Source organism: Ictalurus furcatus, chromosome 29 (assembly GCF_023375685.1).
Source record: "Ictalurus furcatus strain D&B chromosome 29, Billie_1.0, whole genome shotgun sequence".
Taxonomy (NCBI): Eukaryota; Metazoa; Chordata; class Actinopteri; order Siluriformes; family Ictaluridae; genus Ictalurus; species Ictalurus furcatus.
The window spans coordinates 1,903,682-1,975,770 of record NC_071283.1 but is presented as its reverse complement, the minus strand read 5'-3'; the positions used below and the strand labels follow the sequence as shown (position 1 = coordinate 1,975,770).

General features: G+C 42.3%; 3 protein-coding genes across 5 annotated transcripts in view; 1 reads left to right on the top strand and 2 right to left on the bottom strand.

The window, feature by feature from the left end:
* The window catches only part of mtnr1aa (melatonin receptor 1A a), a 19,863-nt gene extending 6,233 nt beyond the window's left edge, over positions 1-13,630 (top strand). Inside the window, exon 2 of the mRNA XM_053619439.1 lies at positions 12,768-13,630. Coding sequence (XP_053475414.1) covers positions 12,768-13,630 — 863 coding nt within the window. The remainder of the gene's footprint in view (positions 1-12,767) is intronic.
* Positions 13,631-47,600: 33,970 nt separating this feature from the next.
* LOC128604351 (cytochrome P450 4V2) lies at positions 47,601-55,354 on the bottom strand. The gene is made up of 12 exons (XM_053619440.1): positions 55,322-55,354; positions 54,878-55,196; positions 53,706-53,818; positions 53,095-53,180; positions 52,418-52,608; positions 51,369-51,438; positions 50,698-50,824; positions 50,425-50,601; positions 49,838-49,940; positions 49,542-49,676; positions 48,498-48,677; positions 47,601-48,353 (listed from the first exon to the last, which is right to left on the bottom strand). Exons 1-12 carry the CDS (start codon positions 55,337-55,339, stop codon positions 48,190-48,192), a joined length of 1,683 nt encoding a protein of 560 aa, XP_053475415.1. The 5' UTR covers positions 55,340-55,354; the 3' UTR covers positions 47,601-48,189.
* Positions 55,355-56,942: 1,588 nt separating this feature from the next.
* On the bottom strand, positions 56,943-63,997 carry tlr3 (toll-like receptor 3). Of its 3 annotated transcripts, none has more exons than XM_053619552.1 (5): positions 63,398-63,997; positions 62,166-62,663; positions 61,098-61,292; positions 58,032-59,887; positions 56,943-57,744 (listed from the first exon to the last, which is right to left on the bottom strand). In XM_053619552.1, exons 1-5 carry the CDS (start codon positions 63,398-63,400, stop codon positions 57,516-57,518), a joined length of 2,781 nt encoding a protein of 926 aa, XP_053475527.1. In that variant the 5' UTR covers positions 63,401-63,997; the 3' UTR covers positions 56,943-57,515. The 3 variants fall into 3 exon arrangements, with proteins under 3 accessions (XP_053475527.1, XP_053475529.1, XP_053475528.1); XM_053619554.1 differs by having other exon boundaries at positions 62,166-62,633; XM_053619553.1 differs by lacking the exon at positions 63,398-63,997 and having other exon boundaries at positions 62,166-62,664.
* Between the last annotated feature and the right edge of the window lie 8,092 nt (positions 63,998-72,089).

The window sequence follows — 72,089 nt, the reverse complement described above, 5'->3', positions numbered from 1 at the left end:
TTTAGTTTACAACACACTCTGACCATCTATGAGGGGGAAAAAACAACTATATTTCTAGATCCACATGTGAGTCACTGCAAACAGGTGTGTAAGTGTTTACTGAGCAAAAACACAGGAAGACCGCACTCCTAGTCTGCTATCCATGGCAGAGTGTAAGAGACTAGGTCTGTGCCAACATTTCATTTCGTTTCATACCACAAAATTCGGTTAACGTCTTGGCATGAGTTACAATATTAACAACGTTACTAAACATTTAGCTGTTCCTCAAGTGATGTCTTGTAACCCATATACTATATTAATTCAATAATACATCCTGTATAAGGTTCTGAGAAGAAGTTTTTAAATTGTTTTATTTAAAACATTTTTTTTTTAGAAAGATGCTTTCTTAAATATCTTGTCTATATGGCTAAGTGTACAGTATATCAGCCAGCTGGCTAGCTTAAGCTGTGGATGTTGTAAACATTTTGAACAATGTAAACAAAATAATCCTGTCAGAAATCCTCTCAGCTTTGCGTTTGTTAGCTAGCTGGCTAACAAAAACTGTGGAAATGCAGGCTTCCTTCTTCCTAGTTGAAGACTTCGTGTATCTCAAAATCCTTCCAGTCCACGCGGCGGCCATCTTGCCAGTTATTTTCACTCATACAAGACCAGACTCTAATTTGCTTGAATAAGGAGATACATATATGAGAAATGGATCCACAAGAGGACATTTTAAACACAGATTTGTAACTGATGTTAAAATGTGATTTTTAAAAAATGACATAAAAATAGCGTTTTTTTTTTTTTTTTGGCTCAAATCATAAAAGAAAACACGTTTTAGGTTATTAGGTTGGTCCAGCTCCTGTATTTCCTGTCACTAACAGAGCAAAACACCCTGGATAAAGAACATTTGAAGACAGCTGTCCTCTACGGTACAAAAATATGTTTGTATGTCGTAGTTTTTGTGAAGTGTGGCTAGCTGTTAGCTTGTCTAGTTGCTAAGTTGTTAGCAGGGCCAGCGGTTCTCTGTGATTTTGTTTACTTAGTAAATGTCAGTGTGACGTGGAGTGTGTAACAACAGTCCAGTTAGACAGCCAGCTTCTGGATTATGAACATAGTGGTCCATCAGCACAAGGCAATTGTACACTAAGGCGGTTGGATGACCTCTTGCTGAGCCATAGCGTTTGACCTTGCCCTAACGGTTTAAGAGGTTAACCCATGACTGATTTTTAATGGTTTTCCAAAGGCATTTAAAGGTGTCCGATGGGATTCACTGGGTTTCACTGTAACACGTTTAGAATCTCTCCCAGGTCACATGTTACACCATTACAAACCATTAAAGAACCACTAGGAACCAAGATTAAAAGGCCCTAACAATTTTCTATATGACTAATTCTAGATGCTTCTGATGGTTTTCCAATAGGATTCAGTGTCCATCAATCCCATTAGAAAGACATGAAACACATCTACAATTAGATAGAGGCCAACTGTTAAGTCACATTTTCATATCAACCCCGAATGAAAAACAGGAAATATCATCACTAAAATAAAAAACAACAAAAGCACCAGGAACCATCAGAAACCTGTAATGGAGTGTGATGGTGACCGTTCTTGTTTTCCATTAGGTGTCGGTATCACAACATAATGGGTCTTAATGGTGTTTCAACGGGATTCAAAGTTGTCCAATGGGACTCTATGGATTTCCAAAACTTTTCATGATATTCGCTTTGAATATTATCTGGAGTCATTCGCAGGCCACTTGTTCCAGGCACTTTCTAACCATTAGACAACTACCTGCAATCAAGGGAAATGGGCAATGCTTCTTTTTTCAGTAGATCAGTATTCTCTTTTAGGTTCAGATCTGATTCCACCAGGCTGCTTGATGAAGTGCGGCAGCTTTTGAATCAGGTCAGTAATTAAAGGAAGTTTATCACGTTCTCCTGTCTTTCTGTTTGTGTCCTAGAATGTGCACTGAGAGTCAGAATGAGGCACTGCTACCTCCCGCAGTGCTGCGGTGTCACGTGTGCACAGTTTTTTTTTTGTACCTTTATACCGTCTGTTCTTTTTGTAAACTGAAAGAATATTTCCTTCTATAATGGACGCCACAAGTGAGTTGTGAAATAACTTGCTCTACACTCCACTTTTCCTCTCCTCAACAAGTCCTTCAGGATGAATCAGGATGTCTGTGCGCCCCTGATTCAGTGACCCCTGCTGTGATCAGGTGTGTGTTTTGTCGGCATGCCGTGTGTGTTTATGCTCACGTGTTCAGTCGGCATCAAAACGGGTTTTGGAACAATTTGAGAGTGAATAAAAGTTTAGATTAGACCTGTAGAGTAGCTCAAGTGGACAAATATTCAATTCGATTTCAGGCTACCCTAAGCATGGGAGAGTCTTTGTATTCTTTTCGTTGATGCTAGAACTACTGAAGTTGTTGCTGAAATTATAGAAGTTGATGGTATAACTAAGGAAGTTTATATTGTAGAAGTTGTTGCTGTAGCTGTAGAAGTTGAGGGTGTAACTATAGAAGTTGTTGCTGTAACTATAGAAGTTGTTACTTTAACTATAGAAGTTGATGCTATAACGAAGGAAGTTGATATTGTAGCTGTAGAAGTTGTTGCTGTAGCTGTAGAAGTTGAGGGTGTAACTATAGAAGTGGTTGCTGTAACTATAGAAGTTGATGGTATAACTAAGGAAGTAGATATTGTAACTGTAGAAGTTGTTGCTGTAACTATAGAAGTTGTTGCTGTAACTATAGAAGTTGATGCTATAACGAAGGAAGTTGATATTGTAGCTGTAGAAGTTGTTGCTGTAGCTGTAGAAGTTGAGGGTGTAACCAAGGAAGATTTTATTGTAGCTGTAGAAGTTGTTGCTTTAACTATAGAAGTTGTTGCTGTAACTATAGAAGTTGATGATGTAAATATAGAAGTTGATGGTGTACCTACACACGCTTCCAGCTTCATTCAGCGTGTGTCAGCTATTCAGAAGCCTTTAACATGTCAGGATATCTCGTCCCCGATTTGTCCATGTGAAACACTCTTTATTTTTCGCTCTTTATTTTTGCCTTCTTCTATAACGCAGATGGGCTCAGCTGTAATCTGCTTAAACGCTGCGGGTAGGATACTGCTATAGTCAATAATATCATTTTCACATTTTTATCCCCCCACAGAATAAAGCAGCTGAGAGTCCACTCAAAGCTGACCTCGTTCCATCACTCAATATCGTTAACGTTCTAACATTTTGACCGAGACGATCAAATCCTCCTTATAACGCTGTACACCAGGATCGACAGATCAGATCGATTCGTCACTTTCATCGAGGCGTCTTCGTCCTGGAATGTGAACGTTTCAGAGATGTAACTCTCATCGCATAATCCACTTTGAAATACAGTATTTTTGCTCGAATGTTTATTAAAAGTTCCACCTTTAAGAGAGCAGAAGTACTTATTTGTCCTTGTATTTCCCCTAACAATGTTCTGTGAAGAATTTATTGCCTGAACTGCTCTACACTGACCATATTCTCTCCTGTCAAGTCAAATCATGTATCTAACCCCTGTAGGATTCACTGTTCATACTCACACACACATGCACACTCGGTGGCAATCAAACAGTATCTAACATTTCTTTTAATGTGTGTTTTGCAGGGTTTCATGCTGTAGCAGACAGCAGTAGTGTTGCGTGCACTGTTCAGCAGATTAGCGCGCTAACTGTACTAGCTTTCTACACTCACCGGCAGCACCTAGGATATCTCCTGCTTCCTCTAAAGCTTTATTTTTCTTGGTAATATCTTTACACGTTTAATGAGAGGTCGTATACGATGAGACGAGAGCACGGGCGTAGGATGTTCTTCCATTATTTTTGTGTGTCACACACGTAAATGCGACTTAATGGCAGGTAGGAACTGAAGTCGTGAATGGGGAACTAAAGAAACGTCGGACCGCGCGTGCCGCGCAAGGAATATTCGAGCGGATCTTTTGTGGCGTTACGGAATCATCCCTAATTTGTGCAGACTACGAATTGAGAGAAAATAATCGCTCGACGCTGTCGTTGAAATCGCAAACGTGTCTTTCCTTCACGTTCTGTCATGTCGTCCGGAAACTCTGCGATTTCCTTCAGTTTTCCCTTCGGCGCTCTCGCTCTATCTATCTTTCTGTTCCACGCTGTGTCTTGGGAGAAAAAAAAAACAAAGCACGTCTTTGTTAAATCCACAAGCCAAGCCGTAAAGAAATAAAGAGGCTTTGATTAATGTTATAAACGTCCCTTTTTTTGATCTATTCACCCATCTCTGCTTTATCCGGCTGTCTCCCATGTCTCTGTGAAAACAAGAACAGAAGACCGTCGGTATGATATGTGAGATATGATATGCATTTCGTCTGTTGCTTTCTCCGTTATGGCTGCCTTTCTCATTAAAAACCTGTCTCTCCAACCCCGCCCCCACACCCCACCCCACCCCCACTCTCTTCCATCTCACCCTGTTCTCCCCCCAATTGTTGTCCAGGTTAACGTGAACAGAAGTGAGACAGAAAGGCTTCTACTCGAGCGGATCCTGCCTGTCAGGGCAGACGACTTAAAAACACACAGGCGGCGTTATTAAAATAAATAAATAAATAAATAACTAAATAAAAACCACCCACACATACTCGAGCCTGACATGCTGACACGCTCTCAAAACTTCGCCTCATTATCTCGGTGTTGTTCAAAAGGCTTTTTCTAGCATCAGCGTTTCGTTTCAGACTCAACTGACAAACAAGCGCTGATCTGGTATCGCTTTCATTTCGGCATCTGGCTTAACGGCGGAACGTTTTCAGCGGGTACGGTGACGGGCTTTAAAATGGGAACGTAAACGCAACACTTTTTAGAAAGATTTTTCGGTATTCTCAATTACGAGAAGAATAAGCTAGCTAAAGCTGACAACTGATCGAGCTAGCTTTTAACCAGCAGCTTCTTTAATACACACAATGGAACAATGGTGACGTGACAGTATAAGTGAGGCAAAAAATATCAGGAATATCGACATTTACCTCAGATCCGTGGGTCAAATGTTAACAAAAGACTCTGACTAGAATTGCACTGGAATACCGCTTAGCACGGGCCGCTAAACCAAACGTTCATGAGGTAAAAACAAAACAAAAAACAGATTGTATTAAACAAAACAAATCCTGCTTAAAAAAAAAAGCATTTGGGTTAATTCAGGCAGGTACAACGAGAGCATGTGTGTTTTAAAAATGGAAATATAATAATAAGCACTGTTTAGCTTACGAGAATACTGCTGCAAGGCAAGTGAGAGGCAGACACCAAGCACAAATTAGCATAGGCTAACGACTGCTCTCGCTAGCTTTTAACCGTTAACTCCTTTAATACACACAAAGGAAAAGTGCAGTGACAGTATAAGTCAGACATAAATGTCAGGAATATCAACATTTACCTCAGTTGTGTTGGTAAATTATTAAGAAAAGACTCAGTATTTGGAAGTCAATGGAAGGTCCTCATAAACACAGAAAACCTGAATGTGTGTGTGTTTTTTTGTGTGTGTGTGTGTGTTTTTTTTAATCGGTTCAGAGTTGCGTGTGAACTGGCTTCTGCAGCAAACTATTATTGGCAGACATTATTACAGGTATGTGTGTGTGTGTGTGTGTGTGTGTGTGTGTGTGTGTGTGTGTGTGCAGACAAACTAACAGCAGGAGACACAGTCTGAATGATGCACACAGACAGACATGTCACATGGAATGAAACCACCTGAAGAGAAACATGTTTGAGAGAGAAGGCGAGAGAGAGAGAGAGAGAGAGAGAGCAATACATAAAGACAGAGAAAACAAGACAGAGAGAGAAAGAAAGTCAGACAAGAGGGGTGAGAGAAAGTTATAGAAAGAGAAAGACAGACTGGCAGAGGAGAGAGAGTGAGACAGAAAGAGAGACAGACAGATGGGAGAGAGACAGACATAAAGAATAGGGGCAGAGAGAGAGCGAGAGCGAGAGAGAGCGTGACAGGAAGGGACAGATTGTGTGAAAGAGATGGAGATAAACAGAGGAGAGAGAGACAGACAGACAAAGAAAAAGAAAAAAGGAGAGACCGAGAGAGAGACTCGGAGAACTAGAAGGACGGGCGGATGACTTCTCTCATTTGTTATTTGTTTTACTCAGTGAGAGCGTGTGTGTGTGTGTGTGTGTGTTTAAAAAAAAAAAGAAAGGAGTCTTTGGATGGATGGATGGATGGAGTGAGAAACAGATGATAGAAATGGAGGCAGAGAACATGAGGTCACAGCACAAGGGAAACTGAAAGACAGATACGAAGTGTGTGTGTGTGTGTGTGTGTGTGTGTGTGAGAGGAGTTAACAGAATAATTCGGAGCGTACTGTAGATTTGATAGCGTTTCTTTAGTTATGAATGTAAAGTCCTCACTAATTATCTTTTAAATCTGAAAATAAAGACGATCTTTTGCGATGAAAAGATCCCACATTATGATTCTCAGACACAGCGTGATCAGTGTGAAGCGCGTTCCCGTGCTCGCCTCGGGTCTTAAGCGGCTCACGCGAACACACGCTCGTAGGCGAGTGGCTAGACTTTAATTGCATCCGCTGGACTTATGACAGTCTCTTCTGGCCTGTTACGTAACCGAGAAAACCCTGACGCTGGGAGCGAAACCGTTCCTCCACAACACACTGCGCTGGTGCTGAGAGCCAACACAAAACAACCCCAGTGCTGGAGCGAGAACGCAAGCGTGAACATTCATACACTCGAAAGTATCCCCTGAAGGAAGGGCGAGAATGTTTTTATGAATCTTTAGGATATCCGGTCAGAGCAGCAGGAGGTGAGTCACAAGTGCAGAAGCTCCAAGCAGAAGTGGAGCACGATGATGAATCAGGCAGACTAGTGTTCTTGTGTCAGGACGCATCTCGGAGTCTGAACTCCTTAGTGTTTTCCTAATCTCCTTTGCTTTACGTCCTCGCCACGATCTTGCACCACTTACAAAAAAGTTCTTGCCATGGGCTGCCAGATCTCGCTTACTCCCTCGAAAGCGTTGACACGGTTTGAGAGCCAGAATCTCTAGGAGGCCATTTTGTCCCGCTGAGAACCGAAGCGAGCCTAGTTTCTGTGTGAGCAATGTGGTGGCCAGTGGGCACTTCTCCATCAGAGGTGACACACTAACACTCACACACACACACACACACACACACACACACTCAAAGCTCAGCGTCCTTTGATGGTGATTCCAGCGGGGCTTGAAAATCTACAGTTTTTCTCTGATTTTCAAGTTTTATGTCTTCTTCTTTTAATCTCACCCACATCTGTGTGTGTTTTCTTCTTCTGGAGACCTTAACATTTCCATACCTGACCCCCCCCCCCCCCCCCCCCCCCCCCCCACACACACACACATTTTCCCTGGATATTTTGGTCTGGAATTTTTCCAGTGTGGTCTCGGGTAGATCATGTATTACCACGGATAATATTCCCATCCAACACCAGTGTCCAATTAACTTTAATCTAATTTATTCCCACCAGTGAATGAAGTCACATCAAACTGGAAATATGTTGGAGGCAGGACACCATTTCATCGTGTAGTGCAAGTAATAAAGTTCGATAATTAGGTTAAAGGATTATTCCATCAAGGTCAAACTGATTACGTTTCCTCGTCTTGTAGTAGACAAGTGTGTAGGGACTGTCGAGAGTTCCGGGATTACAAGATCCAAACGCTGGGCCAGATCCACACCTCAAGATCCACAATGTTCCAGATGGGATTCAAGGCCCATACAATTTCATGAGTAACGCCAGAGAGTTTCAGAGCAATTGAAACGAACACCGATTCCAGAATCGGAATCCGAAAAGAGATCATCGTGATCCTCTGAGGTCCAGGGAGAAATTTTAAGGATTGCAAGACTGCAGAAATAGAGTTCCAGGACATTTACCAGACGACTAAGAATCAGTCCAGAATCCAGAATCAGAACGTTCTGGGAGGAGTCTTTAAACATAAAGGTTTAAGAAGAAACTTCAGGTTTGTCAAGGTCTAGAGTTCTAGAGCGGCAGCATTCTACTGCAGTAACGAACGTTCTCATACTTATGATTCAGAATGGTTCCAGTGCTTTTGTAATTCTGGAATTTTCTCATTATGGAATTAATGTTACAGAAATGTTTCTGGAATTTTCCTATTCTGGAGTTAGTGTTCCAGAATTTTCAAATTCTCACATTTTTGTTGCAGAATGCTTCCAGTGTTTTTGTAATTGTGCAGTTTTCCGACTTTGGAATTAGCGTTTTTCCAGAATTTTCTTCTTCTGGAATTAGTGTTCCCGAATATTCCCTTTTTAATTTTTTTAAAAAAATTTATTCTAGAAATCGTGTTCCAGAAGGTTTCCAGAATTTTCTAATTCTTTCAGAACGGTTCCAGTGTTTTGTAATTCTGGAATGATTTTTGTTTATCTATTTTTTTTTTTAAAAAAACTTTGGAATTTAGGAGTTTTAGGACACCATTCCAGCATTTTCTCATTCTGGAATGAGTGTTCCAAATTGTTTTTGGAATTTTCTCATTCTGAACATACTCTGGTACCACAACTTGGCAGAGAGTTCCAGAATGTTCAAACAGAACTATACTTCCAGAACTAGGAACTTCCAAGCAATACATTATTTTGCCCAAAAGGTTTTGAGACCCATGACTATAAAAGAATTCTAGAACAACATTTCCAGTTCCAGATCATTCTGGGATGAATCCTCAAACCAAAACGTTGCAGAAGCCATGAAAAGAAAATTCAGATTTTTTTTTTTAAAACCACATCTGGATTTTTTTTCTTCTCTCCAGGATTACGATTCCAGTGCTAGATGTTCTGGATGGAGTTCTAGACCCAGTCTATTTTGGCATTCACTTCCTTCGTTTTCACGCAGCGAGACAGACGGGACCTTCACCTCGTCTCGGTGAACCGGTGGCTGTGTTTGAAGCTGGCACGGCGACACTTGACATTACAGACGTGACAGTGATTTGTGTAGTGAGGGCTGTCCGTATGTCACGTCTCATACAGTGTGTGTCTTCAACATGGAGCTGTCAGCTCGAATCCCAGCTGAATTCCCAGCATGCAAGCTGACAAGGTGTGCGAGGTGTGCGACAGCACCCGGGTAATTTATCCCTGCTTTGTCTAAGACTCCGAGACTCGGGTCCTTGTCTCTGGAAGCTTCACAAAGATGTCGGTTGTGATGACACGATTGCCAGCAGTAGAGGACTTTATAATGGCACGTCAGTCCACGTCAGCTTACACACGAGCTCGTAGGTCTTAAAGCCAGACTACTTTATATTGAGTACTTTGCAGATATTTATATCAAGTGGATTGCAGATATTGATGAAGATTGCGGCTGTGTACACGGTTGCCAGATCATGATCTTTAGTTAAGAAAGCATTATATTCACTTCCTGTTCTCATGTTCACACTGTCTGTGGCACTAGAACATAAAAGAGTCCTTCGTTCAAATATTCATGCATTCACGCACTCTCTCTCTCTCTCTCTCTCTCTGTGCTCAATGGTCACTCGTTCAGATCTTCTCAAACCAGTGCAAAGGGAAGGAGGCGAAGAGAGAGAGACCGCGATAATCCCATCTTGTTTGTTTTTTTGAAGCTGCTCTTATTTCGAAACCACAACATCGAAATCCTATAAATCCGGTGGAACTCAGTGACACGTCCACTCACACTCGCTCAGCTAATGGTCCACAGAGACAGCGGTGACATAAATCAATCATTCCAGTATTAGCTTTAGGTCCTGATTTGTGGTTTATAGAAGAACATTCATTCTGGAGCAGATTGTAGAGATTTGACGTGCAAAGAAGACGGTAGAAGGAAAGTGAGGGGGAGAGAAACTCCCTCGTTTGTCATTTGTCTTTGTCACTTATAAAGCATTATCATAGCTGGGCTTTATTTCCCACAAGACACATAAGAAGACGAGAACAAGCTGACGAAAGGCCTATTTCCTATTGTCTGTTTTAATACTGCTTCATTAAAGGAGCAGTGTGTAATGTTTAGAGCCCTCTGCTGGTCATTTGAAGAATGACAATTACATTAAAGACATCACGACCAACAATAACAACAACTAGACCACACCCTCTCCGCTGAAACTGTTTATCTCGTAGGTTTTTTTTTCTCTTCTAAGAGGCAAAGCTGAGCGATTCAGCTTCAACTGGGAGGCGGAGCTAATATCTGGGCCAGAAAACAAACAAAAAAAGAACCCTGGAAAAAATCTCTTGCATGGCTTTATTGTGAAACTGTATGATCATTACATATCTATAAACACATTTAAAAGTTACAAACCCCACCTTTAAAAAAAAAAATGCATTGTTCCAGCTGGGGGGTGGAGCTAATTTCTGGGCTGCTAATAACTAGCCAGACTTACTGTAGGAAAATGTTTTTTAGATTTAGATTTGTTAGATTTGAAATTATTTTAATTGTTCCAGTCAATAAACATTTTTTTTTTTTATTTTACAAACCGCACCTTTAAAACGCATTGTATGATATTTATTTGTAAACAGTGTAACACCTGTGAGATTTGTTTTGGGCTGGACACTGGGTTGGGTTTAATTGGGTGTAGTGCTGTGATGTCGAGTCTAATCCAGTCTTCCACGCAGTAGTTTTAAATAATAGGCCAAAAAAAAACTTGTCAGAAAATCCATCCATCCATCCATCTTCTATACCGCTTTATCCTTTTCAGGGTCGCGGGGAACCTGGAGTCTATCCCAGGGAGCATGGGGCACAAGGCGGGGTATACCCTGGACAGGATGCCAATCCATCGCAGGGCACAATCACATACACACTCACACACCCATTCATACACTACGGACACTTTAGACACGCCAATCAGCCTACCGTGCATGTGTTTGGACTGGAGGAGGAAACCGGAGTACCCGGAGGAAACCCCTGCAGCACGGGGAGAACACGCAAACTCCGCACACACAGGGCCACGGTGCGAATCGAACCCCCGACCCTGGAGGTGTGAGCCCTGCCATGCGCACCATTTGTTGTTCAGTGTTCTCCTGATGGTGGACTCATGAACATTAACATTAGCCAATGTGAGAGAGGACTTTAGTTGTTTAGAAGTTACCCAGGGTTCCTTTAAGACCTATTACACGCCTTGCCCTTGGAGTGACCTTGTTGTTCGATCACTCCTGGAGAGGGTAACCATAGTCTTGAATTTCCTCCATTTGTACACAATCTCTCTGACTGTGGATTGGTGGAGTCCAAACCCTTTAGAGATGGTTTTGTGACCTTTTCCAGCCTGATAAGCTTCAACAACTCTTTTACTGAGGTCCTCAGAAATCTCCTTTGTTCGTGCCATGATCCACTTCCACAAACAAGTGTTGTGAAGATCAGACTCTGATAGATCCGTGTTCGTCATCCCTTCGATTGAGAACACCTGAGTCTAATTTCACCTTCAAACGAGCTGCTAATCCTAGACGTTCACATACTTTTGCCGCTCACAGATGTGTAATATTGGATCATTTTCCTCAGTAAATAAATGACAGTGTAATATTTTAGTCTCGTTTGTTTAATTGCGTTCTCTTTGTTTAGGACTTGTGTGAAAATCTGACGTTTTCTACCTGAGCTAAAGACATAGCTAGTAAATCCTTAAAAGCGCCGAGAGTTTACTCGCTGCTGAAAATATTTTTCTCAGCCTTGAAAGCTGGAAAATGTCTTTCCTGCTAACCGGCAGTTCTCCCTGAGGAATCAAGAGTTTCTGAGAAATCTTGCCAGCAAAGTTGGGCTTGAAAGGAACAAAAGAAAAAAGGCGCGCGTCTGTGAAGTTCTAAAAAGCCGAGGCAGTTTGATTGACAGCTTAAACATCGGCGTAGATCATGGCTGCCCAGGCCAGCGGATGGTTTGTTTTTTAAGGGCAGGGATGTTTTCTTCCTTTTCCTCTTCCTCTCGCGTCCTTAATTCATTCAGTTTCAGGAAACTGTGCGTGCGAGGAGTCACCATGGAGACGACCCTTGAGACCTTGGCTGTCAGCAACGATCTGGTCTGCGAGGCGTGAAAGGAGTCCAGCGGAGAGCCTGAAAGCTTAGCAGATTCCGAGCAAAGTTTCCCGATTAACCTAAATCGAAATTACTCGATTTTTATAGATTTTTATCACGTCTGTCGTTATGACTTCCATTTCGTCTCGACTTCCTGTCCACCAGAATGATTCGGAAACGAGCCAACATTAACACACTCCTTCTTTACGTCCCAAATTCCTGCACTTGCGTTTTGTTTTATTTTGATTCATGCTATGTTCGTGTTGCCATGTGTATTTGTTTTGCTCCTGACTCCACATTGGTCTGTTACTGATCGTACTCACCTGTTCTGTGTTACACTTTGATTAGCTTGACTGAAAATGGCCCGTTTAACGTCGTATCCTTGTTCCTTGATTCACGCAGACAATCACGATGATTCCTACGCCTAATAAATACCGCACTTGCGTCCCACCTCAGAAGATTAATCTAGAGTAATAAATGTATAAAAAGGAATGTACGGATTTGTCTCTGAAGCGTTTTGCGCGACACCCATGAAGACCTTTCGTTTTTGTGACCGCGGCTGCTAATCCTCTGCGCAGGGATGCGCCACTGGAGGATTGACTCCGGCGATTCCTAAGTAATACCATCCAAGGTCATATCTCTGGAGCCATGTTTGGAATCTGAGCATGGCAGGAACGTGGGTTTAAGTCCTGTGAAGCATCATGTTCTCCAGACAGAGTGTACATATATTTCTAAGTGTGTGAGTTAGAGGTGTGGAACATATTGGTGTGATGGTTTGCTAACACACTCATTTTCTGTCTCTCTTTCTTGCTCTCAGGTAACATCTTCGTGGTGAGTCTGGCTGTCGCCGACCTGGTGGTTGCTCTGTACCCGTACCCCCTGGTGCTGACGGCCATCTTCGGGCACGGTTGGCGCGTGGGCGCAGCGCAGTGCCAGATCAGCGGCTTCCTGATGGGCGTCAGCGTAGTCGGGTCGATTTTCAACATCGCAGGCATTGCTGTGAACCGCTACTGCTACATCTGCCACAGCCTGCGCTACGAGCGGCTGTTCAGCGAGCGCAACTCGGCGTGCTACGTGGCGCTGATCTGGACGCTGAGCGTGCTGGCTGTGGTGCCCAACGTGTTCGTCGGGTCGCTCCGCTACGACGATCGGGTCTACTCGTGCACGTTCGCGCAGTCGGCCAGCGCCGCATACACCCTCGCCGTCGTCTCCTTCCACTTCCTGCTGCCCATACTAGTGGTGGCCTACTGTTACCTGCGCATATGGGTGTTGGTAATCCGGGCGCGGAGGCGAGCGCGGCCTGAGACCCGACCGGGTGGCGTGATGCCGCAGGACGTGCGCAACTTCGTGACTATGTTCGCCGTCTTTGTGCTTTTCGCCGTATGCTGGGCGCCACTTAACGCCATTGGCCTAGCTGTGGCTGTAGCGCCCGAGCGAGCTGTCCCCGAGTGGCTCTTTGTAGCCAGCTACTTTCTGGCGTACTTCAACAGCTGCCTGAACGCCATCGTCTACGGTGCGCTCAACCAGAACTTCCGCCGTGAATACAAGCGCATCATCTTGTCTCTCTGCACAACGTCCGTGTTCTTTCCGGAAAACTCGAACGATGCGCAGGAGAGGCTCCGGAACAAACCGTCGCCGCCCTTCACCAACAACAACCAGGACAAAGTGGACTCAGTGTGACATATATATATATATATATATATATACACTGTATATGTGAAAATTCTCAAGGAAGGTGCTCTTACTACGAACCAAGAACAAAACAAAACCAGCTTGATTGAAGACCACCCGCTAGCAAACGCAACAAAAAGGTGGATTCTCATCTTTATACAAATCAAAACATGCAGGGGGAAAAAACGTGTTTTTATTATCACACGCTTTCACGTGTCTCAAGCTCATTATTTGTTTTACATGTAAATCATTTGCTATGACTATTTTCTATGAAATGAAAACGTAATGTATGACGTGTAAAAAAAAAAAAAAAAAAAAAGAAAGAAAAAAAAAATCTCTATATATAAACATACTCATTTATTTCGAGTCTCTCGACACCTCACGATCGAGTTCAGGATTCAGGTTGACACGAGCATAAACACGTCCTTTATGCATTGTAACGTGTCTTCGTTTTGTATTTTTAAAGCCCGTTTTGGCGCTATTAAAAGTGCTACGTTTGAAATAAAATAGTATCAGTTTGATTCGTTGCTATCGTTGAAACCCTAACGTCATCATACTGTCTATTTTTTTTTTCATTCGAAATGTTTGGTACTGTTGATGTTTATGAAATTTAGAAAAAAAAAATTAAAAAAAAAAAAAAAAAGATCTTCTTTGCAACTTCTTTGTAAGTCTGCTGTCGTTTGGACGGGATCGTGATGCGTTGAGGGGGGGAAAAAAAAGAAGATAAAACATTAAAACAGTGATAAAAAAATACATAAATACCAGCAAAACTTTCCTGCATCAATAAATCATTGAAAAGAGTTCACTAGGTTTTTTTTTTTTTGGTTTTTTAAAAAATATTTACCTCACTGTTAACTCTCTGCTCGTCGAGCAAGCAATATTTCCTGAGCGCTGCTTACCCACAATCCCCTGCAAACGTCTTCTGAACACAATATCTGTAAGAAATATGGCTTCTCTCTTATGTTTCTCTGTTTTCTCTGTCTTTTTCCTTTAAAAATCTCTCTCTCTCTCGCTCTGTCTCTCTCTTTTAACTCGTATGCATGGATCGTAAGAGTCCATATGCAAAATGACGGATGAATAAAAAAACAACGTGATGATCAGAGGCCTTCACTGTGAGCTTCACTTCTTCTTGACACTCAGGAGTGACGTCGACATGCCGAGCTGATGATCCCGAACTTGCCGAGAGTCTGTGTGAAAGAAGGCTAAATTAGATCGAACCACATCGATAAAAGAGACTTTGATCCCGTATGTCCTTTCATCAGAACCGTGAATCACACTTTAGCTGGCTGAAAACGTATCAAATGTCTGTATAAGAAAATATCCACGTACACAAGCCACAGGCCCTCTCTCTATCCTGGATTTCTCAACGCATTCTTTAAGAGCCCAGGAACTCTGGAGAAAACGCTCGTTATAGAGAGGGTAAGTCGATTATCCCCAAACTAGCTAGCTAGCTAGCTAACTTAGTGTACTTTTGGCGAACGCTAGCAATACTTGCTGCTGACAGAAACGTCGCGTCATGTAGCGAGCTAGCTAATAAAGCTGGTCTACTTGTGGAGATTTGAAGGTTTGAAAGGATAAGACTAAATGTTAGAACGACATTTTGTTTCGTTCGCAAGTCTAGCTCCTAACTCCAGCGGATGTGCGCGATGACGTTAGCGAAACACCGTCACGGCATAGCGATAACTACAGTAGCTAGCGTGGCTGAAATAAAGTGCGCAGTGCGGTGTTAGGAGTGTTCGGTTGAGGCCGTTTTTATCGTGCTAATCCACTCAGTGACGGTAAAATAAGAATATGCATCCCTTGCTTCCTCTTCAGTTATTGCAATCAGTAGCTTAGCAGTTTGAAGACGCAATTCGATCTGTATTTGGTCCTCACAATTGGCAGCAGTTGTGGTATAGTGTGATGTCGTATGAAATGGTAATGAAAAACACTTCAGATATGTTCTTAAGCACGAAACGTGCTCTGGATTGGGCCGCAGACCATGGAGTTGCGGTTCTACGTGCTGCACCGTCCTGCCCCCTTTGATTGAAACTCTAAATGATATTTGTAAAGGACAGACTTACCAGAATCAGAAGGGTCCAAACCTTACAGTTAACCCACAACGCTTTTACCGAGTGAACTCGCTAGTTATTCTAGCCAGTAGTTATACAGGTGCTGCTAATGAAAGCATCATTTGTTGTACCATAGAACAAATCACACGTTATACACACATACCATTTCCTAACTCGACTGCTGACGACGCCTCAGACTAGTCTCCATTTATACCCTTTATATAACGTGGATTCATCATTGTTTAAACACAGATAGTCAGAGTACTATCATGTAGCGCCAACGATCGACTCTCTAAATAATGTACATCAGCTGGAGCCTGGGCTTTCATACAGACCTGTAAATACTTATTTATTCATTCAGTTTGCAGCCCTGACCCAGAGAACGCCACGCTGCCAAGCAGGGGACATGATAACACTCCAATCTGTCTTGCACACATGACGAGAGGAAGAGATAATCCAATCGGATGCAATCTTTATAGGATTTAACCTCCTGCTTTCCGGGGAATTCTCAGCTGTTCTGACGGCACGCATAGCAAAGCTCTGAGATCAACCATCTATCGACGGGAAAATCAGATACGCACCGTTCGGTCCAACTGGTATCCCTGCTGCCTTGCTAATTATTACTCTCTGCCCGAGATTTCTTTAAAAAGGAAAATGACGTGGAATTACAATATTCCGATTACAATACGCCGGATACTTATATTTCGGTAATATGAGGGTTACAATCCATTACATAAACACCACCAGTAAGATCTCACCACCAGCACAACTATCATTTAACAGACATACAGCATGTCCAGAACGCTAATCCTGTCCAAACAGGGTTCTTCTTTGCTTCTTTGGACAGTTGTTAGCTTCCTACAAGGCTTCTGCTTGAAAGTTTCCCCAAGAAAAGTTAAGGAATACTAGAACTTTTTTTTGTGTATGTTGTTTGGATACTAAAGGAGCTTAATTTGACATATTGTTTTATTAGTAATGAGTGCTAAGTTGTGCTTAGTACAAGCTTGGAGTCGGGGGTTGGGAACAAGCGACGAACGTCGGCGTGAGAAATCCGTACGGATTCAATTGCCGAAGACTGATGTAGTCGTAATCCGGACAGTTTCATACGAAGAAAGCTGTAAGAAAAGGTAGAACCCAATCCGTATCCATAACCCAAACCCAAACCTAAATCGTTTCCACATTACGAATTTGCAAGTGTGAGACCCCCCCGTGATGTAGTCCAAACCCCGAAGACGTTCCGAAGCCGGAAAACGTCGTTGCGTTTTGATGGAACAGTAGAGAAAAACATGCATGTGATATTTTAACAGATTGATACCGCTCAATTTGATCAGATATGGAGGTCGGTTTCATTCAGTTTAGGTTATCTACGTGTAATGTAAAGCAGGGGTGTCCAATCTTATCCGGAAAGGGCCGGTGTGGTGTGGGTGCGGGTTTTCATTCCGACCGAGCAGAAGCCACACCTGAGTCTATTGAAAGCCAAGATCAACTGATTTAAACAGGTGGAATCAGGTGTGTCTCCTGCTGCGTTGGAATGAAAACCTGCACCCACACCGGCCCTTTCCGGATAAGATCGGACACTCCTGATGTAAATGAATCGACATAACGTAAGAGGTTAAGATCAGATGGTCGTGAGTTCCCAGAAATCCCAGGAGTTCAGCTTTTAAACTCCTCTTTCTTTGTCTTTACAATATTCCAGTTTTAACTTATGGATCAAGCACAGAGCCTTCTGATTGGTTGAAACGTTTCACCATCTTTGACGTGTCAGACGACCCTCCGTAGCGTCAGGAATGTCTTAATTAGAAACCTTAAACGCCTGGCTAAACGTCAGGTCTTGTTGTACGATATAAAGAGTGACATCGAGCCACCGTTTACCCAAACAGCCGTCAATTTGTCCCGAGCTCTGATTACAGGGCGTTCGTTTGCAAACGGAGGACTTCGGGGGAAAACCGGCGCCTTGTTCATACATTTTCCTGGAATGGATCATTTTTGAAATCAATTCCGGATGTGTAACGTCTGTATTAGATAATTACTTAATCGCCCATAATGTTCTGTCCATAAATTAGCTTGTATTCTCTCTCTCTCTCTCTTTTTTTTCCTCTCTCCTGAAATATTTCGTTCCTACATAACACAGCGTCCGCTGTTCTATACCAAAGAGCACTTTCCAGTCAGGATTACATATAATTATTATTATTAGGTTGTCTATTACACTTTCCTGCACTCTGACAGGTTTTCCCTCTCGAAACACGGTCAAATTCCGCTACAAAGAAACGCCATCACAGTCAGAAACGTAAGGCAAGCAGAGACGTAGGAAGTTTACGCCAGCTGAGGACTTATTTCAGAAATCTTTTCTTTGAAATCTTGTTTCCTGGAATCGGCAGTGCGCAGGCCAATTTAGCGTGTATCAGTTATGGACTAAAACAGGGAACCCTGCAGGACGGAGACCGTAGTGGGCGGAAATATATCGGCGACAACAACAACAACAAGCCTGTTAGTCGGTTTGCCGAGTCCAGATCAAAGCAAATGGAATACTTTTGAACTGTTTGTGATCTGGTTTTGGTTTGGACACAATTAAATGACCGATAAAGCAAACAAACCTCGTCTGAGAGGCGTGGAAACGTCCTCGTGAAACTCTTTCACTCCTTGAAACTCTTTTGTTCATTGGTTGGAAATACAGCAATGGAAAAATGTCAAGCGATTGCATAAACAATCAGATAACTGTACAAATAACTATGTTAAAACATGTGTCTCTGTCGCATCCGGTGCTTATTTTCTGTTTTTGCTGTAAAGATATAGATACACATTACAATTTCAATACAAACACTGCATATGTATAATATTTGCTTTTGGGGTTTAAATCCACTCCAGCTAGTTAAAATCCCTACGGGAGATATGTTTTCTACAAACTGAAACGTCTTCCGTACGTAAATACGGGGCGTGACGAAAGCTTCAAAGTATGTACACGCTAAATACAGGCTAGTTAATGACTGACGAGACCTGACTAGCTGATAAATCTTTCATGTAAAGCCACAGAGACGTGAAAATGGTATAGAATTGTTAGGAATATCAATATTTCCCTCAGATGTGTTGGTAAATTATCAAGAAAACACTCTGTATGGATAGAATTACACTAAATACACTTAGCATCGACTGCAAACTTGAGTGGAATCTATTCATAAACGTGGTGAACGTGACCCTTGTTCGAATGTAGAATTAGTACTGATGACGCTGTGTGTCTTTGGAGCTGTGTTCAACCTTGTAAGAAAATGGTTTAATTAGCTTGCTGGTACGTAGCAGTAACGTGTTTAAAGTAAATATAAAGTGTAGAATGGCGAGCAGAAATATCAGCATTTCCCTCCAAAATGTTTCTCATACACACAAACAAAGTGACCTTATAGTCGCTAAGCAAGTCCAAGTATGAGCTAGCAATTGAATAGCTAGTAACTAGCTAGTATGAAGCCATTTAATCGGTTTGTTAACACAATGTTATGTAGAGAGTGAGAGCGCATGAGAATCATGAGAAAATTGGCAGGAATATCAACATTTCCCCTCAGATGTGCTGGTTAAGAAAAGATTACAGCTTAAAGACGCTTAGCATTGACCGCTAACTAGATCCGCCATATTGAGAAACTTATATAATGGCATATCTTATTAACTCGTCACAGCTATTAGAAACTTCTGATGTAAATACTACATTCTGGAACGTGTGTGTGTGTGTGTGTGTGTGTGTGTGCGCTGTGAGTGTACTGAATGGATTATGGTGGCCTTATCAGCGCATATGAGTGTGTGTTCGTACAAATACACGTGCACACATGGAGCTGTGCCACTATCTCTGGCAGAACAGAGAAGAGTGTGCATTGAATAAAATATGATGTGTGTATGAAAACTGTGTGTGTGTGTGTGTGTGTGACTACTTTGCAGCATGCAGAGAGAAGCGTGCATGGATTAGGATGCTATCAGTGAGTCATTAAAAAAAGCCCCAATCTCCCATCTGTATAGTTTCAGAGGTTTAATCCATTTCTCGTGGCCTAGTTTCAGCGTGTGCATGTGAGATTTGGGTAAATGCTGCGTACAGACTATGTTTTTTTTTGGTTTTAAAAAAAAAGAAAGAATAAAATCATTCAAACGGATGTTAGATTAGATTTATTTATGTGTACAGTAGGCTATATTTAGCTCAGCTCCCATCAGTGTTTATTTAAGCACCATTAAGGACTGTTCATAAATGGCTAACTGTATATGAAATCCATTAAATGTCAATGCGGACACGTTCCTGTTTATAAACTCTTTCAGACGATTGAAGGTTTGAATCGTTTCCAGAGTCGAATCATTTCATCTGCTGTTTAGAGGAACGATAATTCCATACGCCACACGTCGATTTTACACCAGGGCGCCATTTTGTTTCCGTATGAATCTCATTTCTGACGTGAAATTCTCACCACCACCACGTTTCACACATGAGATAAGGTTCTTATGCTGGAATGCAGTGTTTTCCTTTTTCCAAACAGGGTGGACTCATAAACATTAACGTTAGCCAACGTGAAAGAGGCCTTTAGTTACCCTGGGTTCCTGTGTGACCTTGTGGACTGTTACACGTCTTGCTCTTGGAGTGATCTTCTTGGGCTCCGCTTCTGGGGAGAGGAACACTGGTCTTGAATGTGTCTGACTGTGGATTGGTGGAATCCAAACTCTTTAGAGATGGTTTCGTAATACATTACATACATTCCAAAAGACCCTCCCTAATGCGTAGTGTACTTCAGTTACAATTGGGCATGTGTGCACAATGTAGTGGTCAATAAATGAGACTCTGAGGAGGATCCAGGAGAATTCATCTCTTGCGCCATCCCTTTAGGTCTGTCCTGGCCATTAGTAAGCTGCTCTGTCCTCCTGCTTCAGGTTTCACATTCCGCCTCAGGCTGTTGGGAACCTGATTTAGCGGAAAGACATGGCAAAAGACGCTCCTTATGGGGTTGGTTACTTCAGGATTCAGTCTGATGTGGTATAATAAGAGTCATCTCTAAAAGTCAACTCTGGAGGAGTGCTGGCCGTCATACAAACCCGGTTCCTGAATGGATTCTTGTCATGTTTAGCAGAGAAGGAACTCTGAACTACAGTTCCCAGCAGCCACTGCACCTCACTGCATCACCGTCACATGACCAGCTGCACCTGAATCATGTCAGGGTAACAAGCACCTACGTGTATATAGCCACAGTTTGACCGGTAGTCCTCGGTTTACGTTTGTCTTCCTTTACCGTTGGTGATGTTTCTGTGTTTATGGTCTTTGTGGCACGGTTTTTCTTTGCCTTAGTGTTTTGCTGCCTATATTCGTAGTTCTCGTTTTGTCTTTTGCGACTCATTTAAAATTCTAATCAGCACTTGCGTCCGTCTCCGCCTTCAAATCGTGACGATTAGGATGAAGCAGGAAGGTGAAGTATACGAGGTTCCCGTTAAACACGCGACAGCCAAAGTTAGCTGCTTATCAGAGTTCAGGTGTTTCAGAAGTATATATTTAGGGTCCAACACACCCCGTCTGGGGTATTTAGGGTCCAACACATCCCGTCTGGGGTATTTAGGGTCCAACACATCCCGTCTGGGGTATTTAGGGTCCAACACATCCCGTCTGGGGTATTTAGGGTCCAACACACCCCGTCTGTGGTATTTAGGGTCCAACACATCCCGTCTGGGGTATTTAGGGTCCAACACACCCCGTCTGTGGTATTTAGGGTCCAACACACCCCGTCTGTGGTATTTAGGGTCCAACACACCCCGTCTGGGGTATTTAGGGTCCAACACATCCCTTCTGGGGTATTTAGGGTCCAACACACCCCGTCTGTGGTATTTAGGGTCCAACACACCCCGTCTGTGGTATTTAGGGTCCAACACACCCCGTCTGGGGTATTTAGGGTCCAACACACCCCGTCTGGGGTATTTAGGGTCCAACAGAAAGAGAGAGATGTGAGGGGAAAATGGAGTAAAACTGATAGACAAAAAGAGAGAGGTGAGGGAGCAAGAGAGAGGTGGGAGAGAGAGATGTGAGATGGAGAGAGAGATGTGAGTGGAAAATGGAGGAGTAAAACTGAGACAAACAAAAAGAGAGAGAGAGAGAGATGTACTTGAATGAAACTTTAATGAACTCGTCTCGCATTGGACCCGTTTTTGTCTGTAGGCCCACTGCGGCTAATTCCTGCGGGAGATGCGCACATCGACACGTCCACGCCGCGGGTAAACGCAGGATGTCGATCTGTTAATTAATTAATCTCTTGCATATTAAGATTTAATAAATCACTTCTAAAGACATCAGACTCACAAACACACTCAAATGAGTAGATAAAGAAATTAAAAAAAACGTAATGCGTGTAGGACAGAAGACGAGTAGCTTTAGGTGGAGAAGAGCATGCTTTTAGATTGCTCTTAGGATCCCTGAGGATGTGCGGGTTATTTCGGTTGAGTGATCCGTCCGGTGATGAGGGACAAACCGAAACACGCGTACCACTTATCCGCTTTTAAAGACAGCGTTTACAGCCTCCGCTGGGGAACGTTTGGATTAGCCATGTTCCCAATACTCATCTGGTCATACTTACTTAAAATAATACTTCATAGGCTGGCATCGTTCTGAATAAACAAATTTCTGTGCAATACGATCTTCCAAGCTTCAAAACATTTAGCTAGCTAGTTAGTTCGAGACGTCATGAACAGATGTGGACCGTGGTCCAGATGTGGACCCGGCGAAGTGTTTTACATAAATGGATATATAAATAAATAAACGATTTACCCTCTCTGGTCTGGTTTGTGAAGGGATAACAAGTCCAAACAAAACAAAACAAAACCCCCAGAATGCTTAAAAATGATCGGATTAAGAAGTACACGTTTATTTTATAAAACGTGTAAAACGGGCGTATAAAACGGGCGTATCGTTCGCTCAGGGTCCGTGGCGTTAGTCGAAAATAGTGACGTGGACAAACAAAACAACTCTGAAACCAAACAAAGCATCACTCCATATTGTTTCCTTTAGAACGATACACTTTAAAGGTAACTAGCGTCACCGTTCCGTCATGTTACTTACTTATCCGGATCTCCGTACTGTATGTGAGGGATTGTACAAATTGTAGTTGAATAGCTCTGTGCTAAAGTTTGTTCGATCAAATTTGTCTTACATCATCTAAATAAGTCAATATCCAGGACTTTCGGGACTGACTAGCTAGCGAGTTGTAAATGCTAGCTGGAAACGACTTCTACAAACGGAAATAAACAGTCTAAACATCACGATGCTCTACACACACAAACCCAACGGTGTCCTGACTAATCTTATATCAGATTTGCGGCGATAACCTAATTCATTTGTTTATACTGTTTGAAAATGTCCGATTTCCATTCCGCCGGTGGAATGGAGCGTCAGTGTATGCTAGATAGAAAGGGTTAAACATAGTGATGTTTCGTTGTAGTTTTGGTCACTTCATAGTCCTGAATCTGGTCATTTTTCCATTCTGTTTGAATCGACGTGCAGCTCGTGACACTCTGGATCATGCTTTATTCGTTGAACATCTGGAGCAGAGGGTTGGTTTCACAGGCCGAGTGAAATAAAAATCTCCTCACAGAAAACTTTCATGTCAACAATTACACACGGTTTAATTAATACTGAGGTATAAGGGTGAATAAGTGAACTGTTCCGTTACATCAGCTTCAAATGCGCGATCTCATGCATAATGAATTGGGAGAAAAAAAGAAATGTAAAAATACAGCATTCTAAATACACACGTTTACTGTATTTATAGCTAAGCTTTTAATTAAACTAGCTATAAAAAGGATATATAGCCTAAGTAAGGTACAAAAACAAAAGCTAGGGGCTAACGCTCGAGTCCGGCTAATCCGACGCTAACAGGAAGTGTTGTCCGCCAGACAGCGAGACAGGTTTGCTGAGTGATCTGAACACCCGGGAGGGTTACCGAGAAAACGTGAGCTCTATTTTAAGCTCCTTGCCTCTTGGATGCACTAAGTGCTCTGGGAACGTGGCGTTTGTGGGCTAAAAATAGCCGTGTTCGGGCAGAAGTGGCTAAATATTTGATGTCCGAAATAAAAATAAAACCCCAGCTAAGATGAATGAGCTGTTGCGAAGTATAAACGAATGAAATCTGAGGTGATTCTTCTGGAGATGTTTCTACACGGGTACAGATCCATCATGGACTTTTTTTTTTCTCCTCCAAACCATAAAAGTTTTGCCTTTTTTAATTAATTAATTAATTTAAAAATCCTACAATCTTTTAAGAAGCCTCATGTAGAACCTCGACATTTGTCCATGCGATGAAATTGTCGGATTTCACGAGTGCACCTGATGGCAAAACCCCGCACAATAGTGCACTGAGTAGTGAATCGGGCCGTGCGATGTTCACCACGGCCCCACGTCGCGTAGGGTTGGATCGCTTCCGTCATCTAGAAGAACGTCTGTAGTAACGTTTAAGCTGTGAAACGAACCTGGTGGTGGTAGTGTCATGGTTTGTACCTGTTTTGCTGCAAAACACGTTCACGTACGTTATAGCAGCTAAAAACATTCGTTCCCTGACCGTGTCGGCGAGAAACTGCGGAGGCGAAACTCCTCCCTCTCACGGTTACAATTTACTGACACTGGAAACTCTCGGAAAAAACGGATCCTGGTGGAAAACGCTACCGTTACCGAACTATTATGTTTCTCTATGTTTAATAACATAACATATTGTTTACATTTGTTTAGGCTACTATTAGCTTTAGTTCACTCGAACCGTCCTCTGCGTATGTTGTTACGCTAGAACGTACGAATTGATACGAACTGACACGAATTACTTGTCTTCATATTAAATTCCCCCAAATTGTGTTTTTTTGTTTGTTTGTTTGTTTTTCCTTGATGAATGTGAGCTGGTTTATTTATTTATTTATTTATTTATTTATCTATCTATTTTTTTTTATCGCATTGTAATCTGCATTCCCACAAACAGGTGCATGTTATTACTGTTGAACTTCATGAATTGTAAATGAGCACACAGAGACGCCGGTACGTGAGAGTGCATGTGAATGTACATGTAAGAGTGTGTGTGTGTGTGTGTGTGTGTGCGCTATTTTTAGCTTCTTGTTGCTGTTAGCTTGGCACGTGAGCTCTGCCTTTCCCAGTGTAGAGAACTCCGTGAAGACAGTGAGGTGGAAAACAGCATCAGTTAACAAGTTTGTGTGCGTGTGTGTGTGTGTGTGTGTGTGTGTGTGTGTGTGTTAAACCGTGTGTGTAGATTGCTCTTCCTGTCATTTCAGGTCTGAATTCTCCATGACGGGTTTGTAAAACGTTCACAGATGTATCCAGCACGTGTCACGTGTCAACGTCCGAGCGCAAAGACATTTTAATTCGTATTGACGCTCGTACGAACATGTTAGCGTTACTACGGTAACGGTTCGTTCCCGAGGACGTCTATGGCAGACACGCCGTATAATCTAAACCTAATCGTACGCAAATCTCCGAATGTAAAACCAAACGTGTTCGCTATCTTTGCTTCTCTGACATCTTTCTTTCTTTTTTCTTTTTTTTTTCTGCACCGCCTTTCACGAGCACGAGCTAACGAAACAGCAGTGGCATTTATGAAGGCGGGAGAAGGACGTTATCGTGCTGTGAACGGCGGCGGACGCGAACGTGACGTTGATGCGATCAGAGAGCTTGAAGAGAGAAAACCGTCGTCGGAATGCACAGCGTTAATGACGCAAGAAAGAAGGGTGTGTATGGAGATAAAGCCAGGATGGTTTCATTTGTAATACTGGGATAAGCTACAGATAAAAATGTATCTCTGTTTTACATACAGAGCGCATATATATATATATATATATATATATATAATCTCTTCGGTTTGACTCGGAGGACTGGAAAAGCTGTTCTTATATCCCATGTACTGTATGTGCTGTGAAATTCGATTAGTATGCCTGTCCATTGGACATTTTGATTAAAGATGACTCATACAGCGTGGAAAACGCTTCCCGTCTGCCTCCGATAACATTCATTTCTTATTTATTTATGTAATGATTTCCTTAGCCTCTCCCTACTCGATTGGATTTAACATATGGTCCGAGTATAATTAGTATATACGCAGCATTCTGATGGATATTCTCGCCAACGAAGCTGGCAGAGAGTCAAGATATCGTTAGCGGCAGACAGGGACGCCTCGTCCCATTTAGAAAGGCAGTAATAGGCGTATGGGGCTCCTGAGAGACGGCATTCACGGTACTGTGGTGCGGGACGATCCCCAGCAGCAGAAGATGAGTCTGTGGTGTTTTTTTTGGATGAACCGCTGTGTAAAACGGACCAATAAAACGAAAACACGGGCTTCGCGGGAAGAAAACCGCGCGTCCGCCTTCACGTCGTTCTGTTTGATCGGCAGGTTCGTGACCGGCATTGACGCCACGTGAGGGAGGAAGCACGGGTCAAAGTGCGTGCTCGTTTGAAGATCAAAGCTCCGTCTTGTCCCAGTGCAACCTACTATTACCACCAAATCTGGAATATTGTGTCTACCCCGTGTGGCTGTGATTTGCAATCAGTTCACGTCCTTCCACAAGGACAGCCATGTTCTCTCCGCAGAAACGTTCTGGGTGTCAAATCTGATGAAAACTCCACGGGAGGTGATCCTAGATATTAGCACTTACCTTGCGATATGGATATGAGGCTCTGGTATCAACTGGTCCTTGTGAGATTCAGAACGAAGGTGATCTTATCGTATTGGAGAGTAGGCGTCAACCTTTGACAGCTGACACTGGAGACTCCTTTCCATAAACGATAAATAAACATCGCCTTACGGAAAACGATTATAAACCACAGCAAAAGATTCGACGTTTTAAAGACGTATTCTTGAACAGTAAGAATTCGACTCGAAACCCGGATCGCAGACTTGGATATTCGAATTCGGTGAGGATTTTGGTTTATGATTGGGCTCCTCTGTTATTTGGTGCGTCCCAGCAGAAACGAGTTGCTCGAAGCAACGACAAGAGCAGTACCAGGTTGTGTGGAAAACGCTCGTGTTGAGTATCGATGCATGAACCCAATATGTCACTGGCAATTAAGGCACCACAAAGGAAACGGGCATTATTTTGACTCGGCGCTCACAAACGATGCAGGCTCACTTCGAAAGGGCTAAAAGGGCTACGGAAATCCACCAGACGCACGTGCACATCTTTTTCCACAGAAACGTACCCGCTAAGCCTTCGCCGAACACACGACGAAGACTTAGCGTTTGCCTGGGATCTGTCTGTCATGTACGAGCGCTCCAGTACTGTCGGCGTTGTCCTTGAGGAACGAGGAGGTCTCGGCTGAAAAGAAAAAAATAGAAAAGACACAAAAGATCTGGAGTTTAGAGATGTTCGGCATTCTCGCTGGCTGACAGGAAGTCGAACATCATACAGTATTCTAACAACATATATATCCACAGTTAGCCGAAGGGCGTACATGATTGCAATCCAAACAGGCAGAGAAAGGTCGAAAGCAGGAAATGACACGAGTAGAACGAACATGAAACTGCGCTAGGAACAGTTAGAGATCGACACACGCGAGAGTTCATCAATGGTAATGCCAAGAAACGGGTGCAAAAGATGATAAGCGTGTATGGTTTAAGGTGAGGTTGGAGCAGCAGGACAAAAAAAACCCATCAGCGCTGTGGAAAGTAAGAACAGGAGGCCTCAGGAATGTTTTTATCACCGTTTAATTCTTCATAGAGACCCGACAAAAAATAGCCGGTGGTCCACTAATCGTAGGGTTGGAGGTTGGATTCCTGGAGCACGTGACTCCACGTGCCGAAGTGTCCTTGGGCAAGAACCCCAAGTTGCTCCCGATGGCAAGTTAGCGCCTTGCATGGCAGCTCTGTAAAGTGCTTTGTAGTTACCATTTTACCCAAGAGAGCAAAACTGGCCGTGTTCTCTGGGTGGGAGGGGCATACTTTCTCTGCCCTGTCAGTCACAGAGACTCTAGCCAATCGTAGGCATGTGTGAGCGGAAGGCATCGTGTACTGTACGCGGAAGAGGGCAGACAGCGATTTCGTCCGATCGCGTTACGCCGCCCTGTGAGTCAGCATGAGCAGCGTGATTCTGAGGAAGCACGTGTTTAGAATCCGTGCGCTCCAGCTAGTACCGGTCGCGTGATAGGTGCGAGTTAGTTAGCGGGGAAATATAGAATTGGCGAGAAAGGTGGGAAAATCAAAGTGTTACAGCGTGCAGTTTAAATCCAGTGAGGGGGAAAATCATACACGAGTCGATTGACGTCGACTCTGTTGACGTTTATTCGTTTTCTGGAACTTTCCTTGAATAATTCTCGCGTTTATTTTCTTTGCAGACTGATAAGATGAAGTGTTATCATAGTGGGAGGAGAGGTCGTGCGTTAGCGCTGACGGCTGCCAGGAGCTCGTTTCCGTTAAGGTGATTAGAGGGAAAAAAAACATTTGCGCTGAAAAAAAATAATCATTTTATCAGTGCCTTTGGAGCATTACAGCCCGTCTTCCACTCCTGATGAATTACATAGGGTTTGCGATGCGTCGCTCAGACTTCCTGCTTCTTTCCCTACAGTACGTGTCACCGTTTTATTAAAAAGTGAAACTCCTAACCACTTACGCGTAAGTGCAAAAGTTTGTGCCCCCTACGCTTATGCTGTTTGTCGATCGGAAGTGTGACGCTGAGCCGAAATTGTTCCTCTAAGAAAAACTAAAAGGTTCTATCTGGCACCGTACACGGTTCTTTGGTTTGTCCTGTGTCTGGGGACCTGTGAAAGGTTCCCTAGTATGTAGAACCCTATAATCAGGCGCATTTCTTGAAAAACAGGAAGTTACAGAACTACATTATTAACTCTCGATGAAATCTTAATCAGATGCAAATTATATGCACAATTATTCCTGACTGCTGCGTGCTCACACCATTTCAAGCACCCTGTCAAATTCTTATGTCAAGATATCACTTTTCCATGGGAAATCTCTCTCTCTCGCTCGCTCGCTCGCTCTCTCTTTTTTTTTTTTTTTAAAGAACAGTACATTTCTAGCCTTTTATGCACAGTTCACACGACAGGAAGTTCTGTATTTTTGTGCAACTGGTAAAACAAACCTCCCGTTTCTGTAACGTTCATGCACGGTGACAGCGCCTCCAGGCCTGACTCTATCTTTAGAAAGCTTGATGGATAATTTCAGCTTCTACCATTAATATTTCAAGGGGGCGGGGGGCTCTGTAGGGGGGCTGGCTTTCGATTGGGCACAGTTGCAGAAATAGTACCGTGCCTCGCAGAGGGTTGAATAATAAAAGAGAATTTTTTAAAAGCATGCACGGCACGTTCAGACCCGGCTTAAAAGCAGGCGAGCGACAGTTTTTGTTGCTTTTTTTTTTAAAAGGGGGCGCTTTTTAGGTTGGTGTTTTATGTAGTTGAGCATTTACAGATATTCACTGGATTGTAAACTGGATTAGAGTGTTCGTGTGGGTGACATTGTATTATCTAAGTCCAGAACAATCCTTCTTTTTGCCTTTTTTTCTTAAATTGTATACATAAATTAGACATATGGCGATATACGCATACCATACACAAGTGCCCAATTGCCAAGTTGTAGCAATAATGCTAATCAGACTCATTAAAAAAAAAACATAACAATATAGAAAACATTTTAATACAGTGAGGTAAAAACAACAAACAACCTGTAATAAGAATGAGATCTTCTACAGGTCTGGACATAAAAGACTAAAAGTTATAAAAGAATATAAAAGTGTTGCTTGTCGTGCTAATTATTCCCTTTAACACTAGCTATTAATACAATTCATTCCTACTCAAACTTATTTTTACCCCTTCATTTTCTTCACACAATGAGGAGGCTATTAACTAGCTTTCTAGCAACTTAAGCAGTTAAGCTAACAGCTTAAGCTCAGCCAGGAGACAAGCTAGTTAGCTGCCAATGCTTTCAGTTTTCACAACAAACTTCACAGGGAAAACCAGACACTGGACAAAACACTGAACCCACTGAGCTTTTCTTTTTTCTTTCCAGTGCTTTGGGATCATTTCCTTACCTCAGACTCTCTCACCTCAGAGTATAAGCTTGTTGTTTTTCATGCTAACTACTCTGCTAATACCCTTTTATCCTAGCTAACTATAAAAATCATTCCTGCTCCCTCTTCCCCTCAAGACCATGTTATCTTTTTAATTCATTTCACTGTCCAACTACACGAAGAGGCTTTTTTTCTTTCTTTCTTAAAAGTTGTTTATGACTAGACTATGATTGATTGATTGATTAACTAGCTCGCTAGCAGAATAATGAGTTTCTTGTCTGTTGAGCTAGTTAGCCACAACTACCTTCAATACAGTGGGAGCCGGAAAAGGGACAAAAAGACTAAAACCTATTATCTAAAAATGAAAAATCTTGATCTAAAATTCCCTCAAAGGAATAAAAGCCAATAAGGTATCATTCTTTAGCAGTTAGCGTTTTGGTACTATTCCCTCAGCTCAGACGTTTACCTCAGACATTACGTGTGTTTATATTTGTTTCTTCTTTATTCATTCATGCTAATGAAGCTTACCCTCTTTTAAAATCTCTTTTAACCATATCTCTTGTGTCTTTCTGTATGCTTTGATTTTATTTCAGTTAAAAATGCTTGTGATGCTAAGGTATTTTAAGCTAACAACTTTCACTTTTACCCACCATTTCACTCACCTGAGTGGAATTTTTAATATCAGAGCCTGCTTGTAAAACATAAATATTAGCTGTAGCTGTCGGTCCAGTGGACCATCCACTCACGACACACACAGTTCATCCGTTAGCGATGCATGAGAACACCTGGACGAATTTTCCACATGATCTCTCGGCATATTCTCTTCATCTTCTCCAGAAATACAATAACTGCATTACAGATGTCACGTTTAATTCAGTTCCAGCATCCAGGTCACGACTCTCCTTTGTCCTTTTAACCTGAATAGCTCATGAGAGGAGAATGGCTTTTTTTTTTTTTTTTTTTTTTTAAATAGTGCTGATGAAATTTTAACCCCAGGGGCATGGTTTGGCCATAATTGAAGGTGCTTAAACATGACCTTCAGTGGGTTGGAGAAGATCATTTGTGATTAGCAAAGCCAAAATATTACAACTGTAGAAATCTCAGTTTTTTATAACAGAAGGATTTCAGTAAAGTCTGATGGCTCATGCCTGGAGCTTTTTATTCCAAACACTATTAAATGATAGTTTTCTTTGGCACTGTGTGTTACAGTAAGGTAGGTGTGGCTTATGTTCTTGTCAGTCATGGTTAAGGAGGTGTGGCTATGTACCTGTCTGTGCAGTGAAGGAGGTGTGGCTTATGTACCTGTCTGTGCAGTGAAGGAGGTGTGTCTTATGTACATGTCTGTGCAGTGAAGGAGGTGTGGCTTATGTACATGTCTGTGCAGTGAAGGAGGTGTGGCTTATGTACATGTCTGTGCAGTGAAGGAGGTGTGGCTTATGTACATGTCTGTGCAGTGAAGGAGGTGTGGCTTATGTACATGTCTGTGCAGTGAAGGAGGTGTGTCTTATGTACCTGTCTGTGCAGTGAAGGAGGTGTGGCTTATGTACCTGTCTGTGCAGTGAAGGAGGTGTGTCTTATGTACATGTCTGTGCAGTGAAGGAGGTGTGGCTATGTACCTGTCTGTGCAGTGAAGGAGGTGTGTCTTATGTACCTGTCTGTGCAGTGAAGGAGGTGTGGCTTATGTACCTGTCTGTGCAGTGAAGGTGTGTCCTATAAAAAAAATTATAAACATGGTTTCATCTTTATCCTGTCCTATACAACCTCTCACTAAGCAAAACATCGCTCGGAAGTGAGAAGATCGTTGGTGCGTACGGTGAGTGTATGTAAATCAAACAATTTCACGGTGGACAGGCCACGCCCACAAACAGACGCTACACATTAACAAGAGATAAACTACATAGACTGATTTATGGACCTCACACAGATAGTAAGACGCACACACACGCATGTTTGTGTGTGTGTTTCTGCAAAGTCATTCACGTTCCACTTTCACGCCACACACACACACACACACACACACACACACAGGGGAACACACAGAATGTGCAGCCATGCAAATGACACGCATGTTTAAGCTCCTCTGCACATTCAGATTCAGTTGTGCACACACACACACACACACACACACACACTCTGTCTCTCTCACACTGTCTCTCTGATTCATATATATATCCTTTCTTATATATATATATATACACACACACACCCACACACACACACACACACACACACAGGAACACACAGAGCGTGCAGGCATGCAGATGACACTCCTGTTTAAGCTCCTCTGCACATTCAGGTTCTGTTGCACACACACACTCACATATACTTTCATTCACATCTCTCACTCACACACACACACACACACACTTTCACACTGTCTCTCTGATTCATATATATATCCTTTCTTGTATGCACACACACACACACACACACTTTTTCTCTCTGCATGTGTCCTTAACCTCCCACACTGGATTGACCATCATGCCATGTTCTGTACACACTCTATTTTTCCACCCTGTCATCTCTCTCTCTCTCTCTCTCTCTCACACACACACACACACTCACTCACTCACTCCAGGTGTCACGTGTTTGATTCATCCATTACTCTCAGTATATGAATGTGATGCTCCAAAAATAACCCCTCTCTCTCTCTCTCATCCCTATTAGTCCCTCTCTTTTATCTCTCTTTTTCTTCATCTCTTTCTCTTTCGTTGTCACTACTGACTTTTCGTTCTCATCCCTCTATCTTTTGCCTTTTTGTCTCCATCTCTCTTCAGTGTCCTTCATTCTGCCTGTTTCTTCTTCCTTCTCCTTTTCTCCCCTCTCCATCCCCTTCCTCCCTTTCTACCATCCATCTATCTCTTTTTGCTCTTTTTTTCTCTCAGCTCCTCTTTTCACCCCCACTGTCTTTATTTGCCCCCCCCCTCTCCCTTTCTGTCTCTCCTTTCTTTCTTCTCTACCCATTTCTTTTTCTCAAATCAGGTGTTTGGTTTTTTTTAATTGCACACTGACATCATAAATAACGATAATGCTTATTCCGTCTTGTCTGAACATGCCACTTCATTCTTCATGTTCATCCATTATCGAGGCTTTCCTCTCTAACCCCAACACACCTAACACGCCACAGATTAATATCCCACTTGTACCTCCTCTTCAATACCTTACACACATACATATTCATTGCTCATTTAAATATTCCATTTGAATATGAATGTGTTCTCCATAACATCCTGGATCTGCCTTTCCCTCACACTACATACACAGCCCGTCTGCACTGCTATTGTTCCCTTTAATCAGAAGATCAGGAAGGAGAGGATATAAACAAGCGAGGCACAGTGGTGTGCTATTAACCACAACGCTTCAATACTTCAGTTAAGCAGAGGACTGGGGCTGGGCACGACTCCTACATTGTGGATTGAGATGTGTCATTTGGAGATGTGCAGTAGAGCGTTTAACATTCCACTCACATAATAAGACTTTTTGAGCAGCTGTTAGAGACTCGATACAGATCAAAAGACTCCTGCACTCGATACCATTGTCCCCCAACGGCCAATCACTGATCACCATTGTCCCCCAACGGCCAATCACTGATCACCATGGTCCCCCAACGGCCAATCACCGATCACCATTGTCCCCAACAGCCAATCACCGATCACCATCGTCCCCCAACGGCCAATCACTGATCACCATCGTCCCCCAACGGCCAATCACTGATCACCATCGTCCCCCAACGGCCAATCACTGATCACCATCGTCAGCCTGAACGTTTTTTTTTTTTTTAAATAAACAGAAAATTCATAAATGCTTTTTACTTTGTTTACTTTGTCTTCATGGCATATTCTTTTTTTTTTTTTTTTTTTTCATGTATTTAAATATGCCACATGTTCCTCAACTTCCCTTTACACTAACTACCCAAAATGCCAAAAAACATTGGACCATTTTCACAGCTGGACATCTGTTAATTTGACACTGACCATCTGCTTAGCAACAAAAAAAAAAGCTAAATGCTAATCTACAGGCCTAATATAATGACTCATCATAATTTATTCATTTCTGACTTTCACACACTCTATAACGGCATATTTCGTAACTCACAACCCAATAAACTGATAACCGCATCACTCATCCTACTGTGAGTTATGACCTCGAATAAAAGTGGAGAAGATTTCCCTTGGCAGTCCCAATTCAAATGATCACCCAGAGTCCATTTCATTCTCAGATAAGTACATGATATATAAGGGAAATTAGTCTCTTGTGTGGTTTCTCTGAGGATACAATATGTCATGATTAAAGGTGTGCTCATGGAGGAAATGGAACACCTACAATTTTCCAAACAGCACATTACTGTAGGGCACTAATAAGAGTCTAGTGACACACATTCAGGCCCTTGAGAAGAGCTCATTCAGAAATAGGACATGGAAGAAGTGATCTTTCATCAAGAAGCATGTTTTATCTTCATTCTCTGTTGCTGATGCTGTCCTCCTGTCGATCGTACGTGTGAGAGATTAGAAATGTGCAGAAGTGCACTCGTGTCATCTTTCAGAACATCACTCACTTTTCCTTTCAGCAATGAAAGTTAAATTTGCCCCCGAAATCTACAACTCGGACAGTTTCCCTTCCTGTTACATCAAGATTGGAACATTGGAACTCCCCACCACCCACCATTGTTCCTGACAACCAATCGCTAATTGCCGTCGTTCCCGACAACCAATCGCTAATCGCCGTCGTTCCCGACAACCAATCGCTAATCGCCGTCGTTCCCGACAACCAATCGCTAATCGCCATTGTTCCCGACAACCAATCGCTAATCGCCATTGTTCCCAACAACCAATCGCTAATCGCCGTCGTTCCCGACAACCAATCGCTAATCGCCATTGTTCCCAACAACCAATCGCTAATCGCCATTGTTCCCGACAACCAATCGCTAATCGCCGTTGTTTACGACAACCAATCGCTAATCGCCATTGTTCCCGACAACCAATCACTAATCACCGTTGTTTACGACAACCAATCGCTAATCGCCATTGTTCCCGACAACCAATCACTAATCACCGTTGTTTACGACAACCAATCGCTAATCACCGTTGTTCCCGACAACCAATCACTGACACCCAAACCAGGACAATAAGGATGTTGTTAACCATATAACATATAATGTTACATTCCGAGGCTATTAAAGTCACTCCTAAGAGAAGGAGAGACAAGGAAGAGAAAAATAAAACAAATGAATGAAACTTTAAAAAGTCAAATCAAAAACAAAACAGTTTCCTAACAGAACTGGAACAAATACGTTAATTAAAAAGAGAAACTTTACAAAAGGAACATTCTAGAGAGTGAAAGTTTCAAGGGGGAGACGAGTAATGAATCTGGTGTAAATGTGTCAGTTTAACAGCAGTAAACACTATGAGTGTGACGAGTGATGCGGTTATAGGAAATATCTATAAACTGTAATCATGTTTTTAAAGAAAAGCTAAAAGTCTGGTTCTTGCTGATTTTTGTTCAGTCAGTCGTCAGCTGTACATTTCTACACAAAAGCACCTCCCCCTTAAGTACAACAAGAGTGTGTAAGTTTGTGTGTGTGTGTGTGTGTGTGTGTGTGTGCGCGCGTGTGTGTGTGTGTGTGCGCGCGCTTCATTTCCCCATGAAAGACCATATCGCTGCAAAGAAAGCAATTCTATCTCCTTCAATTGCTTTCCTGAGAATGGGGTATGAGATGAGGAAGGATGGGAAGGTGGAGAAACAAAAAAAAAAAAGAAACGACAAAACGGCAGATCTGTCAATCAATTCTTAGCGCACTGAACCTTGACTCTTTTTAGAGTCGTCGTCATGGTAACCTTAAAGTGAGGGGGGGGGGACGACGACATACATTCGAGGTGCTTTTGGCTTTGAGAAAAAATATGACACGTTTATTACTGTGTCGTACCTCGGAGGGTCTCATAGTCCAAAGTCCTCTTACACCACAGCGATTTCCCAATATTACGTTTATTAAAGCGTGAAACGTCATACGCTTTTGATCTGTCTATAGTTACAGTTAATGAGTTAATTGCGTTCCAACAGCTAGAAGCAATCATTCCCTCACCACCCTGCACCATGTGGTGGAAAACCACTACCTTCACCACGTCAACAATTTAGTCGATTCCTCCTGCGTAACCGTCGCGTTTAAACAAACCTGCGTCTCTCCTGTCAGAGCTGCTGTAATAGAAAATGAAGCAACGGCTTCTGACCGATCAGAATCGAGAACGTGCTGTAGAGGACGATGTGAGGAAATAATACCACGATATAAACAATATTCTAGCGCTTTCTTATGCCTTGCGTCTGACGTCATCCTAGCGGTTAAAATTCATCTCGGAGCTGGAAGGAAATGTTCGAGTCTTTTACGTTCGATTCAAGAGTTTATTCAGCGATGGACAATCAGTTCTCCTCTCGAGCGCCGCGATTGCGCCTGATGCTGTGAATGTCTCCTTCCTTCCCATCCCCTTCCATTCTGTAGTATGTCCTTGAATCCACGTCCAGTCGAAGACAGCGGTGAGCGTCTCCAGTGTGATATATGTGTGTGTGTGTGTGTGTGTGTGTGTGTGTCATACAGTACAGCGTAAAGTAGCCGCAAGATAAATCTGAGTGGAACCGTCACGTCAGAAGAGCTGGAATGGCGAGAGACACTTATGCTGACACGGTAACGGGAAAGAATTCGAAAGTCATTCGAGGTTGCTAACGTCGTCAGTACTTCTGTAGAAAGCTAACCCTGCGTGCTGTACATATTAACAAGCGATGTAGTATAAGACATTTATAATATTGTGCACTAACCAATCACGGGCATCTGTGAGCTCATGAATGTGGAACGGGACAGAAAGCGCTTTCCTGAGAGTGTGTGTTCTGATGAGGTCGTCTTCCAGGAAGCAGCTTTACGTCCTACAGTAGCTTCTGTGTAATAGGAATTGTCCAAGAAAACAGGGGGGGGGATAAACATACTCTAACTCGTTCTCTGTCGCCGCTTCACATCCCTGAAGGCTTCTTTGTCATGCAGTAGAAGCTCAGTTTACAGTATAGGGTAATTAGGCAAGTCTTTTCTGCCTCCTGATGTGAAATTAGATGGGTTTTTTTTCCCAGAGTCAAAGTCAGTGAAGGTATGTATACGGACAGCTCCAGTAGGACTGCATCAGTACTCCGTAACTCCTCCATCGGAGCGTTCAGACGTGCGTCTCGTCCTGTTTAATCCCACAGCACCCAGGCCTAAAAGTGACCGCCTGGGTGTGGATGTATTTCTCACTATAACCTGATGTTCGTTCTCAGATTCAACAAAAGTTCAATAAAAACACAGACGACTAGAGGAAAATAAAAGTCCTTAACGAAGTGCAGGCCTTAATACAGAGCAAGACGGAGCACTGGACGTGCGCTGCCTGAGGTACGCGTGTTTCTGAAGCGTTTCTGAGCAGCGAACGTTTTTGTTTTTTTTTGTTTCCCCCCCAAAATGTAGAATAGTGGTGGATTAATTGTATATTTAATATGTCTCATATCATTTACTGTATTGAAATGTACCGTGATGTTCTGATATTTTTTGTGATATTCCCCTATGTAGTTTCATCTTTTTTTGTGTGTCAGAAGGGCAATATTAACATGACCTGATTCTTATCTTGGCTTTGATTGGCTCTACTTTGATTATCTTGGAATGAACAGTGATTTTTTGTTCTTTTTTTTTCTTCCTCTCTCTCTCTCAATGAAGTGTGTCCAGTTTTGGCCCTGGAGTACTTCTTGTCTCCGTGCTGACTTAGGAAGGATCCGGTGATTACCTGATTACACAGATATGGCATGTTGGATCAGGGGAGAAAAAACCAAAACCCCAAAACAAAACAAGCAAGACCAGAGATGGAGAGCCTTTGGGAGGTTCTGATAATGCTAGCGTAGGAATAAATATATTTGACGAAAACCCGATGTTCCAGGAGTGGGTACTGGATGTATTAGTCGGTGGTTGATACGCTCAAGGTGTGTGTATTACGTTATGTTCTTCGGAAAAGGAAGACTGCAGTGTATCATGGCATCACTGGACCTCAGCGTTGGGGCAATCAAAAGTTGTCCTTGGAATGTGTGTGCGTGTAAGACATGGCAAAATCCTGGCTCTGGGACATAGCCAGACAGCCTCGTAATCATCGAGTTCTGCAGAAGGTTTAGTCACATACACTCTCTCATGCTCTTTCTCATTGTCCCCATCTGTTCTTAATGAAAATGGCTATAAAAATCCAGCTTGGAAAAGTTGGGAAAACGGTGCTTAAAGCCGAAAACCAATCAAAAGTCTCAAATAAAACCCAAGACTGGTCCAAATATAAGCACAAGGGAAACGACATCGAAATGTGCTTCCTTATTAAAGATAAACAGCTAGATATTATGGAATTACATTGCAGTTCTCTAGTTTATACAGGATGGGAATGTTGAGAAGGAGAGATTGTGCTGGACGTAAATAACAACCTCCTAGTTTGGGAGTGATTTTGTTTTTAAAACTGCATGATTGTCGTTCCATATAATCTCAGGAACTCCGGTTTACGAGCTCCGGGTTCTGTCATTTTTATTGTGCATTCTCATGAGCCCCACTCATGCGATCTCTCACCAGTGCCCTCGGATCTATCTCACACAAAGGTCCTGACCAGGTCTCCTCCTACGTGGACGGGTTGGCTTGGTCAGCGAATGATTCTTTCTTCAGATCAGTCGTGAGAAGCGCCTTCGTTTTCTCCCGTCGCACACACCCCCTCCATCCTCTGTGTCAGGCTTCTGAAGAGCAAGAAACAAAAGCTCTGGGAGAATTCCCACCAGGAGGATCGACCTTGATCTCAAATCCATTAGAGATGAGGTTTTCTGGTATGGGCTCCGGTTAGCTGAAGAGTTAAGACTCCATGGCTGCAGATCTATAGACTCGGACTGGTGCCATTAGGCTTCTGATTGAGTGTTTGTCTGAGCCATCATGGACTCTGATTAGCTGAAGAAATTAAACTCCATTGACTTGATTGGCTACAGACCTGAGGTGTCCTGGGCACTGACTGGCTATAGGGCTGAGATGCCGTAGAACATGATTTACCGAAGGCCTGAAACTCCATAGACTTAGATTGTCTGAAAACCGCATAAGACCGTATGAGCTCTAACTGGCTGAAGGGGTGAGGAGATGCTACGGATCTTGATTGGCAGAACATCCAAGGTGTCATGGATTCTGAAGTCCTGAAATGCTGGCTGTGTGCTCTAACTGACCAATGGACTCGGACTCCATGGGATCTTATTGACCCAAAACGTGAGACGGAAATGGTTGTTCACTGATTGAGCAGCTAAGACGTAGTGGGCTTTGATTTGCTGAAGACCCAAAGCACCACTGGCTCTTATTAGCTTACCACCCAATGTCCCATGGGCTCTGATTGGCTGAAGACCCACATCACAAAACAATCTGATCAGCTGAAGAGTTCCATGAAGCGAGATCATGGATAGTGATTGGCAGGAGCCTTGAAGATCTACAGACTCAGATTGGCTGAAAGGTAGTGATGCCATTGGCACTGATTGTTTGAAGACCTGAAGCTCCTTAGAGTCTGATTGGCCAAAGACCTGATACAGCATCAGCTCAACATAGGACCACAGGCATGAGTCAGCAGCTCTGATTGGGTGAAGTCTTGGTGAGTCATGGGCATTTATACTGGTTGAAGGTTTAAGACACCATGGAACGTGACTGACTGAAAGCCAGCATGGCTTTTGACTGATTGAAGGGTGAGATCTCATGGACTCTGACTGATTGAAGGGTGAGATCTCATGGACTCTGACTGATTGAGGGGTGAGATCTCATGGACTCTGACTGGCAGATGACCTGAGGCACCATTGATTCCGACTGGCTTACCACCCAAGGTGCCATGGGCTCTGACTGACAGTAGTGGACACACTGCCCACTATTATATTACCATATTGTGCTAAAACACTTGTCTCTACAGGCAACCACCTCCCTAATTAAACCCTCGCCTGTTTTGAAGGGTATTGATATCAATAACATCATTACACTTGGTTAACTTCACAACATATCATATTACAGATTACGACACATGCCTCGTCCCCCACATCTGTCCACACAGATCTCCATAACAGCTTAATACACTCTCATGCACACTCCTCTCTGTCTCTCCCTTTTTGGGAGAGCAACGATGCTATGATGACTCACCCGTGTGGACTATTATGGGATGCTACATGCTTCAGTAAATGAGATTTGGTGGATTCGTTAAAGGCCAAAGTTCAGTCGTCCCACAAACAGGATGAGATGATGATGATTCGCTTGTAGGCTTTTAGAAAGCATGTCAAAGGTTAAGCAAGCCTGGACAGTTTGTGTGTTTGTATGTGTGTGTGTTGGTGGGGACGGATGGGTGATGGAAGTGTGTAGGTGGGTGAGATGTGTAGAATGACACTCATTGCATTAGACGAAATATGAAATGAAAGCCGGTGAATGTATCTGACCCCTTTATGACCCTCCCACAGGCCCTGTACCAAGGCACGCTGAATGTTTGTGAGTTGTGACCGCAGTGTCATGTTTTCCAACATCCTGAGAGCTGTACACTGCGTCCTTTCTTTATGTCTCTGCTAATCTGGTGATCAGGCAATTCCCTCGCGTATACACACACACACACACACACACACACACACACACACGCACAGCCTGACCCTGCAGATCTTCTCAAAAAGCTTCTCAACCTTCCTCTCGGTTCTTCGACTGTTGACGTGGCCCAAACCCAAACAGTTCTAATAAAAAAGAAATGAGAGGCACGAATGCTTTCAGCTCAACTGCAAATCCATTATCTGATCTGTTTCGCTGTCTGTGTCCTACGTAATCAGATGACGTAGATCCACACGTTCGTGATTCGGAACACAGCCGTGTAATGGCCATGCTCTGTACGGGGGTGTTTTGTAAGCCATAATAACCTTAATAATCATCATAAAGATAATGATAACAAAGCCCTTCACAAAGTGAAGCGTTTAGATCATTTCCTGTGATCAGACGCAGATTAGAGCCGCTTTCATCATAGGAGGTAATAACATCAAGATTTTACTGATCTTACAGTATTATTCTTGTAATTCACGTGATGACGTTGAAAAACGAAATGAGGTATAATCGCACACGGAGAGATGAGAGGACGTGTGGTTTTGTGTTCTTTTACTGTATGATTAGTGGTGAGAATGTTGCGGGAATACACTCCATCCTGCCCATGTAGACTAATAGAAAAGTATTTGGGAAGCAGTGGGGACAAAAACGCTTAACGACTATGACTAAGAACCCAGCTAAATCTGAAATGAAGGCCTACTCTTATTCATTACACTGTATAATCAGTTTAGTCCTCTGTGGCTGTGTCTCAAACCACACGCTGTATTCACTATACATAAAGGCCACATAAACACCATCAGGGGTCCATTATGGACATGTCCCCAAACCACACACCACCATCATGTGTCTCGTCTCTCTATAACATCACACTGTGGATGTGTCCTAAAGCCTAGCTTGCTATGTATCTAACATGCTATTAGCTAGCATGTTCATTTTCCAGCTTGGTGACTAGCTAGTTTATGAAGTTCTCAAACGGAGGAAATTAAGTAACAAGGATCGATTTAAATGTAGTAAAATGTTATATGTTTAAAATATTAAGTTGGCGTGCCAACCAGCTAGCATGCTAACGACCTAGCAGAATAAAGTCAGCTATCATGTAATAGTAGCGTAGAAGTCGAATGCTACAGAATATATATTTTTAAATCTTTTTTTTTTCAGTATTTTGCTGCTTTTCTTTCCTTTAAAGTGTAAACTCCTTCACTGATTTAATCTTAGAAAAAAAAAAAACTTGGTTAACTGTCAAATGTAGTCAATTTTTCACAGATATTCTTTCCTCACGTCTTTCCAAAACAGGTGTCATAAGCCCCTCCCCTCTTTTTTTTTAAACTTACTTTGAAAATGAATTTTCTGAACGGTCTGAAAGTTTTCTGTAATCATTTCTCTGCACGCCAAATTGGAATTTAAATGAAAACGAGAAACCTAATTTTAAAACGCGTAATTGGTGTGTTGAGCGGTTCAGCGATGCGGAGACGGTCAGCGGGCTTCAAAAGAGAATGTTAATTAGGACCAACTCAATTTCCTGTCTCAAATAAAGACGTGTGGGGAGGGGGTTGTCGTGTAAAGCGAATAAAAACTGTGTGTCTCGTGTTTCTGCGTCTTTGAATGACCACAGGCATTTTTAATAATGCATACTGAGGTATACGCTGTGTGGGTGTAGAAACCTGAGGGCAAACCTAAGGTGTAGAAACCTAAGCCTAAGGCAACATCGTGTGATCCCTCGGTCCAACCACACACATCTTTCATCCCTCTCTCACTCTCTCTCTCACTCTGTACTCCTACCGTTCAGTCTTATGTGGTCTTCCGGAAGACTCCCATGTCAGGGACGTCTGGAGGGATGTTAACAGACGTGACGGGACAGAAAGACACACACTGGTTGGGTAAAAGGAAAGAGACATTCCACAAACATTCCAGTAGGATGACTGAATAAAAATAATATGTACAGTATGTTACTTTCAGGGTGCCATAACTTTTATACAATGCGTTTTATTTAGTTATTCGAAACCGGTAGTAGCTTTTAGATATGGCTCCACGCTTTCGAATGGGTTTTCGTGAGTTCAAATCCCAGGACAGAAGCACACGCTCGTAGAAGCACGATCAGCCGATACGATCCTGAAGCTTGTGGCCAGAAGACTGTACAAAAGAACTACGTCAATAAATAGCTCTGAACGTCTACTCATGGTTCTAGCCTTCGGGTTTCACTTGTGAAGACTGCATGTGTTGTTAAAAAGGATAAACCAACATGAAGACCAGAGAGCTGTCTATGGGAGAAAAGCGGGAAAATCAATCAGAGGCATTGCATAAACATCGGGCGTAGCTGATACAACAATTTGGAATGTCCTGAAAAAGAAAGAAACCTCTGATGTACTGAGCAACAGACACCGAACGGGCCATGGGAAACCGCAACAGCTGATGACAGAAACATTGTGAAAACTGTGAAGAAACACCTCCCAAAAAAAGGGTTTACCAAATGCTAATGTGGATGTAAGCTAATCATTAGCACTGTTTAGCTAAGTTATCCTTAAAACTTGTGCCTTGAGGTCACAGCGAGCAAGTGATGACGTGACACAGTATTCTTCATTCCTTGTATTAGCTTAGCGTTCACCTCATACACCCTCGTAACTTCAACGCGCTAACATGACGGAAAATGTAACAAACAAGGAAAGTATGCTAACAGTTGAATCCCCAAAACTATGAGCTAGCTTTGACTGTAAGCTAGCAGTGTCAGCGTTTAGCATTTTTAGCTAAATTATTCTCACATTAGTCTGCATTGCTCAACTCTCAGCTGCGAGTTTTCCCTGAAACTCTGTGATCCATACCCCCCTCCCCCCATAGCTCCATAGCTTATTTGACTTCTCTGTAAATTGAGCTCGCGCCTCTCAGCAGGAGTCCACGCCGCGGCGATTTGGAACCCGTGCGGCTGTAATTTGTTCAGCGATCTCGTTCAGTCAAGCTCCGCAGGAGGCCGTCGGATTGGCCCCGGGCCTGAAACAACATGCTCGCTAAAACCCAATGCTGCACGCTTCAGCCTCCTGGGATTAAACACGGGCAGATTGACATCGGAAGAGCAGCAGCTAGGCGCTTTACTTCCGACAATTAAATTTAGCCTCCTTGGTGGGCTTCCCAGACTTTTTCTTTTTTATTATTATAAACATTCCAGTAAGATTGACCTCAATAGTTCAACTGGTTACTGAAGAGCAAATGACTCTTGGGCTAATTAGCACAACGGCTCATGTTCCTGGAGTGAAATACTTTTTTTTGGGGGAGATCATGAGAAACCAGAAAACACTCCAGCAGATATGTTCTCTAACGGCATTACCTCGTACGCGACGGAACACTTAGCGCGTTTAGCTAGGCGATCTCCTGCTTTGGCGCTGTAGCTTACAGCTGAGGATCGTAGCGATAGCTTTAGCATTTCGATCGAGTAAGACGTGAGGAAAGACTGAGAAAATACGTAAGCGAGAGAAAGAGAATGAACCTGAGAATGAGAGAAGCTCGATTTAGCAGAATTTTCTTCGCGTCTAAAGACACACAGTTCTGCAGTACACTAGGTTGCCTAACTAGGTTGCACAACAGCTCATTTGACTTTTTTTTTGGAACACATGAGAAACCAGTAGATATTTTCCAGCGGCCATGTTTTTTTGCTAAGCGCTAAAATGGACGTTCTGGCCTGAATACTACTTAGCCTCTTCCCGGATGGGAGGGGCTTCTTAAACCAGTAGTAGGATGGGTGAAAGGGGTGAAACCTTCCTGATGGAGGTTGACACTCCTTGTGGTGTAAACGTCCTTAATGCCAGGAAGGTTGGTACCAGTGATGCGCTGTGCCGTGGCTTTCCTGTCAGATGTTGAGCAGTTTCCAATGACACATCTGAAGAAACCAGCGTTCTACGGTAACATATGAATCTTTGTTTTCCAGCTGTGAGAGGGCCAGATGTGGAGCGGTTATACCTGTACGCATATTGTTGAGGGTCAAGTGTGGGTGGGATGAGTGCTTTGAGGTGAGCCGTGACCAGTCTTTCGAAACACTTCATGATCACGGGGCGAGTGCGACAGGGCGGTCATCATTGAGGCATGCCACTGGAGATTTCTTAAGCACCGGGGTGATTGGGTTGGATTGAAAGCACTCAGGGACGTCTGCCCGCCTGCTCAAGGGACGTGTTGAAGATGTCTGTAAAATCATCTGCTAGCTGGTAGACGCATTCCTTGAGTACGTGGCTCTTTGGAAGCCATCTGGTCCACACACACAAACATTAACAAAGTCAGAGGTCTGCTTATTAAAAATGAATCAAAGTTTGGACGGGGATTAAAAAGAATGATTAGTAGAGAAAAACCGAGCGAAAGCAGGCGGTCTTTTGAAAGTCCATGTTTTTCATCTAATTAGATCGCCCAAAGAAATCAAAACGTCCACCCTTTAATTTTCTCTCCAGATATTCTACTCTATCAACGGGACATGTTCGGTGTGCGACGTTCGCTTCTTTAGTTCAACACTCGCGCTACAAAGCTAATGTAGCTAACATGTAATGAACGCATACTGTATAGTACAGTAACTACGTTTACGTTCTTACGTTCAACTGAGGCTACTGGCGATCCAAAATATATCCGTACTGAGTACTGAGTACGAATAAACAGAACAGATCTATGCAAAACACCGCAGCTAGCTAACGTAACATGACAAAACAACAACAAAAAAAACGAACAAACGAACAAAAAACACTGATTAACCAAACTATTGGAGTGTTCTCATTAAACTTGTGAATGACAAGACAAGCAGAATGTTGTTACTAAGCAACCAGGAAATATGGACACTTAGCATAGAGTAGCTAATGACAGCTTAGCTAGCTAGCGCATAGCTGTAAAGTGTGAAGTTATACAGTCGAAATATGACACATTGACTGCAAATGGGAGGGAAAAAAATGGTCAGGAACGTTGTGTTTTTCCTCAGAGGAACGAGCTCTTCATACAGTGCAGTTAACAATGCAGGAACCTAGTGTTAAAAATGCTAATGTTCTTTTTAGATAATGTGTGTGTGTGTGTGTGTGTGTGTGTGTGTGTGTGCCCGAAGTTTTGTGGCCCGGAGCACTTCTATAATTAATCATCTCATTAAAAAGAGTTTATCCGGTGACTTCCAGTGATTGGCAGCCGAGGGCATGGCCTTGAGCGATCTAAGGTCTCTGATTGGCCAGCTATCTAAAGATCAAATGGTGAATATCAAAGTTCTCGGTCACACACACACAACTTTTGTGTCAACCTTGAGTCTCTTTCAGTCTCTGGCTATTGTCATTTTGAGTGTGTGTGTGTGTGTGTCCAGTGTGTGCTCTGTCCTCTCCTCTATTGACCTCTCCTTTATATATTTTCTCTTTCTCTTTATCTCTCCACCTCTCCTCTCAGTGCTGCACCCAGATGACCTCATCAGAAATGGTTCTCTTTATCCTCCTCTTCAGCTCATTATCTCTCTCTCTCTCTCTCTCTCTCTCTCACTCAAACGTTTTTCTTGCTCATTTGTGACATCATTCCGTCGTTATGAAAGTCCTCCACTTGAACGACTCCAGAAGGTTTCACAAACTTTGACCTTTCTGGCGTTTTCACCGCTTATCTTTCGGTAAATAGCGATTCCAAGATGGCCGCCTCCATAATGCTACGTGTTTAGCTACACGGTTTAAGGCTTGTTTATGTTTGTAGACTTTGGGTGATGTTGAATTGTACTGAAAATGAATGAATTTAAATGAATAAATAAAAAAACACCAAACCTGTCCTGGATGATCGATTATATTTGAGGTAAAAGGAAAGTTCTTAATTTAATTAAAACTTTTAGATTTTTTTGCTGAATCATTTCGCACACACAGCCTGGCTTGCATTTCTTATAAATCCCTCCCCTTATCCACATAAATAACTTTGAATGAACGTCACGGATAATCGTGTGCTTCAAAGCACGTCTCTCATTTGGTTTACAGAATAAACTCCGATGACTTGGCGCTCCTCGCGTCACGTCCCGCGCGCGATGAAGTGAAGAGAATCGTTAATCACACCCAGTTCTCAGATTCTAGTCGGCTTATACAGTAAGAACAAAGATAGTTTTCTCTCTCGTAGCGCGTATTGAGCTGACCTACTTAGCAAGCTAGTCATTTAACTACCATCGCTAGCTCAACAGCTTGTCCTACATTAGCTAGCTAAGCTTATATTACTAGCCAGCTAAATTTAAAAACAGCAAAGAAAAACGTTAGCAAATAAACGCTTAGCTAATTAGCACACTTACCTCACCGTGAGCGTTTTGAAGTGTAACTCATCTTTGCTAATCGAAGGAACTTGTTTTAACTTTAATTTTAACGATCGCCTGGAGACTATTTAGTTCAAATACGACTATTTAGTTCACTCTACTGTTTTGTTCTTTAACTTCAATCCGATGGCTTATCGCTCGTCCGGTTCAGTCCCGTGTGCGGTGAAGTGTGTGTTGGCTGAACCATCAATCACGCCTGATTCTGACTGATAGCAGTATAATTGCGTGATCGCGTATCTCGGTCAGGAGAGCGCGCAGACGGACAGTTAGGACGAAGGCCAGTCAAAGTTTTAAAAGAAGTTAAAAAAGAAGTTTAAAAGTTTGCGGACGCCAGGAGGAAGTGCCACGATGGAGAGAGAGAGAGTGAGAGAGTGTTTTCCATCGGTGTGAGAAGAAACCACTGGTTTGCTCTTGGCAGGTGGGAGGAAGGTAGGTGTGTGTGTGTGTGTGTGTGTGTGTGTGGTGACTAGAAATTGAATCTCTGCGTGAAAGTTAAGTTTTTCACAAATCTATCTATCTATATATATATATGTATTTAAAACTGTCTCGTTTCATTCAAATTCTGTGATTAATTACACAATTTATTATGTAATTAATTTATTACTTGGAACCCTGATTCTGACTCTTCAACAGCCGAATGACCATCAGCGGTCCTAATTCAGTCCACGCAGGATTTTACAGAGGTTTTGTGCTTTTATTTTGTTGTTGTTGTTTTTTTTTTTTTTTACGGAAGACTACACAAATCTGCGAAATCACAATCGCGGGAAATGGTTCCGCGCTCGTTCGTAAACGAGACCGTTTTTAGCTGTACTCGTGTTCGACGCGTGTGAATCGAAGAGGGCTTCGGCCGAACGCGGGGTCTGACGACATCACGTGACGCTTCTCGGCCCGAATCTACGGAAAATCTCAAAAATCGTACGTTCCTCCGAATATCGCGGTTTGATTTTGCGTTCATTTCTGCGACGGCGAAATCCTGGAGCGCCCGGCGAAATGTTTGAGATTCGGTTTTTATCCGTGTTCCCCTTGAAATATAATCATTAAAAAACGTAATAGTTTATTTATTGGTTTATTTATTCATTTATTGAATCCATTCAAAGAGTCACATGTTCAGCAGGAAGTTGCATCATCTGAATTTCGTGAAGCTCACGGGAAGAAGAAAAGTAAGCTTGCGTTAGATGTCTGTTTACTTTATTTGATCACAGCGTTACTACTCAAATTACAGACTGAAAGTTAGTAATTAATTTTTTTTTTTTTTTTTTGAATTTAAGTAACATTTTCGGTAAATCATTAAGAAAATCCTTCACATGGAGGCTAATCACTTTTAGTGGAAAGATCAAAAAGGGTTCCTACATTTGGAGAACGGACGTGAATGAAAACACTTTTGATTGATCCCGTTTATCCTACGATCATGAAACACATCTATCCTGATGGGAGTGGTCTCTTCAGGGATGACTCCGCCCCCTCCCAAACCCAAACCCAAGTACACGAGGGCTAAAGTATAGGTGTGGTTATTTTCCATATCAACGATTCAATTCATCTTCTACAATTAATAGCATAAGAATATTGGTTTTACTGCCACCCTCTAAGCTCATCTCTTAATAGCACCTATCGTGTGTGTGTGTGTGTGTGTGTGTGTGTGTTAGCGGCGTCTCTTCTCCAGCGTGATCCAGATGCCCTGCTCAGGTCTGAGGATGAGGTCTCCCAGTGGCTTCAGCTCGTCTCTCTTCTGACACGACACGATGTTGAAGGAGCGCAAGATGGAGGCCAGAATCACCTTCTCCTCCATCTGAGCAAAACGCTGACCTACACACACACACACACACACACACACACACACACACACACACACACACACACACGCACCCCAAAACAGCTGTCAGTGCGCTAGTTCAACAGCACTGTCGTAATATTCGAACATTTCCGGTTACGAGTGTGTGAGAGAGAGACCGATGCAGTTGCGCAGGCCTGCAGAGAAGGGGATGTAGCAGTACGGGTTTCGTCCCACCGTGTTCTCGGGCAGGAAGCGCTCAGGACGAAACTCCTCGGGCTCGGGGAAGACTCGCGGGTCACGGTGCAGCGCGTACGTTAGTATGATCACATTTACACCTTTAGGCACTTTGTAGCCGTCTACACACACACACACACACACACACACACACACACACTTACCAGGTCAGCAGTTTATCAGAATTTCCACATTAATAGGAATTTCATAATCAGTATGAATGAATGGATAAACGATGACGGTGAATGGACGGCTAAAAAAAAAAAAGAAGAGGAATAGATGGATGGATGGATCATTGAAGAAAAGGGGTGTGTCGATGCGTGGGTTCACATTTACACGTAACCACTTTAGCATGATCATTAAATAACATTTATTCTTAACGCTGTTACTCGTCTGGTCACCGACGAGACGACGGATCGGCGATTTAATGGAGTGACGACTGGATCGATTGATGAATCTATCAATAAATCAATCAACGAATCAATGGATGAATCACTGGGTAAACGAATCGGTCAGTCGACGGATCTCTCGATGAATATTTTTTATTATTTATTATTTATTTTATTTGTATAGCGCTTTTTACAATAGACATTGTCTCAAAGCAGCTTTACAGAAATATCAACATGGTATACAGATATTAAAGGTGCAAATTTATCCCAACTGAGCAAGCCACTGAGTGGCGACGGTGGAATATGCATGGATCAGTAAGAGAACGAACTGTTCACTGAACCAATGACTAAAGCAATGGATCAAACAATAAATAAATGGACTGAGAAAGAGATAAAAGAATGAATCAATTAAGGAATGAATCAGTGAATCAATCGGTCATCATCTTATGCATAAATATCTAAAAAAAAATATGTGAATCTTATATCGTGGAGGACTGCAAGTGAGTAAATGAGTGAGCCAATCTGTGTGTGTGTGAGTGTGTGTGTGTGAGAGAGAGAGAGAGAGAGAGAGCGAGCGAGAGAGAAAGAGAGACTCACTGATCTTTGTGTCTTCACAGATGCTGCGAGCGAAGAATGGCACAGACGGAAAGATACGCAGCGCCTCTTTAATCACACACTCCAGATAACGCAGCTTCTTCAAGTCCTCGGTGGTAATGGGTCTGTCAGAGTCACCTGACACACACACACACGCAAACAAAGATACACAATACATACAGTATATTCCTGATAAATACGTGAACATAACTGTAGAGAGAGTGTGTGTGTGTGTGTGTGTGTGTGTGTGAGAGAGAGAGAGAGAGAGAGAGAGAGAGAGAGAGAGAGAGAGAACTCACCGAATACTTCATACAGTTCCTGCTGAACTTTCCTCTGTATGTCAGGATGAGCCCCCAGCAGGTGAATGGCCCAGTTCATACCAGCCGCTGTAGTGTCATGACCCTGCCACCAGGGGGCGACAAAAACACCTAATTTCTAAAACACTGCAATGTGCTTCTTTTAAATAAAGTCATTCAATTTAGCCCAAATGTAGTCAATTAGCCGATATCACTAGAACGAATAATGAACATAATGAATATAAATGTTCGTGTGCATTTATAAGCAGTTTCACCTGCTGCTTATTTACCTAACAAATATTTTGACAGAAACGCATGTATTGGGTTAGCGCCCGAAGGCAACCGTATTTACAGTTTATTTATAGTCAAACAGTGTTTTGAACACACATATATCTGAGAGAAATGTGGATATTGTGCATGGTTTTGTATCACTTTCATGGTCACTCAGCCTTCAAATAGACTTAGCTAGCTATAAGCTAGCTTATTCTTGGCTCCATATTTTCCCAGTTGCCTAGCAATAATGTTCTCTCGACTGTACATTCATACTAAAAAGCGCCAAGTCGTTCATTGTGACTGTATGAAACGGTTACCTCGAACATAAAAGTGTCCACTTCCTCCTGGATGTCTTGGTGTGTCATCTTGTTTCCGTCCTCGTCCGTCGTCTTCAGCAGCATATCCAGGAAGGCCCGCCTCTTCTTCTTTGTCTGATCCGCTCCGCTGTCGTAGTCTATGTAGTGGAGTCCATACGCCTCCCTCTCACGAATGACCTACGTACGTGTCAAATCAATGAAAAGGACCGGTGAGACCTCAGAGCTGGTTGGATGCTATTTGTGACATCATAACCATTGACCAAAAATACGTACCCTCTGGGTGAAGGAGTGCAGGATCTTCAGACAGCGATCGTGCTCTTTGCCATCGCCGAAGTACTGGAACGCAAAGTCCGGCCAGAACCACGGCATCCGCTGGCGCTTGCTGATGAGGTCAGTCATCCTGGACCAATCAGATTTCAGTGTCAGTTTGAGAGGTCATTGAGACACTGTTATTTAAAAGAGAAGTATCTATAGCTTTTACACAGCAAGTCGTGATTTAATCATCGTAGAGTGATTTTGCAGCTTCGACAAGGCCGGAGCTTAAGTTAAAGTGCTAGCAAACTTAACTCCTGGCTGTAAATGATCACAAATACATCATAACAATTTACCAAAAGTTATCCAGCTGGCTAGCGGACGTGGCTCAGTTTCTTTTTCTGATTAGATTTTGTAATAGTTAGCGTAAAGCAAACACTTTGTTTATTTACCACAGTTTACGTGATGTTAACTAGCTGCTCGCTAGCCTGTTCGCCGGCTACTTAAGATAGCTAGTACTGGAAAGGTATCTATTAACTATACTATTTAGCTGGCTAATATTTGGTACTCAATATTATTGGGTAGTATATTGAGTAACTGAGGAAAGTTTTTTGAATTCAGGTGTGCCACAGCAGGGGAGATTTGCTAAATAGAGAAATCGCTAACTAGAGCTAACATTGATGTACACTTACCGATACACGGCGCGCACATACTCGGAGTCGTGGTTGCTCTGTGCGTAGATCTTCTTCCCCATGGCTGTTTCTGTGAATCAATCACAATAACTAGTGATGAGAATTCTGACTCTTTTTAATAAGTCAGATTTACTAAGTCTCACTGATTCACCAAAGAGAGTCGACTCTTTCGGTTTCCGAGCGGCTCGTTGGATTGTTTTTTTCTTTTTTTTCTTTCTCGAAGCAGCCCAAAGTTATTAATCTTTGCTTATCTATCACTGTAATTGTTCGATTAATTTAACTCTACCTTCTATAACTAACAAAATACCACTAACCGGCTCGTAGAGTCAAAGAGTTGATTCACTTGTGAATGGATCATCACTAGCCAAATCACTGGTCATAAACTGTTTGAGCGAGAATAAGGTGTGGTTTTTCACAATGTATTTACAATCTACAAACCTCTGAATCAACCATAAAGTGGCTTTTTTTTCCTCACATAGACTTTGAACTGCTTCGCTGAGAATTCTGAGGTAAACATCAGGTCTGAACAAACATGAAGGTCAAATGAATGCTATTTTCAAATGGCTGTTAGCAATTGTAACTGCTAGCTTAGTTAGTTGTTTGAGCTGGCATCCAGGGTCTGTTGATTACTTTACATATAACAAAACTATTTCTGTGTGTCTGTGTTCTCTGAGGTAACTGTGGGCTAGGTGGGAAAGCTAACATTAGCCGTGTATGCTGATTATGCTAGCTTCTGCAAATTTTGCATCTAACGTCGCAGTTCAATGTTGTAGCGCCACATAACCCTTTCGTTTTCTTCTTCTGCTGCAATGTTGACATTTCTCAATTTGTCAGATCTCATGCAAGTTTGAGTTAGCGATTAATGCTAGCTTGCTTTCCCTTCAGCAGCTAATGAGAGACTAACATTTTAGTTCGTATTTAAAGTTCATTTCATTGTTATGAGAGTTAGGATGTTACCAATGTGGCTGTGAGAAGTTGATATGTAGGTATATGGACATTACAACTATAACAAAGCATAAGAAAACACACACACACACACACACACACACCACAGATGATATCGAGAGCGCAGAGTGTGATGTGGCTGAAGCAGTCGAAGGGCCCTTTCCCTGCCTGCGTGTGAAGTTTGTCAACGAGGACCTCGGCCTGCTCGTTCATCACCTCCAGGAAGTCGGTCAGAATGGAGAAATGGAAGGTGGGCGTGAGGAGCTTTCTTCTGCGCCGCCATTTATCCCCCGTACTGAGAGACAGAGAGATTGTAAGAGGGTGAGGAAACGACAGTTTATAGCTGCTCTTACGTAAGTGATAACAAGAACGAACTAGCCTTGTAGATATTCCGAACATTAAATGTAACCTCAAATGGATAAAACTAAATAATAAATGTAATTGTTGGCAAACTGCTGTGGTATAGGAGAAATCAGACACTTCAGGACGTGCTGTTATGGGGGAAAAAAAAAAAGAAAGAAAGAAAACAACTTAAGGGTGGTAAGTGTAAGTCCATTTCATCACGTCACACCGTCGTGGATTATTTTCCTATTACAACACATGCATTTTTGTACTGCTATTGATGTAGCGTCGTTCAAAAACGTCCCTCCATTACATATTATGTACATTTATTATAATATATAATTAGCCAATAATAACGACTAGTGTGGATCCCGTCTCAGTAAATCACAGTGGAATCTCGTATGATGGAGTATGAGTTTTATTGCTTGCAGGTTTGTACCTCGTCAGTAGTCCGGTTCCGAGCCAGGGGTGCAAAAACTTATAAGCATAAGCCTTGTCCATGTGTAACGAGTTATTCAGAACCGGCTGAACAGGGAGAGAACACAGCGGACACATTAACCAGGGTGAAAACGGGTGTGGGTGATTAAATTAGTATCAGCATTAAGATAATAGTCAATTAGGTTACATAAACGCCACTTAACTCATAAACACAGTGCCTTGCGTAAGTATTCCCGTTTAAAGTGCAGCTGTCGCTACTCATCTAAGCATTTACATAAGCCTTTACCGCCCTTGAACCTTTCCACATTTTGTAGTGCTACACCCTGGAACTGGGAACCTCCATCCCCACTGTGAAGCATGGTGGTGGGAGCATCATGCTGAGAGTTACCCATGGTGCTTGTGCCGTAGTTTTACTTCAGTATCGTGGGTTATTTCGTGTAGATTCATGATTTATTATCTCAACATTGTTCTAGAAACGTTCAACAGGTGTGTATACTTATGCACAGAACTGAATCTAATGTGTTTAAAGCAGATACACTTTAAATGTCTGTTAAACTGGTTGGAGCATGTTTGTGCAAAAGTGTGAGTGTGTGTGTGAGTGTGTGTGTGTACCTCAATCGTCTCAGAGTGGTAGAGTAAGAGGAAGGGTACAGGTCCTATCCACAGCATGAGCAGCGGAGCATCCCGAAACTCATTCGTGTATTGGATCACCTGAGAAAAAAACTCTAACACACCGGTATAATGCTTTATAAACTTTATAAACAGAGCGGCTGTGGATCAGGTGGTAGAGCGGGTCGTCCACTAATCGTAGGGTTGGAGGTTCGATCCCCGGCCCACGTGACTCCCCGTGCCGAAGTGTCCGTGGGCAAGACACTGAACCCCAAGTTTCTCCCGATGGCAAGTTAGCGCCTTGCATGGCAGCTCTGCTACCACTGGTGTGTGAGTGTGTGTGTGAATGAGACACAGTGTATATAAGTGCGCCATTTACAATAAACTGTATTTAAAACAAATATTACTGGTAATTTATCATTTTAAAAAATTAACTAATATAAAACTGATCTTCCAATTAGTTCCACACATCAGGGACTCTTTAAAATCTTGTCATTGGAAACATTTGCTATTAGCAGACTAGCAAAAAGATTCTGTTTGAGTGTTTATTGACTTACTTATATACTTATTTATTTATTTAGACTGCTTATTTATTTACTTACCTATATACTTATTTATTTATTTACTTATTTAGGCTGCTTATTTATTTACTTACCTATATACTTATTTTCTTATTTACACTACTTATTTATTTATTTACCTATATACTTGTTTATTTTCTTATTTACACTACTTATTTATTTATTTACTTACCTATATACTTATTTATTTTCTTATTTACACTACTTATTTATTTAGACTGCTTGTTTATTTACTTACCTATATACTTATTTATTTTCTTATTTACACTACTTGTTTACTGACCTATATACTTATTTATTTATTTTCTTATTTACACTACTTATTTATTTATTTACTTATTAGACTGCTTGTTTATTTACTTACCTATATACTTATTTATTTTCTTATTTACACTACTTATTTGTTTACTTGCCTATATACTTGGTTATTTTATTATTTACACTACTTATTTATTTTCTTATTCACACTACCTATTTATTTACTAACCTATACACTTATCTGCTTGTTTGCTTGTTTACTTGTTTACCTACTTGCTGGTATGCTTGCTGTAATATTCGTCATTATTGTGTTATTTGTTTGGGGATGTGTCTCACCTCCGGCTTTGGTCTTGAGCTGGAGCGCGTGCCCGAGGAGAGGGTAGGCTACACCGATGCTCGGGACGGGCTTCAGCTCGGTCCACATCCGCAGGAAGTTCCGGAGCAGCCGGTACGAGACCCAGGCTACCACGAGCGCGAGGACGCACGCGCCCGCAGCCACCAAACCCAGAGCGCGCGCCATGTGGACCGAGAGCGCGAGCAGATGTAGCGCACACACAGCAGGGATGTGATCTGCGCTCTGCGTCTCAACCTTGTCCAGTTCACACGAGTTCACCGCGCCCACCAGAGCTGACCAATCAGGTGAAAGAGGAGTGGCCTCGTGGAAATACAGACTTTGGAAGGTGGATTTTTTTTTTTTTTTTTTTTTTTTTTTTACAGATTGGCCCTTTTCTCTCCCCCACTCTATTCTGTTGTGTTTCTTTTCTTTCCCTCTTTTCCTACCTCATTCTCTTCCTTCATCCTTTCTCTTATTCTGTCTTTACTGTCTCTGACACCTCCCTTCCCTTTTTCTTTAATTCTCTCCTTCCTTCATATTTCTCTCTGCAGCAATTTCTTGCACGCGCTGTGGATTGAGCAGATCTGTTTATCTCAGGAGTGAGTTCAGTAATGCACCGACAGAGGAAGAATAAACACCGTCACTGAATATTACTGGCTGTGGCTTGGAAGTTCAGGTTTTAAAGAGTCTGCACCTCCATCTCCACCTGAATGCCAAAACAACAACAACAAAAACAACAACAACAACAACACCCTCCCTAACCTGCATTTTCACACTGACACAAAAAATTAGCTTAAGTGCTCGAGTGTTTATTCTTTAACAAGTGTTTTTGTTTGTATTTTAAATTGACTGTCATTCTGTTATCCTGGTTACCCCCAACGACCCCCCAACACCCCCCGCCCCCCCCCCCCCTTCTCTTTTTATTGTAAGAATCGCGGGTCATGATGCAGTGCGTACGTTAGAATGATCACATTTACACCTTTAAGCACCTTGTAGCCATCCACACACACACACACACACACACACACAAACACACACACACACAAACACATACTTAGAAGGTCAGCAGTATATTAATTTCCCCTTAATAGGAATTTCATTATTAATAGGAATGAATAGATAATATATGACAGTGAATGGATTGATAAAAAAGAAGAATAGATGGATGGATAGATCAAATATCAAAAGGAAAGATTGCCAGTGAGCCTTTATTGACTCAATAAATAAATGGACTGATTGGATAAAAGAATGAAATTGTGTGCGTGCGGGCGTGTGTGTTTGTGTGTGTGTGTGTGTGTGTGTGTGTGTGTGCGTGTGTGTTTGAGAGAGAGACGAAGACTAACAGATCTGTATGGATCAATAATTGGATACAAATTTAATCAATGAATGAATCATTGAATCACTTTTATGAATGAATCATTGAATCACTTTTATGAATGAATCATTGAATCACTTTTATGAATGAATCAATGAATCACTTTAATGAGTCAATGAATCACTTCAATGAATGAATATATAAGTGTGTGTGCGTGTGTGTGCGTGAGAGAGAGACGACTAACTGATCTGTATGGATCAATGATTGGATAAAAATTTAATCAATGAATGAATCATTGAATCATTTTTATGAATGAATCAATGAATCACTTTTATGAATGAATCAATGAATCACTTCAATGAATGAATATATATATATGTGTGTGTGTGTACGCGCGACTACACACCCCTGAGACGTGTGTGTGTCATAATGACATAACTATTATGAAATTTAATTAATCTAATGGAAAAAAAAATTATTACTGAAACATTCGTCCTTTTAATGTTAGTTAAAATAGCTGCGCTTAAATAATATTAAAATGTTTAAAAGTTTCAAAAATGACAGTATGTCGGTTAAATACTATTTAATCCATGATGCTCTTTTTTAATGTACGTGTAATAAAAATAAACATTCAAATCGTCGAGGGACGCTACTATTCGAGTCTCTGAGTTTCTTCAAACTGAATAAACAACTTTAAGTATATCCCAATGTCTTTCTAAACTACTGTTATTTATAATAATTACACTTTCAAATGAAAGCAGGCGTTGATGAATTTACACGCCTTCAAATCGTTTATTCCAGACACAGCCACTAGGGGGCAGAGCATAACCGTAAATCATGAGAAGTGAACCCAGTACTTGTTGTATAAAATCAAGACGGTTTACATACAATAAATGTTCACTACATAACTGTAATGTCATAATCTGGAAAAAAAAATTATATATATATATATATATATATATATATACACAAAAATACAGAATATTACAAAAATCCAGCTCTGTATATTTAGACACAACACAGTTTTCAAATGTAAATTTATCTGGCCCCGTTATCTTAAAGTGGATCAGCTTACCTTTTTTTTTCAAGTAATACTTGCTACTGGTATGTATGAACCTAGTGTGCTAACAGAGCTAAGTGAATTTAATAACCTGTAGCCTCACCTTTATTATACTATCCACAGCTTGGCAAATTTGTGAGTAAGGCACTGAAAAGGTAAACAGCATTACGTCTTTCTTGAGACTAGCATTAACAGCAACCCTTACTACTGGTGTCTGCTATATACAGTTAAATGCTTCATCCAGGTTCTACCGAGATAGCAGGCTTTAGCTGACCCGGTTACTCGAGGCCAACGCTAGCTGTAGCTTCTGGCGGAAAGCCGGGATGCGCTCTTTTTGCAGAGGCCACTGGAGCATGCAGCGGTGTTTTAGCATGCCTTTACGCAACATGAGCGACTGAGTCAGGCGGTAATCTGCGACATCCTCCAGGAAAATCAGAACCAGCGAGTCTCGATTTTCTTCCATTAACTGGTGAAGGGCATGGTGGACTTTAAACCTACAGAAAGTAAGTGACACAGAGAGTAAGACCGAACTGAGATAACACTTGTGACAAATACTTGTTTTAAGATGTATTGAGACAGTAAATGGACACTGAATATTTGTGTTTTTGTGCAGAGTATTATTCTGGAATAATTTGCTAAGATGAGTGCATGTTTTGGCTGGTTGCAAGGGAACATTTAGAGGAACCAGACACAAGAAGTAGAAACTGGCTTAAGGTCACATTTGATCAGATATCTTTCAGTTCAATCTTTAAACATGTCTGTGATAAATTCTTGGACTTACTGTCTACACCAGGGATCATTCAAAAGCGCCTCTGTGACAACAAAAAGGATTTTCCGGGAGATTCTCATGTTGTCTACTATGGTCTCTAACGTGGAGATGCCTGGCATTGCATCCCGGTCCTCCAAGAAGAACTTGAAATCCTTGTCTTCCAGAGGAAGCAAGCTTCGTTCCACCCAAAGTCTATCCTCCTGAGCATGGACAACGTAGGCTTTATATTCATATCTGCACTCGGCCACCCTTTTATAACGAGAGTCGTTTATATCTAGGGTGCGATTGACTAAAATGTTCCAGTAGAATTGAATCCTCCAGCCCTGGAAGTGCACCAGGAAGGCTAGAACCATCAGACCTAGTACTAAGGAGCTGGTGATTACATACAAAGCCTGGAAGGGTACCAGGTCCTTACAGGATTCTGGGTTGAAGTCCAACACCGAACGGTTGAAGTACATGGATGGAGTGTTGCAGACGTAGCTTTTGGCACGGTCAGGTACGCTGGTGTTGGTTGTATTGAGCCATTTGTTGAACCATAGAATGCTCTCACAGGTGCAATCGAAGGGGTTATGATCCATGAAAAGCTCGGTCAGGTTGGACAGCGGCACGCCGAACGTCTCCCGCCGCACTGAGGTCAAGAGGTTTCTGTGCAGCCGCAGGAAGCGCAAGGACCGCAAGTCGTCAAAAATGGAGTCATGCAGAAAATTCAGGAGATTCCCACTAATACTGAGGTATTTTAGTTTCGAGAGGCCTTGGAAGGCCTTCATCGGAATCTCATCGAGACCATTGTAGTCCAACTCGAGAACAGTAAGGTTCTGAGCATCGCGAAGGATCAGCACTGGACCCCCAGGATTAGCATTTTTCCACACCCTGGCCAAATTATTGTGCTGCAGTTTCAGCACACTGAGATGGTGTAGTCCATCGAGCAAGCCGTTTTTGATGTTTGCGATGTTATTATTACTGAGATCCAGCAACGTCAGGTTGACCAGCAGTCGAAACGGAGACGGATCCACTTCCAAATTAGAACTTAGGGCATGCCCGAGCATCAGAGTCCTCAATGTGGGTACATGTATGAACGACGTAGACATTAAAGTGATCATCTGCTGGTTGAAGGACAAATGAATTTCCCTGATACTGTTGAGACCCTGAAACTCTTCCCCTGTCAGCTGCTGGTTGATGTAGTTATGACTGAGCACAAGAATCTTAAGGTTTCCCAAGCTTGAAAAAGCTCCTGGCTCAAGGGTCTTGATGCCCATACCTGTAAGATTGAGCATCTGAAGAAGTGAAGATCCATTCAAGGAAGCAAAGGTGGTGTTGCTGACTATCTTTAGCCCTGTGCTGCTCCAGCCAAGATTCAGCTCTCTCAGACACGGAAGTCCGTAAAAGATATTCTCAGTGATCTCCCTAAATGACGTCTTCTCCATGTACAGATACTCCAGCTTGACCAGTGGCTGGAAAGAGAAGTCGTCTATGACGGGCAAGGGAGACGCATGACCTTTAGCTAGCGCCGACTGTAGGTTGAGTTTCCTCAGACTTTTCAGTCCCAAGAAGGTACCTTTGGTCAGATGTTTCAGGTTGTTGTGCTCTAAAGAGAGGTACTCCAGCATGGGAAACCACTGAAAGGCTCCATCTGTGATTCTGGCCATGTTGTTGTTGGAGAGATCCAGGATCGTGAGGTTGGTCTTGCCTAGGCCTTTGAAGGTGCTGTTGTTCAGCAAGACCTGCTGAGTAAACTGGATAGACAGGTTTCTCAAAGAGGTGTCAGACAGCTCCTCACAGAGTCTAGACATGAAGGAAGGGTTGAGCTTACAACCATCTAGCACCAGGTCTTGTAACCCAGCAATGGGCTCGAAGCAGCCACGGTCCACCTGGTGATTAAGGCTACAATTAGTACAATACTTTTTTTTTTTTTACAGACTATACATTGTACCACAGTACTGTAGCTACCACATGGCAACTGACATACAGATCCTATAGACTCAGCTTCACAGAGGTTCTCATCTGTGATACCAATTTTAGTGATTTCAGCTTGACTTAACATCTGCTTTTGTTAACAGGCATGAGAACTATGGATTTCTATGGATAACTATAGACTTTCAACCTGCACCATTCGAGCTGACATTCTTTAGACCTTTCAGTGCATCCATCTATTCATCCATTTTCTGTACCGCTTATCCTATACATGCTCAAAGGGAGCCTGGAGCCTATCCCAGGGAACTCGAGGCACAAGACGGGGAGCCAACCCATCACAGGGCACAATCGCACACACACTACGGACAATTTGGAAACGCCAATCAGCGTACAATGCATGTCTTTGGACTGGGGGAGGAAACCAGAGTACCTCGAAGAAACCCCCGAAGCACGGGGAGAACATGCAAACTCCGCACACACAGGCTGGGGTGGAATTTGAACCCCTAACCCCGGAGGTGCGAGTCCAACGTGCTAACCACCATCGTGTTTAATAAAAATAAGAATAAGAAGACAAGAATCTTCAGAAAAGTCACTGTAAAAGTTTTGGAATCTGGCTGTGACACAAATTTATATATAAATAATTATGATAAATGGAAAGGTATGTATTTATGATAAATACAGTGAATGGAAAGTTCACTTAAAGTGTTCTGATTATTTGATTATGTCAGTAAACTCTGCGGTCTTGATCAAAGTCCATGCGATTTTTTTTTCCCAGTGTGTATTCGTGGCTCCGCCTCCTGGAAGAATAATGATATGAAGATAATAAATCATAGATAGCTCTATTACCATGAGCAGTCTATTCCGACTACTCTCAAACTTACCAGATTAATGTTCTGCTATATGGTGAACTAGTTAGTGTTGTTAAAGCTAATTAGCTTGTATTATTAGTTACACCTCAGCTCATTGGTTTTATGGGCCTTTATTCATCATGAAGCAGTAACCTTAATTCGTGCTTCAGGCTGCCTGGTTGAAAGTTTCTGTCGTCTTTTCTTACTTCCCCTCGTCCCCTTTCACATATAACATACGGTACTACTCCGTTCCTCATTCCTTCACACTAATACCCGACGAGCGAAAGTGAGCTTATGATGCATCTGCGTTCCTCCTCACCTTCTTCAGAGGCAGAGAAGAAAGAGACAGCGTCCGGAACAACGAGGACTCGTTGAGAAAATAAAAGTCGTCCTTCTTCAGGTCTGCGATGTCGTTGCCGGCGAGGACGAGGGTCTGCAAGCTGGGCAGCTGGGGTCGCGACCCCAGACGAGCGGTGGTCAGCTTGTTTCGGGATACGTCCAGGAAGGCCAAGTTCTGCACAAATACAGAGGGAATGAGGAATTAGATAATGCTGATATGATTTATAGCACATAATAACACATCGTTTAAGGTAAATAAAGTAAATTTAGTAGGTAAATTTGATACAGTTTGGATACAATCAACAGCACCAAGGCCACGCCTCCTTTTAACAGCTTCAAAGGCCCATTGGCACTTTATTCACTTTGTAGCCTTACCTAAACTAGCCAGCTACCTGTAATCTAACAGCTAACATAGCCTTCTTCAAGATGACCGATACAGAGGCCACGCCTCCTTCACTAAGACAGATACAGAGGTCATGCCTTCTTCAAGACGTCAGATAGAGAAGCCACGTCTCCTTCAATAAGACAGATACAGAGGCCACGCCTCCTTCACTAGGACATATGGAGAGGCCATGCCTTCTTCAAGATGACAGATACAGAGGCCACACCTTCAATAAGACATATAGAGAAGCCACACCTCCTTCACTAAGACAGATACAGAAGCCACACCATCAATAAGACAGATACAGAAGCCACGTCTCCTTCACTAAGACAGATACAGAAGCCACGCCTTCTTCAATAAGACAGATACAGAAACCACGCCTTCTTCAATAAGACAGATACAGAGGCCACACCTCCTTCAATAAGACAGATACAGAGGCCACACCTTCTTCAATAAGACAGATACAGAGGCCACGCCTCCTTCAATAAGACAGATACAGAGGCCACGCCTTCTTCAATAAGACAGATACAGAGGCCACGCCTTCTCCAATAAGACATATACAGAGGCCACGCCTTCTTCAATAAGACAGATACAGAGGCCACGCCTTCTTCAATAAGACAGATACAGAAGCAATGCCAGCTTCACTGGGACTAAAACATGACCTACCTCCGTCCCTGAGAAGGGTTCTCCTGTAAGTCTCAGTCTGTTATCGGACAGGTCCAGGTGTGTGAGGCGTGTGCAGTTCCTCAGGTCTCGGTCTTGCAGCAGGTGCACTTCGTTGTGACGCAGCGTGAGCCACCACAGCTCTGGCGTAGCCTGGCACAGACTCGCCGGCACCGCCTTCAGGCTGTTGTAGCTGGCGTCGATATGCTCCAGACTGCGGTATCGAGTCAGAGATGAGGGTTTGAGCTCGACCAGCCGGTTATGGGACACATCCAGGACGCTGATGTCCTCAGGCAAGTCCTGAGGGATGGTGTTGAGGTTCATGTGGCTGCAGTCCGCCTTTCTCAGCTCAACTCTGCACTCGCTTCTGTAAGCTCGACTCGGCACGAGCACCCACGTGCAGAGAAACAGCAACGGGAGGGTGGTGTTCCAAATCGCCATGTGCACTCGCTCTCGGCAACCTTGCACGACCTTACAGAAAATCATCAGCAAAATGCCACACTAATATATATAAATAGAGTCAATAAATACAACCGGAATGACTATAATGTTATGCCTATAGTGTCATATAACTAGCAGATTTTAGATTTCAGGTTTCATCAGTTCAGTCATATCAGTCATATCAGTTAAAAAGTTTCCACCTCCTTTTCTGAATGAGTCATAAATATCCTCAGATCATTTGTTACTCCCTCCAACCTCTTTCATATCCTCTAAACAAGCTTTTAGATCCTCTAATCTGTAATTTTTTCCTTGTCGCTAGACCCCCACATGATATTTTTAATTTCCTTTTTATCTTCTATTTTTTTTTTTTTTTAAAGATACATTAGTCAGCCACAGTCTAATGTATGGGGGGGTCAAACTTTCGCACTCAACTGTAAATATTAAACTGATATTGTAATATCAGATAATACTGTGTGATCAGATAATACTAAAAGTGTGAAAGCCATGATATAGTCAATACAATCAAATGATACTTTAATAATAATAACAACAACAACAACAACAACAATAATAATAATAATAATAATAATAATAATAATAATAATAATAATAATAATTTAGAGTATAAATGATCCATTATAATAATAAACCATTTATGTAGTCATATTATTATGTTGTTATATATGCATTATAATAAAGTTGCACTGAGAGAGAGAGAAAGGGACAGAGAGAGAGAGAGAGAGAGAGAGAGAGAGAGAGAGAGCATAACGTGTATAAAGTATCAAGATACATACCATTCAGCACAGACTGGTACACGTTTTGTTTGCTTATTATGGCAAAACATAAACAGCGTCGCAGTTCAATGACGTGCGTATCCAGGGAAAACGAAGCGCGCGAGCGTTCCGTGTAGAGCCACAAGCCCAGACCGGAAGTCCCTGTGTTCAAGGGAAAGATGATATGACTCGTGTAAGAGCCTCGTCTCCGCGTCCTCGCGCTTAGTGTGACGCTTTTTGCTGTAGTGTGAAAGTCTGCAGCCGGTTTCGAGTTTCTTTTCCCCTTCACCGCTTCCTCATGGTTCACTTGGGGTGGGGAAATGAACAACTTAATAAATAAAAACATGTAGGTACCTTCAGAGTTTCATAACATGACGCATAAAATGCGCACACAGTGCCAGCTGTGCCAGTGTGGACGTGTCCCGAACCACACCCCATCCACTACATACAGGTACTATACAGGTGGACACTTTACATGCGTGTTCCTGTGTGCATGTAAATGCAGCTGCAGCTTGCGCTCTGTTAACATGGATAACATTTTTTTACATAAAGAATTAAGGCAACAAAAATATTCTTTTTTATTTACTAATTATACACTGGTTCGTTTTGATTCACTCAGCATACAGTGATTCGGTATGATTCGCTAATACGTTGATTCATTTTGATTCACTCAGCATACAGTGATTATTTTTGATTCCTTCAGCATGCAGTGATTCTTTTTGATTTATTCAGCATACAGTGATTCTTTTTAATTCATTCAGCATACAGTGATTCTTTTTAATTCCCTCAGCATATGGTGATTCATTTTGATTCACTCAGCATACAGTGATTCATTTTGATTCACTCAGCATATAGTGATACTGTATTTTGCTAAGCATATGTTGATTCATTTTGATTCACGGATGAATCTAAATGATTCACTTACTATTCACTGACTCGTTTTGATTCACTCAGCATAGTTATTCTGTATGATTCACTAATACCTTGATTCATTGTGATTCATTCAGCATCCACTGATTCATTTTTATTCACTCAGCATACATTGATTCATTTTGCTCCACTAAGCATACAATGATCCTTGCAATACAGTAAGAATCGCTTAGCATACATTAATTAAATAAAATAATTTATTAAATTGTTAATAAACAGCAGATGGCGCTGTAGGCCTCCCAAAGACTAAGGAATTATGTTAGATGTGCTATCCCTGATTTAAACCTCTATCCACCATACAGTGCACTGTGTTGGGAGTGCGCAATTTTGCCTTAAAGCATAGCGCAGAATATCTGGCATCCTTTAAATCCCACAATGCACCACAGACCTAAATGGCTACCCAAAATGACCTGTGTTGGGTCAAGACGATGCACAGTGAATAAGGTGTGGTTTGGGATGCAAACACATCTGTGTGCTCATGGGAGTAGGGACTAGGGAGTAGGGTACAATGTCAGACATAGTGTGCAAGGGGGCACAATTAAGTCTGAAAAGTTCTAACACACACACACACACACAGACACAGACACACACACACATATTTCCAGGTCTTGTGGGCCGTCACCTAGCAACAGCAGCAGGAAGTGAGAGTGGAATAGCACATGGGGTTCAGTGAGTCATCTTCAAACATCTAGCTCTGTGTGTGTGTGTGTGTCTGAGTGTGTGTCTGTGTGTGTGTGTGTGTGTGTGTGTGTGTGTGTGTGTGTGGTTAGAAAGTTTCTAAATTAATTGTTAGATACAAAGTCTCAGCTCTTTCTTCTCTCTCTATTCGCCCTTTTAAAATGGTTATAAACACACACACACACACACACACACACACACACACACGCATGCATGAGCCTGGGTTTTGCAGTGTTTTCCAGTAGCAAGGGTATTAAAACTTGCTCGCTCTGTGTGTGTATGTGTGTGTGTGTGTGTGTATGTGTGTGTATGTGTGTGTGTGTTGGAGTAAATGCAGGGGTATATTTAGATTGATAGACTAACCAAGTTCCAGCACAGCAGCAGGATAAAATCATTATAGTGTGTTCATTTACAGGGTGCAATCTCTCTCTCTCTCTCTCTCTCTCTCTCTCTCTCTCTCACACACACACACACACACACACACACACACACACAGAGCAGATTTTAATGCCTTTGCTACTGGAAAACATGTCCCAGACCTGTGTGTGTGTGTGTGTGTGTGTGTGTGTGTTTGAGGTTGTATTTGATTATAGTCTACTGCAGTAGCACGTCATCCCTCTCATATGCTGATATAACTGTGTATGGAGGTCATACCGTGTGTGTTTGTTTGTGTGTGTGTTCATTGTTCCAACTGTTCCTTTTAATTCACAAATTAAGCAGTGGGTATATTTGCTAATCTCAGTGGAGTGCACTTCCTTTTCAGTGCTGCTGTTAGTTAGCGTAGCGTAGAAAAGGAGTGGCCCGTTATCGAGTAGCCACTTCGTCCAGTCTAATTAAACACGAGTCATTAATCAGTGGGTTAATACGTCATTCAGATGACTTCCGGGAATTGAGTGGACAAGCGTGTTCAATATGAACTACAGAACGTGTGTGTGTGTGTGTGTGTGTGAGGGAAAGAGAGAGACCGAACAATACATTTTGCCTCAGTTACTTGCTGACACACACACTGTGAAGCATCGGTACTTCATTAGTGTAGCTAAGCACAGCATGAAATAACAGCCACACACCAAACACAGCAGCATCAACGTAATACCAAATACGGCGGGATCAACCAAGTACAGCGAAATCTACCCAATACCAAACACAGGAGGATGAACCCGACACCAAACATGTAGGATCGGCCAAATACCAAACACCGCGATCAAGTCAAAACCAAGCAAAGAGGATGGACCTGATACCAAACACAGTAACATCCACCCAACACCAAACACGGTGCAATAATCAACCCAATCCAAAACCAAGCATGGCACAATCACCCCAAAACCAAACATGCCAGGGTAAACCCAATGCCCAACACGTTAGGACCACCCAAGCACCAAATACGGCATGATCGACTCAACACAAAACACAAGAGGACAAACCCAATACCAAACACAGTAGGATCAACTCAACACCATACACAGGACACTAATCACGGCAGGATCAATCCAATACCAAGCCAGACAGGATGAACCCAAGGCCAATGGTCAATTATCAAACCAGCAACAAGTATGGCACAAGCACCCCAATACCAAACACAGTAGGATCAATTCAACACCATACACAGGACACTAATCACGGCAGGATCAATCCAATACCAAACACAGTAGGATCACACCAACGGCAAACCCTGTAGCACGAAGGCCAATAGTCAACAATCAACCCAACACCTCACATGGCAGGATCAACACAGCATGTAACATCCTTTTATCGACAATACGTAGCCAATCACACTATACACACTGTACACAGATTAACCCAACACCAAAGTCGAACCTAATATCAAACACAGCAGAATCAATCCAACACTTTACATTACCATAATAACTGCTGATGATCAACATGATGATTGTTCGACAAACTACTGTATATCTGCTACAGACCAGCTGTTCTATTTGTATGAAACACGCACCCACACACACACACTAATCCCAGGAAGGTTACGACTTTCCCTGAGGCGAGTAATTAAGTAATGGCTCTTTGTAATAGATCGATGTAGTCCTTGAGCAGGTGTTTATTGTTCCACTCTGGTCTCTTCCTCTCTTTCCGTGGCCATCAGCCAGTTATCAGAACCAATACACAAGAAGTGGCAATAAAGCTACATATTACGCTGTTAAACTGCTCTAGTGATTATGCAGTGCTATGAGTCACTGTGAATCCATATTAAAGGGGCTTATACATCTGATAAGCATGAAATCTGGGAAAATCTGCAAGCACTTCCTCTCCCAATAGCTTCGCCTTCTATGGTTGCAGCTGCACAAATTTCAAAAGGAAGCGACGTCTCAGGCTCAAGCACACATGACCCTCGGACTCATGCCCAGGAATAGGGGGAAAAAAACCCTGAAGGAGTGACGAAAAAATGCAGAGCATTAATACAGAAATTCCTTCCCACACATTCCAATCACAAAAGGAGCTCTTTTGGGCAGGCTAGGTCTCGGGCGTTTATGCAACTTATACCAGGTTCAGCTTCGTTGTTGAGCAACTGTGGGTCAAAAGTCGATCTCTGGCGCCCGATGAAGAGGCAGGAGGACAAGATTTAGTGTAATGAGGGTTAAAAGGAAGAGAGAAATAGTTCAGGATGTATCCCAGATGCTGGCTTGCAATAGACGAGTTTGAATCTTAGCGATTAGCAAGACGTAATGATGAGCTAGCTAGCTAAAGTTAGCGAAACACATAGTATAGTACAGCCCTTTATTTTATCATACAAATGTTACATTTGTTCATACAGTGTTAAAACTATCGGAATACATACAAAACCTTGGCTAGTCGTGAATGCTAGCTGTTCGGACAGAGCCTAAGTGTCTGAAGTTATAAATAGACCTCGGACAGTAATGGCATACACGTTGACCTTTAACCCACAGGTCATTTTGTGTTAACCTAGAGGTCACGTCGGTTAAAAATAAACTTTTAGTTGAACGTGTTAACCCCTGATGTCATAAGTTGTTAGCATGAAAGTCATTTTCCTAAAGTTAGCTATCTAATAGCAACATAAAACCTTGTCGTAATATAGCTTACTGGCTAGCGTAAGAATGAGGGCTTGTTAGCTAAACATGAAGAGCTGAACACATGTGCTAGCATGCTAGTTAGTGCTAGTAACTACTATCACTATAAGAACAAAATTAGATAACCCTGGTGAACGGGTATAGGAAAAACACCGTCAGGAGAAGGACATAATTACGGTTATAGGATATAGGAAAGCTAGCTGTCGCGTCGCGCTTAAATTCAGACATCTACGGAGCCGCCATCTTGGTGAGGATGACTTAGCAGTTTGTTCATGTTGAGTTGAATAGAATTAGAGCTTTCAGGAAGATTTTTGAGAAAATGGCGGCACACTGGGCACACACACCTCGTTGTACGAATCATTGAGACACCTCAAGAGTACAAGGTGTGTGTGTGTGTGTGTGTGTGTGTGTGTGTGTGTAAGTGATCAGTTTGCTAACTGCTATTGTTATGAGGCTGTTATTCCGCTGAGGTGAATCTGGCCTGTGTTGTTTGCAGAATATGAAAATCTTATCGCTCACTCACTCACTCTCTCTCTCTGTGCTCTGTGTGTGTGTGTGTGTGTGTGTGTGTGAGTGCTATGCTGATGCACCACCATGTTAACGTATGTTAGCAAGGAATGTGTTGCGGCATGACACCTCTGCTGTGTGGGTGTGAGTGTGTGAGCTCTAAACATAGCCACAAATGAGCTGAGCTCATTACAGCACTTAGTCGTTTTAATATATCATTATATAACCATTCTAACCGTTTCACTGGTAGAAACAGGAAGTAATGTGACAAGTTGAACCAATTACATTACCTGGTATGAGGCATAGTTTGCTTGAAGCCAACCCCAGACCACCATTTTCAAAAAAGTATCGATTCTTTGGGGAAAACACACACACACACACACACACACACACACACACACACACAAATCCATCTCCCTAAAATTCTGCTATAATTACACTTGGCATCAACTGCTAACCAAACATTCGTGTGTTCAGCCATGCTACAAAATGAAACATATTAATATAATATTATAATGGAATATAATAACCATATGAATTAGGAAGAAAAAAAAAAAAAAGAATCAAAGCTTGGACATGGTTGTGTAATGACCTTGTGCCAAATGCCTTGTCTGGAATGCTAGGTGGCTAACGCTAGCCAGACACTGATAAGCTTGGGGCTTTTTTTTTATTATTGGTGCTCATGTGGAACTTTCTAGATGTGATGAGTGTGTGGACAGGAGCTGTTGATAAGAAGTTATTTTTTTCTGGCCTGTGTCTCTATGCCACTCAGTGTGTATATATTTGTATGTGTGTGTGTGTGTGTGTGTGTGTGTGTGTGTGTGTGTGAGAGAGAGAGAGAGAGAGAGAGAGAGAGAGAGAACAGAAGACAGATGGAGCTTAAGAATGCTATTAAGGACACTGTACAGTATTTTTAGGGGTTGTGTGTGAGAAAATTAGAGACCTGTGCATGACTTCACCACTGGCTGGTGTGAAAAAGCTCTCTCTCTCTGTGTGTGTGTGTGTGTGTGTGTGTGTGTGTCAAAGCTCTGAGGAGTCCCAAAGCTCCATATGTTATTATGCTACACTAGCTTTTTTTCCCTCGCTATATTATATTGTTATTTTGATGTGGAGTTGAGTATTTTCCCCAATTGTTAAGCGACCTAGCTAGCTATTGTTAAGCTACTATAGCACAACACCTTCTTTTTGTTATTTTTGTTTCAACTTACTTAATACCTTGTTTTGTTTTTTAATTAAATACTATGTATTACCAAGCTAGCTAGCTTTTTAGCCCGATCACAAGCTGCATTCAGAGAAATTACCACGTGGAAGACATGGGAGCATGATATAAAAAATAAATGCAAATGAATAGTATGCGCCGGATCAAGTGCTATTTTATAAGCTGCTGAATAATGAGTGTGGAAGCCATTTTGTTTAATAAAACTAAATTTAATCGCAGCGATTAATACGTAAATAACGCGGGAAAAAATCCTTCTTCAGTCCGCATTTTCTATCCCTGATTAGTCCCCCCACTACTCGTTGGTAGTTTTCATAATCTGAATGGGAAGTGCAGAAATTCAATTTCAGCATGTACATAACCCATCTCGGAGTATTCGTAACGTTCATCATATAAATATTGACATAACGTTTGGACTTAAGTCAGTGTTAGCTGGCTAGGCGTTTATGATTAGCTAGCAATCTATAATGACAACCTCTTTTAATTCTCGCCAGTTTATCCACTAGCACGCTAATCCAAGTTACCTAGCTTTAGCAAACAGTTACCAAATTTTTAATGATTAAAAAAATACATTTATTTAAAAAAAAAAAAAAGCTGCTTAATAAACACACATACACATAATGTTAGCTAATATTTCTTGAATGTTATTTTTAATGCTAGTTTTGAATTGTCCTAAAGGTTTTAACACATTGTATGAACATTAAACAATACGCTAGGTTAAAACTAGCATTGTTTTTTCTAACACGCTCCAATGACAGCTACTTGAAAGTCAGCTAGCTTTAGCGATTTTGTACATCTTAAAAAACTCTGGTGTGATGTCTGTTTATGCGTGATAACGTGTTAGCAGGTATTCACGTGGGCGATTTCAGCTAACAGAAGGGTATCGGTGACATCACGACGGACCACCTCGAGCAGGCTCGTTAGTGCTATTTTAGCGTTCGTCCGTCTTTGGTCTTCTCTGAGTTCAGAGCTCACCTCCTCCTCTTCAACCTGCTCCTTCAGCTATCAGAGCCCCGCATTCCAGACGTCCAGCCTCACACGTGGGTGTGTTCCAGCGGAAAGGTCAGCAAGCAGCGCTCGGGTTATATATGGATGTCTTTGATCTCACACTTGAATGCTAATTTGGTCGGGTTGATTTGCGATAATGTGCAATCCCATGCATGATAGTGTTAACGTACTGTAGTGTTCTAGTCACAATGGATAAAGAAATGTATAAAAATGTGCATATAGATTTTTAGCCGTTTGTATTAGCATCTTAGCTGCATTTTAACAACGAATCTCCTCGTGCTATGGCCTGAACCATTTACTCTTTCACAAGGGTGAAGGAAGGTCCCCAGAGGGCCTCAGATATATTTTATGGATGGAAAGTTAGAGGATAAGACTACAAATCTCCCAAAAGTTTGCTTATTTATTTACAACGTCCAAATGTCAAATTGGAGCCTGAAAAAAAAACATTACTTTCCAGACAGGAGTTGCCAGTTCCACTTATTTCCCCCCACAATCAGTATAACTAACTGGAGACGTGGAGGTCAAGGTCTTCGCGTCAAACATCAGAACGAGGGGGAAAATCTCAATGACTTTAGAATCTCAATGACTAAAGCACAGCTAAAACCACTAAAACAGTTTTAAATCTAATCTAATTTATCTACTTAGGCATACACCACGATATATTCCCATCGCAATTGGACATTTTAGCCAATAACTAATTAAATAACATTAATTACCGCTTCAAACACGTACAAATATCTTTATAAGGAATGTCCGTCAATACGGCGACCAGACTGAAGAATGAGTTTCCTATCATCGTTAATGCATCATACCTGACTCAGGGACAAAGCGCTTAGTGTAGCAGAGCAGCGAGAGGGTTTTATGGGAGTGTGTGTTTCCCGGTGTGTGTTTCTGACATGCTTTATTGCGATGAGTGGAGATTCTGCTGCGGTTGCTGATGCACGGTGCACGTAATGTGGGTCAGAGCGAGAGGGAAGCCTCTCCAACGTGTGGCCTCTGAATAATGTAAGCAAACCGGAGTACTTAGTGTATTTACTGGAGTACAAATGATTAGGATAATGACGACCATCAAGACGACGTAAGCATTCAGTTTGATTAGACTCATGATGTACACGTTGCAGTCTTCGACCAGTTACTTTCAGTGAAGGTTTTAAAGCTTTCTGACATCGTCTTTATCTTACGTGCATGCTAGCAAGCGACGCTAGTTAGATCCAAATTAGCTATGGTGTTGTAAGTCGATCAGCATCATAGCTAACTCCGGTGAGTGGACCTACATAGCTAGTACAGTTAGCTTCCAGTTCGCTTTGGGTTGTCCTCCGGGTTCTCTGGTTTC

What these genes read in the sequence shown, in the direction of transcription:
- LOC128604351 (XM_053619440.1), bottom strand. An exon ending in CTGTGAAGACACAAAGATCA is followed by an intron (nt 48,678 to 49,541) that starts GTGAGTCTCTCT and finishes GTGTGTGTGTAG; the next exon opens with ACGGCTACAAAGTGCCTAAA. An exon ending in AGGCCTGCGCAACTGCATCG is followed by an intron (nt 48,354 to 48,497) that starts GTCTCTCTCTCA and finishes GTGTGTGTGTAG; the next exon opens with GTCAGCGTTTTGCTCAGATG.
- tlr3 (XM_053619552.1), bottom strand. An exon ending in CTTCTCTGCCTCTGAAGAAG is followed by an intron (nt 59,888 to 61,097) that starts GTGAGGAGGAAC and finishes CTTAATCACCAG; the next exon opens with GTGGACCGTGGCTGCTTCGA. An exon ending in AATGATCCCTGGTGTAGACA is followed by an intron (nt 57,745 to 58,031) that starts GTAAGTCCAAGA and finishes TACTTTCTGTAG; the next exon opens with GTTTAAAGTCCACCATGCCC.